The sequence below is a fragment of the Erpetoichthys calabaricus genome, chromosome 9 (assembly GCF_900747795.2).
Source record: "Erpetoichthys calabaricus chromosome 9, fErpCal1.3, whole genome shotgun sequence".
NCBI lineage: Eukaryota > Metazoa > Chordata > Cladistia > Polypteriformes > Polypteridae > Erpetoichthys > Erpetoichthys calabaricus.
The window spans coordinates 33,421,642-33,486,277 of record NC_041402.2 but is presented as its reverse complement, the minus strand read 5'-3'; the positions used below and the strand labels follow the sequence as shown (position 1 = coordinate 33,486,277).

The 64,636-nt window shown below is 37.6% G+C and overlaps 3 protein-coding genes across 4 annotated transcripts; 1 reads left to right on the top strand and 2 right to left on the bottom strand.

The window, feature by feature from the left end:
- Positions 1–13,052: 13,052 nt before the first annotated feature.
- heatr3 (HEAT repeat containing 3) lies at positions 13,053–32,137 on the bottom strand. Of its 2 annotated transcripts, XM_028809263.2 has the most exons (15): positions 31,936–32,137; positions 27,545–27,717; positions 27,355–27,442; positions 25,704–25,816; positions 21,308–21,417; positions 21,065–21,205; positions 18,886–19,145; positions 18,715–18,805; positions 16,871–17,034; positions 16,679–16,761; positions 15,664–15,800; positions 15,444–15,532; positions 15,074–15,217; positions 14,805–14,981; positions 13,055–14,530 (listed from the first exon to the last, which is right to left on the bottom strand). In XM_028809263.2, exons 1-15 carry the CDS (start codon positions 32,062–32,064, stop codon positions 14,417–14,419), a joined length of 2,013 nt encoding a protein of 670 aa, XP_028665096.1. In that variant the 5' UTR covers positions 32,065–32,137; the 3' UTR covers positions 13,055–14,416. The 2 variants fall into 2 exon arrangements, with proteins under 2 accessions (XP_051788025.1, XP_028665096.1); XM_051932065.1 differs by lacking the exons at positions 27,545–27,717; positions 31,936–32,137 and having other exon boundaries at positions 13,053–14,530; positions 25,704–25,811.
- Positions 32,138–38,406: 6,269 nt separating this feature from the next.
- Positions 38,407–45,236, bottom strand: cnep1r1 (CTD nuclear envelope phosphatase 1 regulatory subunit 1). The gene is made up of 6 exons (XM_028809267.2): positions 45,005–45,236; positions 42,105–42,176; positions 40,015–40,088; positions 39,577–39,686; positions 39,341–39,395; positions 38,407–39,175 (listed from the first exon to the last, which is right to left on the bottom strand). The coding sequence occupies exons 1-6, from the start codon at positions 45,027–45,029 to the stop codon at positions 39,134–39,136; spliced, it is 378 nt and encodes a 125-aa protein (XP_028665100.1). The 5' UTR covers positions 45,030–45,236; the 3' UTR covers positions 38,407–39,133.
- A 92-nt stretch (positions 45,237–45,328) lies between these two features.
- Positions 45,329–60,502, top strand: si:ch211-216l23.2 (uncharacterized protein LOC565061 homolog). Its single transcript, XM_028809265.2, has 10 exons — positions 45,329–45,454; positions 46,774–46,833; positions 47,875–47,961; positions 52,170–52,252; positions 53,858–53,990; positions 55,199–55,398; positions 57,997–58,272; positions 58,657–58,845; positions 59,045–59,173; positions 60,121–60,502. Exons 2-10 carry the CDS (start codon positions 46,781–46,783, stop codon positions 60,153–60,155), a joined length of 1,185 nt encoding a protein of 394 aa, XP_028665098.1. The 5' UTR covers positions 45,329–45,454; positions 46,774–46,780; the 3' UTR covers positions 60,156–60,502.
- The last annotated feature ends 4,134 nt before the right edge of the window (positions 60,503–64,636 follow it).

The following is a 64,636-nucleotide window of genomic DNA, read 5'->3' as shown; positions in this document are numbered from 1 at the left end:
ATGTATTTGACTTGATGTTTCAGACATTCCACCGGTATAAGTTTTCACATGAGACTGAAAATCATGGGGTGTACAGGTGGTTCGGGGAAGAATTACCGAAGCCTCGTGGATGTCTTAGTTGAATGATGTCGGTTAAAGCACCTGCAAATCAACATTAGCAAACCAAGGAGATGGTAATGGATTTCACAAAAAGAGAAATGTTTCATTGAATGCCCTCATCATCCAGCGAGTAGAAATCAAGCAGTCCAGTTGTGTACAGTGGGTACCCGGGGCACATCTAAACTGAAACGGGAGTGGGATGTACAGACGCCATGTACTAAAAGCACCACCATCAGCAGTTCCTTTTGGGCAAAACATTTCTGCAGCTGTCTTAGTAGTCTGAAATTGCAGGTTTGCTGCACTTTTGTGCTATTGTGTGTCGAGACAGCAGCATGAAAACTGAGAAGTCATTTGATTCAACTGGTTATAACCGGTAAGGCTAACTAGTTCGGACTCCATGGAGGCAGTAGCAGAGAATGATGTGGAGATACGCTACCATATGAATTAGACATCCCTGATCAATCTGCGAGCACTTTCACCACGCTACCTCTGTGAGGGAATATTCTAACGCGCCGCGGCCTACAGGAGCACCGTAATTAATCAAAATATTTACAAAATAGAATATAGCTTTGTTTTCTTTAGCTCCTTTATCGTTGTCCCTGAGACAGGTTTGGGATAATACCCACACGGGCCCCAGGGTGTCGAAATGTGAAAGCAAGAACCCATAAACCATTCACACACGAACATGTATGTACACGCATATACTTATAAGCGAGGTACAGAACTTGAAGTATTGAAAAAAGAAAAAAAACTTTGAATCAGGCCACTTCAAGGTCAATTTTCCCCATCTGTGGATTACAACGAATGTAACAACTTAACTAATGAGCGCAACATCACATCTACAGGAGATCAACTTTATTGTGATAGCCTTCTACTGAGCCGCATGTAACGAACTAACATTGTTAAAAGGCAAACTCCACTTTGTCGCCAAAGGGTGAAATATCATTGAGCGTTTTCAAATCGCAAATACACCATGCATACTCATTCATATGAGTAGATAGATAGATAGATAGATAGATAGATAGATAGATAGATAGATAGATAGATACTTTATTAATATCCATCCATCCATCCATTTTCCAACCCGCTGAATCCGAACACAGGGTCACGGGGGGTCTGCTGGAGCCAATCCCAGCCAACACAGGGCACAAGGCAGGAACCAATCCCGGGCAGGGTGCCAACCCACCGCAGGATTCATATAAGTATTCAGACCCTTAATTCTATACTTTGGCAGCCTCTTTGCCAGCAATTCCAGGTTCTTCTTTGGTAGTTATCTACAAACATTGTACACCTGATTTGGCCACATTATCTCATTCTTTCTGGTAGATCCTCTGAATTTCTGTTATATTGGATAGGAAGCATCTGTAAACTGACATCTTCAGATCTCTCCACATATGTTTTATGGGGTTAAAATCTGATCTTTGGTTGGGCTACTCTAGGACACTCAGATTTGTCCTAAGTCCACGCAGCATTGACTTGGTCATATGCTTCGGGTCATTGTGGTGCTGAAAGGTGAACTGTCACTCAAGTCTAAGGTTGCATGCACTCTGGAGCAGGTTTTCTTCAAGGACTTTCCTGTATTTGTTTACATGCATCCTCCCCTCCCCACATAGCACGATGCTGCCACCATTTTTTACAGTAGGGATTGTATTAGACAGCTGATGAGCATTGTCTGGTCTTCACTATAGACATAGTGCTTGGAGTTCTGGTTGAACTCCAAATCTTTATTCTTATGCTTTTAGAGTCTTTTAAACGCCTTTTGGCAAACTGCGGACAGGAGTTAGCCACTCTACCGTACATGCCTGATTGATGGAGTTATAAATTACAACAGGTTCTCCTATCTCAGCAGAGGTCTTCTAAAGCTCTGTTAAAGTGACCATTGGGTTGTTGGTTGCCTCTCTGAACAGGGGTCCTTCTTGCCCAGTTACTTCTTCCATTTCATAATTATTGAGCTCACTGTTCTCCTAGGAACAATCAAAGCTTTAGATATGGTTTTACTCCTCCCAGATCTGCCATACCATAATTTGATCACAGAGGTCTACAGAAAGTTTCTTGGATTTCATGGTTTGGTTTTTGCCCTCACATACAGTGTGAATTGTGAATCTTCTATACACAGTGTCGTGGATGGCAAGGATGCCTCCACTCCGGAAGGAGCAGGGGAGGAGATATGGCCAGAACATTACCTCCCCCGGAACGCCGCCCTAGATGACAGCTGTTGCTTGGACTCCCGCAGGAGTTTGAAACAGCCCTGTTGGGATCTGTGGGCACCACTAGGGGGTGCTACAGCAGAATCTGAGCCCTGGAGCACAGCACTTCCGCCACACTCAGAAGTGTTGCCAGAAGTCCATCACCGAGCACCTGGAGTACTTCCAGGTGCCTTATATAAGGGGCCAGCAGACACTACTCGGGGAGCCAGTCGGGAGAAGGGAGAATAAGTTTGCCGGGGAAGAGTAGAGGAGAAAGAAAGAGAAAAGAAAGGAAAAGAATTGTATTGTATTGTGTTGTGCTTATGCTTGTGCTATGCGACTGTTCCAGACTTGTGGGAGATGGGGAAGACTTTTCCCACAAGGGAGGAAAATAAAATAAAAATCACATGTGCTTTGAACTTGTGTCCTCTGCCTGTCTGTGTCAGGTTGAGGTGCAGCAGTATGCCCCCTAGTGTATGACAATAGTTCCATTCCTTTCTACACGGTGTCCAATTAATTCAATTTGACACAGTCGGACTCCTGCGGTGGGCTGGCGCCCTGCTCAGGGTTTGTTCCTGCCTTGCGCCCTTGTGTTGGCTGGGATTGGCTCCAGCAGACACCCATGACCCTGTGTTAGGAAATAGCGGGCTGGATAATGACTGACTGACAGTCAGACTCAAATCAATTTCTATACACATCTCAAGGAAAAGTAAACAGGATGTACAGTATCTGACCACAAGTTTGAGTGAAACAATGGTCTTAATATTTAAATAAATGAGAGATTTCTTTTTTGATTTTTGATAAATATTCAAACCTTTTTGAAAATATGCTTTCACTTTATTATTACAAGTTATTCAGTGTAGACTGACAGACACAAATGGTAAATTTATCCATTTAAATTAAATGCACAACTCACTCAAGTGTGCAGAATGTGAAGGGGTCTGAATACTTTCTGAATTCACTGTATCGCAAATACTTAATAATACCAAAGTCATTCCTGCTTGTTCATCATTGTTTAACTCCCTAAATTGCAGAAAGTGCTGCTCAGTGGCTAAGTCATGACCCTGACTAAGTCAATGAACCTAGCCATGTTACTGTTGTAAATAATAAATAAACGGTTGTGCTTTAGCTCTGTACTTGCAAAACTCCTTGACATGGTTTGCAATGCAGAAAGGTGCTATTTAAAGTAAAGTAAGTTTTTCTGTAAAAGAGAATGTCAAATAGACATGTTTTTAGTAAAATGTTTTCTCTCATATATCACTCAGGGCAGCATGGTGACACAGTACTGTTGCCTCACAGTACAGAGGCCAGAGTTCATGTCCAGGGTGCTTACTGTATGGAATTTGCATGCTTTCCCCATGTTCAGTGGGCATCCTCCCACAGTCCGAAGACCTACAGAGTAGGTGAATTGGCATTGCTAAATTGGCTCCTGATGTGTTTGTGTGTTCACCCAGTAATGGAAAGGTGCCATGTCCAGGTATTGTTCCTGCCTTGCATCCAATGATTGCTGAGCTATGCTCCAACTGCCCTGCCCTGGATAAGCAGGTTAGGAAGATGAATGGATGAATATTCCATGCACCACATGACATGATCTCTCTATATATAAAACAACTGTGCCCTCACCTATGTGTAATGTTGTCCAAAATCCACCAAACGTGAGGAAACAGTAGATGAACAAAGTCAAGTGGTCAGCTTTGATAGTAAGCCATGTGACACATGTCCATGTGTCACATCAATAGGTGTCCACAAGAGGGCTGGAATGTCTGATGAAGAAAGGCAGCAAGAAACACAAAGACAGAGAGGTGTAAGACATAGAATGTTCAATGCAAATAGGGAACAAGACATCCAAAGAAAGAGGGATGTGAGGCAGATTTGGTGAACAGGGAAAAACATTTCATGGGGTGTACTTACTGATTCACGTGACTGTGTATTTATATAAAGGCTTGATAACACTTTCACTTTATGAGAAGGATGTTCATCAATCTGCCCCACAGAATCTTCACAAAAATCTAAACATATATGGCAAAGATGGATACCTAAAGAAAGCTCTTTATATTGTGACAGACCCCACACACCCAAGTAGAAAGCTGTTAGTCCTCCTGGCACCCAGAAACAAAACCATAGCATACTGCAAAACGTTTTACCACCAGATTCTCAAAACTTTCACACAGCTGTCTGTTTGACCCATGGCCAAGACTCCATCATGCCATCTCATATATTACCAATCGGTCTGCACTAGCAATTCAGTTTTACTTATTTTTACTTGTTCTGTCAAATACAGTTATATCTAATATTTAATCTGGAAAATATTTATCATAGCTGATTATTATTTGTATCTGCACTGCAGTGCTGCTAATTACTGTATTGTTCCTGCACAATTTGGATGAGCAACAAATGCTTTTCGTTATACTGCAAGGTAGAAAACAATAAATTTAATTGAAACTGGACCAATGCCTACCTAGAAATAGTCCTCCCTGCTACAATGTGCAATAATGGAGATCCTTAACACTCATTAGGTTGTGCATTGACCATGACTTTATGTCACACTTTTTTCTTACTGTTTTGGCTGCTTGGGCAGCACGATGGCACAGTGATTAATGCCGCTTTCCCACAGCTTCAGAGTCTTAGGCAGGTCACAGCATGGAGTTTGCACATTCTTCTCACATCCATGTTAGCTTTCTCAGGTTCCTTCCACATCCCAAAAGACATGTACAATAGATTTACATGTTTATCAGATTAACTGGCACTCTAAAATGGGTCATTCAGAGTCAATTATCCGTTAGCTATTCTAACCACATTCTCTGCCATCATTTATCCAAGTGCTTCCTAACTTATGGCTACTACCTGCACCACTCATGTATGATTCACGAACTAATTAAATTATATGTACTGTATATCAAAAAGTGAAATTCTGGGTTATAATGATTTCAAACCAACACGTATGGCCAGATCTAAATTATATATCTTAGAAAAAGTGTTGTAATCTCTGGGTTTGGCCAGTGATGTTCCCATAATGATCAAGAACTCTACACGGTAAAAACAGACAACAAAACTAATGAAAAGAAATTTCCAAGTATTTTAAGCCATCAAGCCGGTTTTGAGGGATACTATTAAATAGAGGGCATCCATAGTATTACATTTCTTTGAAATATTGCATAAAGAGACAATCTGTTAGGAAAATACAGCAGAGAGAAACATTTACAGCACCTACACGCTGAATCTGACGAACATTTCAGTAAACAAAAGCCAAGGTTAAACAACAGCGCCCTGTTAATATCTACTACCAATATTTCCACATGCCTGCACTTACAGGATGTGCCAATGTCAACACAGAAAGTTAAAAATTCAAGTCAAGGAGAATAATGTGTGCTACGGTTATACTTTGCACAGCCACTTAGTCTGATTTCAACTCCATCTCGATTTTTCTAGCACAGTTAGGGAGCCAAAACCTATAAAAAAGGAAATGGCTCAATGCAAGCTATGAAAGAATGAATAATAATAATGATGAATAGTGACTGGGCATAGATGTGGGGGGTGGCGCATTGCTCTAAGTACTTGGTGCTCCACACATCACTGGCAGGCTGGACTGGTCTCATAACACACAGAAGAAGTATTAACTAATACCTTTAACAGTGATACCTTTAAATGCTCAAGAATATTAGTTCGGTGAACACATCATGCACGCCTAAATAAATGTCCAGGTTACATACATTGTTACATGTCATAGATGGATAGAATGCATATTAAAAGAATGGCTACTTACCAACTGAAAAACTGAACTGCGTTTGGGTTGCAAGAGATGGTGTAGGGGAAGTTGCACTTCTCTTGTCCACTTTCTTTGTAAACGTTTTTCATTTAAAAGTATTCGCAAAAAAATTAAATGCACAACACTTCTAAAACAGCAAGCATGAGACAAGGCCCTGAGACACGTCTGGCTGTCCTTTCTGGACTGGTGGGTGTTTTCCACATTTTTTTGGGTGCAGATATAGCGGGTTTTGAAGTGGATAGTGAAATTTGGATGGAAATATAACTATCGTTTTCGGACAGAGTGATTACAAACATCAAAGACCTGGTGTACATATAGCAAAAGCCCACAATGCAAAGTAAAATTTTGAAACATAATTAATAGTTTTGTCACAGTAGTTCCAGTCCAAATCCACCAATGCAAAGACAGCAAGAGGTAAAAAACCAAAAAAAAATGCCCGACCCCCATATCCAGCAGCCGGACCCACGTAGACACCCATGATACTTTAAAAAAAAGAAACTGTGCTGAAAAGTCGTAATGGAGATGCGTGGTTTGTCGTCCCACTGCAAACGCTAGTCGTGTAATCTGACATCCTCAGGCGACAAGCTCAGTAGCTGCAGTCTTTATGTCTGACATCCCCTACGACTAGAAGGTCGTGTAATGTAATGCCGGTTTTAGATGTCCTTCAGTACTGAAGCTGATAAAAGCCAAATAGTGGTGAAGAGGAGAAATTATAGGAATATTTATCCATCCATCCATTATCCAACCCGCTGAATCCGAACACAGGGTCACGGGGGTCTGCTGGAGCCAATCCCAGCCAACAAAGGGCACAAGGCAGGAACCAATCCCTGGCAGGGAGCCAACCCACCGCAGGACACACACAAACACACCCACACACCAAGCACACACTAGGGCCAATTTAGAATCGCCAATCCACCTTACCTGCATGTCTTTGGACTGTGGGAGGAAACCGGAGTGCCCGGAGGAAACCCACACAGACACGGGGAGAACATGCAAACTCCACACAGAGTGGACCCGGGAAGCGAACCCAGGTCCCCAGGTCTCCCAACTGCGAGGCAGCAGCGCTACCCACTGCGCCACCGTGCCGCCCTAGGAATATTTAAATCAGGCGTAACTTACTTGAACAGCCTAAAGTCCAAAAATGAAGCTGCTGATTTACTTATCAGTCTACGACCCCAAACGACGGCCACGTAGCCCGGGTAGTAGCTGAAAGAATGACATTGCAAGTGCAGGTGGTCAAAATGATGTTCCTGTTTGGTGTTGATGTGATCACTTTCCATGATTCTGGAGTACTAGGGTGTTGTACCGTGTTAGCCATTATGAATGTAGAGAAAAGCCAAGCAAAATGACACCTTTTATTGGCTAACTAAAAAGATTACAATATGCAAGCTTTCGAGGCAACTCAGGGCCCTTCTTCTGGCAAGAAGGATGTGCTCCAGGTGCCTCCCGATTAGCTTCCGCCGGCATCTTGCCTGAAGAAGGGGCCTGAGTTGCCTCGAAAGCTTGCATATTGTAATCTTTTTAGTTAGCCAATAAAAGGTGTCATTTTGCTTGGCTTTTCTCATGATTCTGGAGGAACTGGGAGTAGAACTGCTTCTTAAAGAAGAAAACTGAGATGCCATATGGTTTGGGGTATCCCATAGGTGCCTCCCCTGAGAGGTGTACAAGGCACCAGCAGACTGACTGAAGACTGCGGAATAGACCCAGGGCACACTAGAGGGTCATAAAGACTTGGAAAAGTGTGTTGGTACCCTTACAGCTCTTTGAAAAAGTGTTTTAGTGAAAAGTGATTGTCCCATTCATACCTGCATGCCTTTGATTTGTCATCGGGTAAAGCAAAGCAAGTGTGAAAAGAGATCAAGTATTGCTGATTCTAAAAAAGGTATTCTAAAATGGCCTGGACACATTTGTTGATACCCCAGAAAAATATCCTAAATAATTGGATTAGAGTCATTTTTCCAACCACTTGTTTTCTTCAATTAATATCACACACATCTTCAATCGTGCAATTAGTCATTCAGCCTATATAAATAGAGAAAAGTATAGTCAGTCTGCTGTTGGGGATCATCATGAGTCCCACATTGAACATGGACTAGAGAAAGCAGGGGAGAGAGTTTCTGAGGAGATCAGAAAGAAATTTCTAGACAAGCATGTTAAAGGCAAAGTCTATAAGAACATGATAACAGCTGCAAATATTATTAAGAGGTTTAAAGTCCATGGAACTGTAGCCAACCTTCCTGAATGCGGCTGCAAGAAGAAAATCAACCCCATAATAGACATAAGGATAGTGAGAATGGTAAACAAAGAACTAAGGACAACTTCCAAAGAGGTACAATCTGAAGTCCGAGGTCAAAGTCTTTCAGTGTCTGATCACACCATCCATTGCCTTTTGAGTGACAGTGGGCTCAGTGGAAGAAGACCAAGGAGGACTCCAACCTTGAAAGAAAAATATAAAAAGGTCAAAGTGGAATTTACTAACATGCGTATTGACAAGCCACAATGCTTCTGGGAGAATACCCTTTGGACAGATGAGACAAAACTGTTAAGTCATATCAGTTTGTCCACAAACAAACAAAAACAAGGCTTTCAAAGAGAAGAACACCATATCTACTGTGAGACATGAAGGAGGCCCAGTTTTTGTCATGTCATTGTTGTTATTATTTGAAATATTCTATTAAATCAAAGCTCTAAAGCAAACCCTGATTTGCTTTTTGTTTTTATGATGGGTGGCAATCACTTTTCAAGTGATTTCAGAGACAATTGGGGGTTCTTTTGTTTTCGTGAATGGGTACCAACATATTCGTCCACATCTGTGTCTGTCAAATGCTCTAGTTTTCCTTGGCAAGGTCTAGAGGACCTAGGGATCGGGAGGACTGTTGATCCAAGACCAGCAGATTGCTGCCATGACCCTCAGCAGGAAAATAAGAAAGAAAATGATGAGGATGATGATGTTGATAACTTCAACACAAGGACACAACAAGGACGCCAGCACATAAACACACACTATCTGTGGTCAAGTTGTTCTAAGAAAATTAAAACATATGGAAAATATAGTAATACTGTATGTCAAATACATCATCCTCGAGAAATAAGAATTTCCATTTGATATTATGTTTGACATGTTTGGTATATAGGAGATGACATGCTATACTAGTTTGAAAATCAGTTCTCATCAGAAAATTTCAAAAAGTGTGCAATTACACTGACAGTTACTGAATTTGGAGTGAGGGAGAGGTATTTAAGAAAAAAGTTAATCAAATCCTTATAAAAAGAAATTTAAAACCATGCATGTTGTCTGTTGCACTTTCATTATGCAGTTGTGGATAGAATTCCACCTCAAAATGCTTGGATCCTGGAAGAGTCATTTCCCAACCCATTACATCCCAACACAGGGTCACGGGGGTCTGCTGGAGCCAATCCCAGCCAACACAGGGTACAAGGCAGGAACAAACCCCGGGCAGGGCGCCAGCCTATACCCACACACCAAGCACACACTAGGGACAATTTAGGATCGCCAATGCACCTAACTAACCTGCATGTCTTTGGACTGTGGGAGGAAACCAGAGCACTGGAGGAAACTCACACAGACACGGGGAGAACATGCAAACTCCACGCAGGGAGGTCCTGGGAAGCCAGTAAGGAGGCCTCCTTACTGCAAGGCAGCAGCACTACCACTGTGCCACCGTGCTGCCCTCCTGGAAGAGTCCTACTTTGAATTCCTTCTTTGTAGGATCTGCACATTCTCCAATGCTGAAAGTGGGTTCTTCTTGTACTTCCAATGTATTTCATTAAGGTGTATAGAAACTCTAAAGTCTGTTACATGTACTTTCAGCAATCATTAACAACATTCACGGTTTTAGTAACTTGTATTCTAAGATTATCCTATTGAAGACACCTTGAAATAAACCTGTCCATTTTGAGATGGCTAAATGCAATTAAGGTATTTTAAATTATTTGAGGTATCTCAAAACGAAGCAACACAGATTATACTGGTCAACAACAATCTCGTCCAAAGGATTGTGATGGGGAGGCTCTAAGCATACTTTATAGTGCTGAATCTAAACACAAAGCCAGATTTTATATATATATATTAATATACAGTATATATATATATATATATATATATATATATATATATACACAGTATATATATATAACTGCTCAAAAAAATTAAAGGAACACTTTTTAATGAGAGTATAGCATCAAGTCAATGAAACTTCTGGGCTATTGATCTGGTCAGTTAAGTAGCAGAGGGGGCTTGTTAATCACTTTCAGCTGCTTTGGTGTAAATGAAATTAAGAACAGGTGCACTAGAGGGGCAACAATGAGATGACCCCCAAAACAAGAATGGTTTAACAGGTGGAGGCCACTGACATTTTTCCCTCCTCAAATTTTTTCACTAGTTTTGCATTTAACTATGGTCAGTGTCACTACTGGTAGCATGAGGCGATACCTGGACCCTACAGAGCTGGCACAAGTAGTCCAATGTCTCCATAATGGCACATCAATATGTGCCATTGCCAGAAGGTTTGCGGTGTCTCCCAGCACAGTCTCTACAGCATGGAGGAGATTCCAGGAGACAGGCAGTTACTCTAGGAGAGCTGGAAAGGACTTCATGAGGGTGGCCTGAGGGCCTGACATAGTCTAGTGGCCCCTGTGCTCACTGCCCAGCACCATGGAGCTTGATTGGCATTTGCCAAAGAATACCAGAATTGGTAGGTCTACCACTGGTGCCCTGTGCTTTTCACAGATGAGATCAGGTTCACCCGGAGCACATGTGAAAGGGTCTGGAGAAGCCGTGGAGAATGTTATGCTGCCTGTAACATCATTCAGCATGAGCAGTTTTGGTGGTGGGTCAGTGATGGTCTGGGGAGGCATATCCATGGAGGGACACACAGACCTCTACAGGCTAGACAACAACACCATGACTGCCATTAGGTATCAGGATGAAATTGTTGGGACTCATTGCCAGACCCTATGCTGGTGCCGTGGGTACTGGGTTCCTCCTGGTGCACGACAATGCCGGCCTCATGTGGCGAGTGTATGCAGGCAGTTCATGGAGGATGAAGGAATTGATACTATTGACAGGCGCCCACACTCACCTGACCTCAATCCAACAGAACACCTCTGGGACATTGTTTCAGTCCATCTGACCCCGCCAGGTTGCACCTCCGTCATCTCATTAGAAGCATGCCCGTCTCAACCCCCCCCCTCCCCCCGACACTGTCAGGCATGCATACAAGCACACGGGAGCCATACAAACCACTGAGTACGATTTTGAGTTGCTGCAATGAAATTTTGGTAAAATGGACAAGCCTGCAGCATCATTTTTTCAGTTTGATTTTCGGGGTCTCTTTGAATTCTGCCCTCTGTAAGTTGATCATTTTCATCAAACAATGTGGCTTCCTTTCGTTCCTAACTCTTTACCCAGTCCATATCAGTAGAGATATCCAGCAAGATTTTTTCCCCCCCACGTTGAGATCTGATGTGTTTTCAAAGTGTTCCTTTAATTTTTTTGAGCAGTTTTATTTTTCATGTCAGACATGGTTTTCCTGTGACATTATCTTCATATTTTCATCAGTTATTGTCATCTCTGGATAAAAGTATTATTTTTCAAATATTTTTTGTTTATTAGGAAGACTCCTGGCCATTAACACAACGTGAATGAGTGGCACTTGTTCACCAACTCTCCAAACATCAGCCTGAAAGCTGCCCTTATCCATAACAGAAATAAAATTCCCTTCTATACCCATATCAAGTCGAGTTTTGAAAGACCCTAACGTCTTACTGTCTACCACACTACTTGGTAGCTTATTCCAAGTTTCTATCGTTCTTTGTGTAAACAAAAACTTCCTAATGTTTGTGCGAAATTTACCCTTAACAAGTTTTCAACTGTGTCCCCGTGTTCTTGATGAACTCATTTTAAAATACAGTCTTGATCCACTGCACTAATTCCCTTCATAATTTTAAACACTTCACTCATGTCACCTCTTAATCTTCTTTTGCTTAAACTGTAAAGCTGTATGCTACTAACACAAAAAGAGAACATTTACCGACTTTTAAAATAAAAAACGGTATCAGTGCTTGGTTTGCAGCTCGGTAACACCACGTGTTGCTGTGCTTTGTGCGAGTCAAACAATAGGGACAAGAAGAACTACCATGTTCAGAAAGAGTGACCAGAACTTACACTTGTTCCAGGAAAGAACAATGTGGAACACAGTCCACATGCTGATCCAGCAAAAGATTCTTTCTTGTTTAAGCAACAGATAAAACACAAACAGGATTCATGTTCTTGAGACATAAACCTCCATGGACCAGTTGACGGCAAGATTAAGAAAGGCATTTTTGTAGGCCCTTGGGTCAGGGAAGTGTTAATTTAAAATGATGTGATCACTGAAGAAGAGTTAAGTTAGTAAAGCTGCTTGGCAGATCGTCAAAAGGTGTCTGTTCAAACTTTGGGGGAAATTGTGAGGTTGGAAACTACCCTGAAATAGTCTGACCTTCTCAAGTGATACTAAAAAAGGGGGGGGGGGCGCATATTGTATTAAAGATTTAATTTCTTGGACATTGTCCCTGCATACCTCTGTGTAGGAAGCAATGAACAGGACAAGCATTTTCCAACATGGGAAAGCGTTACCAAAGCAAGTGATGCCCAGGTACAGTATGGTGTCAAGACTACTGCTGGGCTCTTGCCAGAGAACTGCCTGAGGTGAAGTACGGTAGAAAATCAAAAACGGCAAAGTTTTAGAATATATGTTCATCATTATTAAGCATGTAAACATACAATATTTTCAAATTTAAGCTACATGTCACTCAAAACCTTTACCTTATCGACTAAGTCTTAAAACATATTTGGATTCTGCACACGAGATTCAGGTATTTACATCTTTGGGAGAGTTTTTTTTGTTTGTTCATTAGTATTATATTACAATAAAGTTCAAAATACAGCAATTTAAATGCAGTTTAAAATATTTTAATATATATACACAGGAAGTTGTTTCAAGAAAAAAATTGTACCATTCTAACCATGTATCTTTCTTTTGCAATCTACATGTGGAACAGATGATTGATAGAACAATAAAGAGCAGGTAAATGTCAATACCGGTGTGTAGATGGTCTCCCTTCAGAGAAGCTCAAGTTGAGGGGACTAGTCCAGGAGTAGGACAACCACAGCAACTGGCAGACTTCTGCGTCAATTAACCTCTTAATTAAAAACCAATTCATTTGGTTTATGAAACCATAATATGCCATGAAAAATTGTGTTTCTTATACCTCTTATGCTGTGTCAGAGATTCATTCCAGCCCATATTTTTCTTTTAGAAAATTATCACAATGGACTTAATCAGCTGTTACCCCCCACTATATTTTATTAGAAGCAGCTAATTAATGCTGCACACATATACGTTAACATGACAAAAATTAACTGCCAGCTCCCATTTTAATCAAGGCTCTTGGTTATTAATAATAATAATAATAATAATAATTATTATTGGCTTTTGGTTAAACTAAATTGATTGGCTTTGCATCTTTTTCTTCTTCCACCTCACTCAAACACACACTTTAGTAATTAAGTACACAGTATGCAGCGCCAGAATCAGTTAAAGCTTTTTTTATATATGAAGAATACCATCTTTGAGGCATGCAAACCACCTCTACACCATTTGTAACTCAGATCCATCATTTCACTTAAATGTTACCTTAATGTAGAAGTCACTTCATCTCCATGTGGTAAGGTGGCTGGAGCCAAGAAAAGCTGCACATAGTAAACCCTCATGTGTTGCTAAGGGTTCACAATGGTGTTATGCTGCTCTCACACAAGAGGACAAAACACAACTTAGTCATTCAAAACACGTTACCCAAATCATAGGTCAGTTTTTGATTAATGTTTGTAAGCACCCTTAGAGTTCCAAATGAGTATTCAAATGCATATCCAAATGAGACCTGCTCATCCTTAACAGTAGATATGAATCCATGAAGACTATAAAATTCACATAGTGACCATTGTTTGTGTGTAAATTTTAGTCACAAATTACTGGGAATCAAATCATTTAAAACTTAAAAGATGCAGTAAAATAAATAAACAGAACCTCACAAAAGCCATTGCCGTCTACTTTTTAAATTTTGTTCCACTTGCAGGTACATGATCAATTTCTTCATTAGCCACCAACTTTATAAAAGGTCATGACACCGATGTGACCTATTCAATCAAAAAAATAGTCATTTATTTGAAGAGATTAAAGGGATATTTAACCACTCCATTCTTGAGGAAAATGCCAGAGTAACTCTGTGCCCAGAAGCACCTAGTGAATGCCAATACATGGACAACTGTGGAACTGCAGTAAAAAAAGGCAACTCCTCACTGCACTCATGATTTCTGCAAGCTCTCTTGATATGCAATGAATCTTCTCAAGTTCACTTTAACATTATCCAAGACACAAAGCTGATCACTGGAGTATTTGTCTTTTCCTTCTTTACGAATCTACAAGGAAAATATGTGGTTACTTTATATCTGCCTGAAAACTTCACTAATGAATATCTATTACAAGACTGCTACTTCTTAAGTTCAAGACATTTTAATTGTAATTAGAGGAATTGTTTTAGTTTAAAAATCTCTCAAGATCTTATACATTCTCACTTTAGAAAAAATACTTTGCATTCTTAAATAAGTACCAAAATGCACACTCCTGTAATCAATAAGATGAGTTGTTGAAAATTTGTTTTATAGGAATCAGTAACAACATTGAATGTTATACCTTTGCCCTGAAGAGCGGCTGAAGGTTTCTCAGCGTTGGTAGTAACTGAATAGACCTGGCTGCTAATTCTGCCTCCTTTCCATCACCAAAAACGTCAAATATGGCATCCAGAGCTTCTCCCACGACCATAAGGTAAGGATCCTTCATAGCTACTTGCAGGAGGAAGTTACCAATCATCTGAAACAGTGTAGTAACAGTCACTTGGTGTGCACCTTTAATACCTAAGATTGTAGCACTAAAGTGTCATGTTAGACCATATTATTTCTTACATGCAGAGTTTCAGCTGTACCAGCTTGTTTGCTCAGTGTGCTGCCCATGACCCCCAGGATGCTGACAACATTCAGCCTCACACCAGGATTGGAACACCGGAGAGCGGACTCTGAGAAAACCAGGAACTGCTGGGAACCGAGAGACTGGGGAGAGAGGAGAGCACTCATCACTTGGAGGAAATGATGGGACAACACAGCTATTAGATAATAAAACAAACTCTTCAAACTGCCTCCTCTTAGTAAAATGTCTGCCATTCAGCTATTCAAATTCTCCTTCCTACAGATTCTAAATACTTCATAGGTTTTTTTTCTTTGCTACAGTTAGAATGCCATGCTAGCACAATGGTCTCACTTTAATGCCTGCCCTCACCTGTGGAATGCCCCTTGAAGCCAAGACCTGAAACAGGGATCGTATTGCACTTGTGACGGCTTCCAGGAACTCTTCTTCCCTTGGAGGATCTGCAGAATAACACAAGAAGGAGTAGTGATTAACACCAAAGCACCTCAAAAGTTACAATAAAGAGGTTTTTGGGCGTCTGTGGCATTTTGGTTGGTTCTTCCTAGCCATCTTGTTTAAAGATCCACCTTACCCAAATTAGTGAAAAGCAGCTGACTCAAATGTTCTGCAACTGTCCGGAGTGCAGCTTCATCGCCCAGCACATCTGGGTCCATAACCGAAAGCATGTTCTGGATACAGGTCAGGGCCCTGCACTGGACTCGCTGCATTCTAAGAGAAAACGTTTCCCAGTATTATCAGCTTGAAATTGGAGTAAAAATCTTTACAAAACATAACAGATGAAAAATTAGAAAACCCATTAACGCAGTCAACGTCAGGAGTTTCAGTGAAGTGGTAACTCCTAGTGTTAACAGTATTTTACACAGAAATAAGAGTGCAGTCAGGTCTCACAGTAACATGTATTGAGAGTTGGAAAAATAAGAACATACTAAGTCAAAGCTGTAATTCCAGAAGATGTTGGTTTATGGGGATTTAAAAAAAAAAAACAAAATAAAACCCACTTCAAGAGAGGTTGAAGCGCTGGGTTGTGTAGATTATCAAGGTCAGTTAAGAGTTTTTATTTTCTTTATAACTTGGGTTTTAAACTTAGGACTTGTGATTAAAATATTTAAAGTAGCATTAATGTTTACAATGTTTTAAGTTTAAAATTGACTAATTTGTGTTTGAAATGAGTAAAAGCACCCTGAATTTCATCTGCTCAAGATTAAAGCTTGAGTTCTCCTATATTTCCCAAATTAATGAACAGTAAAAGAAAAAAAAGTTTGACAACCCATTCTTTGTACATCTTCTAAAAATGTTTACTTGGCTATGTATTTTGGGTCAATTTTAAGCCATCACTGATTTTAATGAATTTTCCACTACATTTAGGGTAGTCTGTGTGCTCAAAACCCATAAATAACATTGTAATAGTCATCTTTTCAGCTAAGAACTGTAAAGGCTTTCTTTTAGTGAAGTAAGGGACGAGGCCCAGAAAGCAGCTAATGTGTGGCTATTCCCCACCGAGCATCACATGGACTTCCCATTTGTCCCAAGAAGTCGACTGGTTAGTGACACCAGGAGTGTTTCAAATTAAAATAAAAAAAGCTTACTTCTTAACTAAGGTTTTCCAGGAAGGAATTTTAAAACAAATCTCAGATATAACATTATTGCACAATGTAGTCTTCTTTATCACCTAAAATAAAAAAAAAAAAAAAAAAAAAATTACTATAAAGAGTCATCACTGGATCTTCACATTTCAGTTTGGACAACACATTTAATGCATTGCCATCTTTGGTGCTCACCTTTTCTGGGACACAGTGTTTGATTAAAGCTGCATGGACTTCAGATGATAAACATAATGGTGACATCATTTGGTTGTCTGTACCAGAATCACATATGCAAGTCTCTGCACAAAGGTCACTTTCATCACTGCTGGACACCTCCTCCCACTCATCATCTGAAGGTTCTTTTATATATAAAAAAAAAAAAAAAAAAAAGGTTGAACATTCAAGCTATTGCTCCATATTTTGCATTTGCCTTTGGAGAATTTCCAGTCTACAATAATGCCAATAAACACTGTATGAGACTAGATTCAGATTTCACCAAGAGAAAGCTTGCTTTGGTGATGGACTCACATATGCAAAATGTTTATGATCAACATGAGACAAAGTTTCCCTCCCTCCTAAATCTTGGTTCTGGTTGCCATAAATTGATATACAATGCATATTACAGCTCTCTGTCCTTGTTGCAAGTTTCTAGTCCTTATTTTTTAAAATTCAGTATAAGAACCAGGGTTGAACGTTTGAGAAATAAGTAACTATTGTAATATAAAAGACAAACAGCAAAAAGTAATTAAGGAAATACGGACGATAAAGCTTCAAAACGGCAGCTGGTAAAATTGGGATTTAATTTATCTTTGTTTCTAAGTCACAACAGTGAAATTACTCAAAAGAGGGAAGTTGAACAAAAAGATCAGAAAGCACAGAAATTATAAAAAAATAATTCATATTTAGCAAGCTGTTTGAAATGTACATGCAAGGAGTCGTCACTAGATGTAGTTCTTTGCAAATAAAAAGGACAAAATAATTTGCTAAAATAATGCAAGCACCCATTAATTGGCCAGTGAGATGGTCCAGATAGCATATATGCAAATATTATTTAAGATTATCTGGATTAAAATTACCTTGGGAGTATGTTATAGACCAGGTATTCGTATCAAACAAATGTATAGTAAAATATTTAAAAGTATAAAACAGATGTTCTTTACCATATAAGAATTTAAAAATTTGTTTGCAGCATTGAATACACTAAATTAAGGAATTTTAGAGTACCCTACAGTCACCTCTAGAACATCCTCACAGTCAACAAAACTACTGAAGATAGACTTGAATATTATTCAAATTTGGGACAGTATGCAATGCAAATAAATTGAAAAAATATTTTAGTATTATTTCATATTACAGGATTAATGTAACCCTTATGAGTAGTACTTCAGAGTCCTAGTAGACCTACCATCTATGACAGTGTACAGGAAAACACAGGATATTGAGGTATATATCACATTAGTATGTACTATGTTAAGGGAGATCACACTTAAACTGAATAAGTCACTTGTAAAGCTAAATACTGGAATATTCTATTCAGTTTTGTTCTCACTATTAAAAAAATGACTTCAGCTCTAAAGAAAGTGCAGTTAATAGATACTGTGCTAAGTTCACGACTGCATGGTTTACACTACTAGAAAAAAAACTGTACAAGCAATACTTTTAGTTTATGTAAATCAAGATAGATAACAGTATTAAGACATAAACATTTAAAATTATGAAGAGACTACTATGGAGAATTTTGGCGGTTACTTTAACATCACTTATTCAACAGGGACAAAGGAAGAGGAGACAGAGAATTTGATTAAGGGTAAATTTTGCATGAACCTCTTGGCATAGTTAATACATTATGTAATTTAACAATCAGCATAGCCAAAAGCAAAAAATTAAAAACCTTCAAAATCAACTAGGTAATATTCTTCAAATGTTACGTGAATAAGAAATGATAAGCTTTGCTGGGCTATTTGGCCTGCTCTCGTCAAAACTAAACATATTAAACTGACCCTCTAATGGGTACAGCACCAACTGTTTCCTTCACATACCTTCTGAACAACACATATTAACGAGAATCTCCAAAGCAGTCTGTTGGGCACAAAGTACAGCTTCAGCTTGCTTCAGTTCTTCATCACGAGGCTGCAATTAAAAATGAGGAAACCAGTTTTACTACAGCATCACCTTGCAGGACTATGAACTGTGCAAGTGGTACCACTTACCGGAAGTAGGTCCGACATGTCCTCTAGCCCTTGATTGGGTACACAACATATCTTCATGGACTCTTCGTCCATAGCATCCTCCTCTCTTGGCCTCATACTGGCATTTACTTCTGCAAGCTTTTGAGATTCTGCCTGCTTCAACTCCATGATTACCTGTCCAGCATCAACTTCAAGAGTCTCTGAAAGTATCCTGGCCACTGTGCTCACTGCTTCTGCCTGAGCAGTACAGGATAGGATTCCTTTTAGATTCCAAACACATCCTACAGGAAAAAACATTTGAAAATCATAAGAGCTGATATGGCATTTCCTCTTACCCATCACTTAAGTGAATGAATGAATATGCATGAATGACACAAAGGTTTCTCCTATGAAAACCAGTGCTACGCTGTAGTAGGGATATGTCAGTAGGTGGTATGTGAAGGAACAAAATAAAAAAAAAAAAAAAAAAGTATGCAAAGCCAGAGAAACACAGATCCCCATTACAGCTGAAGTTACACATCAAGAAGCACTTGTGTTTAGAGGAGAGCAAGGATTCCCTGCTAATGCCCTGGGAAGGATGCTGCCTCTTACACTCTTACAAATACTTTCATAGGTTTCAGGGATTCTAGTGTTCAGACATTTCTTCTTCTGATTATTCACTTACAAACGTTACCTCTTGTCGCATAACACATTGTACTAGAAAAGTGACCATTCTCCATAAAAATACAACATTACAAAATCTTCCCAGCCACTGCTACAAACAATGCAGGGTGAGTAATGCCCTACTGGATGTTGGTCAAGAGCCCAGTCTTAATTCAAAAAGTGACTCCTACGAAGCTTTAATTTCATGATTATGATATGAACTAGTTATTACGAAAGTAACTAACAAAAAATTCAGAAGTGACAGTCAGTAGTCTTTGCGCCCTAGGAACCAAGTTACCCAAACTATTCTAGAACATTTCAGTAATTTACTGCTCTGATGCCGATCTTTCTGATCATCCATATTACTAGCCGAAGGTTGTAAACCGGATATGGATGCAGGGCGCATCGAGGCGCACACGCACTGCCCAGAAAACACAGAAACGAGAAGGCTGTAAACCGGATGTCACGTGCACTGCCGCACTGCAATGAGCCCGCCACCTGTAAACTAGACTTGCTCTAATCCACTGTGCCAGTAATGTAGATCACATAACGGTCATTCAGTTTGGCGCCCGCCCCAGAGTCCACAGTCAAATGCAGCGGCGTCCCAAAACGCTGTGGCGCCCACCCCAGAGTCAAACGCAGCGACTTCCTATAGTCAGATCACATAACGGTCACAGACTCTAACCCAGCGGCTTCCCACACTCAGTGACTGGCACACGAACACCACAACCTGTAAACTGAACTTGCTGGGCAAAACTCTGCTAGCAGTCGGTGTCAGCAAAGGCATTTTGGATTTCCGATTCGCGGGCTTACTAGTAAAATAATTATGAATTCTTTTCTATCATAATCTAATTGCAGAATTAGAGTATTTGAGGGTTTCTCTAGAGTGTCTCTTTTTCTTGCACAATTTGGCTCTAATCAGTACACTGTCATCTCATAACAGGCTTAAGTTTTGAGTTTGGTATTTTTCCATCCAGCTGTTTTAGCTCTAGGTTGTCCTCAAGAAACTGACACACACCCATCATCAAGATATAGATGTTTTTAGTATCAGGGGACCCTCAAATGTCTAGATTCATCAAAAACTGGAGGTCGAAATTTTTGATGAATCTAAAGCTTTCTCTCCTCCCCCATAGACAATAGGTTATAGTGGGGGAAGGGCGCAAAGCAAAAAGCAAGCATTTTGCACATTTTGTGTAAATGACTGGATAATAAACATATGGATTATGTCTCATGAGTAACAGGAGATTTTTCTCTCTTCATGGACATTTTTTCCCTACATTGGTCACTACTGGCTTCTATTATATCAAAGATTTCTTTCCATTCTCATAATCATGAAAACATGATTAAAAATTTTCTCAGCTACCACTACATATTACATGGTGTACGCAACATATGAAAAAATATTTTTGGGTGGAATATTCCCTTAATGCCTTTCATAAATTAATAGTACTTTACAGTGACGATGTATGCATTATATTGAATTATGTTATTAAAGTCATTACAGGCGGTTTTTAGAACAAGTTGATTCATTATATATGATTCTGATATGTTTTATTACCAGCAACCAGGGTTCGGAGAAGCAAATGCTGCATTGAAATTGCAGACTGCATGATCAGAACGTCAAGGATTTGAAGAGTCGATGCAGAAAAGGATGCCAACAGCTCTGGGTTGTCTTCTGTCACAGTTTGCAAGCAATAAGCTGATAAAGGGAAAAGAAAAAAAGGCATATTGGTTTAAAAAAAAAAAAAAGTTTTGATGATTCATAATACTGGGCAGTTTAAAGAAGTTTCCTTAAACTCACCAGAACAAATGGCTAGGTCCATATTTTCCTCATGCTTCTGAAGGCACTGCACAAGAACATTGATAAGCCCTTCTTTGTTGAATATAGATACAGCCAGACTGCTGCTTTCACTGTATATAGAGACTATGTTAGTAACTTGCAGACATGTAGAAAATATATTCATTTTTTGGAAAGAACAACTATGCAGTAAAAGGCAGTGTAAATTATTAAATCAAAAATAAGAATGTGCTTTTAATGATTAGTTTCAGATTCCTATATTTAACATATATGGGTGGTGTGATATTGGCAAAAAAAAAATTTGATGATAATGATAATAGACAATATTTTGCATCTTAGAAAAATGTGTTTGCAAATATTTTATTGATCTAGCTTGGTCTTGTTAATAGGATATTAATTGAAGCTTACTAAGGAGATTAATAGAAACAACGGTTAACAAAACAGGTCTTATTTACTTAAAACAAAACAAAAATAATAAAACCACCAGCCAAAGTATGAGTAAATCATTTCAAAGTGGCCTACAGGATTTACACAAATACATTGCACTAAGACCAACAAAACTATTATAATGAGAGAATTTAAAAAAAGACAGTTGCCCTTAACGTAAGCACAATATGAATCCAAAAGGAATAAATTATGAATCATAATTTAACTAAAAAAAGGTGTGAACATTATGTTTATCTCCCCCCACCCCCCCAGAGTATAAACTGCTCTGCTGTAAGGTGAATTTGTGCAGCATACAAGCAAGAACAAAAAATTAACATACCATACTATAGGGTATAAATACAAAGTTCTGTCAAATACTGTACAGGGAAAAAAACCAAACACACTATAGCATTTGTAAACAAGTTCTGCCCAAAATTGCACAAAATTGTAAAATTCTCCTGAGGAAACTTCAAGTTGTGTGACAGAAACACCAGTCAGTCTATAGCATCTGGCTTCAGAGTAGCATGGTTACATGTTACAACATTTCTCCAGGTGCTGAAAGTCCTCTCTTAAGGGCTACCTTAAGCAGCTAAGTACAGGTACCTTTTTGCAAGTTTCCCCAATTTGAGGAAATGTAACTCTTGTGTTTTCCACTATATTCAAGTGGATTTACGTCATTGTCCACCTCAGGTATCATCAAGAAGCTCTTGATCTCTTTTTCAATGGCAGTGTGCAGAGACTCGCCTTCTCCGAATTCCTGCATTTTTTTTTTTTTTAATAGCTACTAAAGACTTTTCTTTTTTGCTCCTTCCCTTGTGTCAAGACCTGCTACAACTTCTGTAGCCATTGAGGTGGGATAGAGTGGAGCAAGGAAGGAGAAGAAAGAAAAAAAAAAAAAAAAAAAAAAAAAAAAAAGTGCTTTGGAATTGTAGTACTACAACCAAAATGGCCAGCAAAATAAAATGAGCTTGATAGGCATATGCTTCTTATGGAATTAATCTGCTTGAATTGATTTTTTTTTTGCCTTACACCTACTACAGCTTTGTATTAGAGCAATTTTACTTAAACTGTATTTTACAGAGGACTGACAGTTTTTTGCCACTCTAGCTTTGCATGCAGTGACTCGTTCATCTCAATCTCAGTTTATTACGTGCAAGTGGTTTTAATTACGTTCAGTTATACAGTGGTGTGAAAAACTATTTGCCCCCTTCCTGATTTCTTATTCTTTTGCATGTTTGTCACACAAAATGTTTCTGATCATCAAACACATTTAACCATTAGTCAAATATAACACAAGTAAACACAAAATGCAGTTTTTAAATGATGGTTTTTATTATTTAGGGAGAAAAAAAATCCAAACCTACATGGCCCGGTGTGAAAAAGTAATTGCCCCCTTGTTAAAAAATAACCTAACTGTGGTGTATCACACCCTGAGTTCAATTTCCGTAGCCACCCCCAGGCCTGATTACTGCCACACCTGTTTCAATCAAGAAATCACTTAAATAGGAGCTGCCTGACACAGAGAAGTAGACCAAAAGCACCTCAAAAGCTAGACATCATGCCAAGATCCAAAAAAATTCAGGAACAAATGAGAACAGAAGTAATTGAGATCTATCAGTTTGGTAAAGGTTATAAAGCCATTTCTAAAGCTTTGGGACTCCAGCGAACCACAGTGAGAGCCATTATCCACAAATGGCAAAAACATGGAACAGTGGTGAACCTTCCCAGGAGTGGCCGGCCGACCAAAATTTCCCCAAGAGCGCAGAGACGACTCATCCGAGAGGTCACAAAAGACCCCAGGACAACGTCTAAAGAACTGCAGGCCTCACTTGCCTCAATTAAGGTCAGTGTTCATGACTCCACCATAAGAAAGAGACTGGGCAAAAACGGCCTGCATGGCAGATTTCCAAGATGCAAACCACTGTTAAGCAAAAAGAACATTAGGGCTCGTCTCAATTTTGCTAAGAAACATCTCAATGATTGCCAAGACTTTTGGGAAAATACCTTGTGGACTGATGAGACAAAAGTTGAACTTTTTGGAAGGCAAATGTCCCGTTACATCTGGCGTAAAAGGAACACAGCATTTCAGAAAAAGAACATCATACCAACAGTAAAATATGGTGGTGGTAGTGTGATGGTCTGGGGTTGTTTTGCTGCTTCAGGACCTGGAAGGCTTGCTGTGATAGATGGAACCATGAATTCTACTGTCTACCAAAAAATCCTGAAGGAGAATGTCTGGCCATCTGTTCGTCAACTCAAGCTGAAGCGATCTTGGGTGCTGCAACAGGACAATGACCCAAAACACACCAGCAAATCCACCTCTGAATGGCTGAAGAAAAACAAAATGAAGACTTTGGAGTGGCCTAGTCAAAGTCCTGACCTGAATCCAATTGAGATGCTATGGCATGACCTTATAAAGGCGGTTCATGCTAGAAAACCCTCAAATAAAGTTGAATTACAACAATTTTGCAAAGATGAGTGGGCCAAAATTCCTCCAGAGCGCTGTAAAAGACTCATTGCAAGTTATCACAAACGCTTGATTGCAGTTATTGCTGCTAAGGGTGGCCCAACCAGTTATTAGGTTCAGGGGGCAATTACTTTTTCACACAGGGCCATGTAGGTTTGGATTTTTTTTTCTCCCTAAATAATAAAAACCACCATTTACAAACTGCATTTTGTGTTTACTTGTGTTATATTTGACTAATGGTTAAATGTGTTTGATGATCAGAAACATTTTGTGTGACAAACATGCAAAAGAATAAGAAATCAGGAAGGGGGCAAATAGTTTTTCACACCACTGCATTTGTCTTGCAATTACAGGAAAGGCAATTGATCAGACACAAAAATGAAGGTGATCAAGCAGTATGAGGGAAGAAAGAAATCAAATGCGATCTCATGTGACTAAGTTTATCCCATTGTAACCAGTGTTTACTACACACAATGTACTAGTGCGCTCTGGATTTAAATCCGGTTAACCTCCAAAGCTTCTGCATTGTGACTCATAACCTTTATCTGCTAATTTTTATTATTAACAGGCTGAAATGATGAAACAAAAAAAGAAAACATTTGAGTGCTCAAACTCTGCTGGTACAATTCCTGCTCTCACAGTTAACACAATTAACACTGGAAAAGGCACACACAGAAGACATAACATAACACAGATAAAGAGGAGTGGTTTTAATTTTTTTTTTTTTGCATAGTAAGTGACAAACTCCATAATTTCAGCGTGCATGTCGTTAAAACAATTAATGTGGATAGAAGTGTGCAATATGTACTATTATTGCACCAGACAAGTATTATCTACAGAACACAATAGTAGAATACTCAACCTGATCCCCTGAATATCATACTGGCTGCATGATTTAAATATAATGAATTTTTCAGTCAAATGGAAATTGTTAGCTCTAAGTGAATTCGTTGTTTAAATTGATTTTGCTTCCAATTTCTACACTCAATAAGGCAATTTTGAATTTGTGTGTATCATGAAATGTAGCAAATATGATAGTACTGATAAATATGACTGCAATCACTGGATCATTAATATTAAATTAAGGAAACAGTGCTTCCTAACTGGGAAAGATACTTTACTTTTAACTTGTAAAAACAGCTGCTGGAACATAATGTGAGAGAAGAAGCGGAACAATTTAAAAGAAAAAGCTGAACTGACAACTCATGAGCCCACTGGTGTGTTCATCTAAGAATCCTTGGTAAGACGTTTCAATGGCATAATAACCCCGAGAGGAAGTAGTAGAATGCCTCAGCCATAAAGAAGACTGTTCCGAATAAGCCGGGTTGTAAACAGGTGTCTGTGTAAAAAAACAGGATGACAGGTACATCTGTTTAAGTGTTTGCTAACTGATAGTAACTGAACTGTTTCCCATGGCTATACCTGATGTTCAGTTTTTTTGAAATACCTTTTTTCTTTGCATTTATGCGATACATACCACTGTCCTTTGTCACATTTAAGACTCACCAAAGATTCCACAGCAAATGTATAGCCTCAGTAGTAACTTCCTCAAGACGGTTCCTTCTACCATTCTCATATTTCTCCATAGTGTTCAGGCTTCTATTAAGTCTGCTGCTGCACTGTCAATACATTTGAAATAAACATAAGTTAGGTGGTTATAATTTTTTGTTGCATTCATACATCACCTCTAGTTAGTCAGGTAATGTTATTTAACCTCAACATTTAGATGCTTCTTTCAAAATGAATGTTGAATGAATGTGACTAAAATGGTCAGATGCCCTTATATATTTGACTCCAAGAAATTTGGAACAAAACAGAAAATTCTAATAAAAACAAACAAAAAACTAGCAATTTACAAATTCTACTCACCCTGTACTATAGTGTACACACTACTACTATACTGTACTATACTACACCACAACATTTGAGAATCTAACTTCCACTGTGTAACCACCATTTTGCAGGTCTTCAGCTGAGCCTTTGTTGCCATATTTTGCACTTCATAATGCACCACACATTCTCAATCAGACATGGGTCTGGACTGCAGGCAGACCAATCCACACAAGCTCTGCTAAGGCAGCCATGCACTTGAAATCTGGGCACAATGTGGTTTTATGTTGATCTGATGGAAAATGCAGGGACACCCCTGGAAAACACTGCATCTGAAGAGCAGCATATGTTGCTCTAAAAATTGTACTTCTTTCTGCATTTATATAGCCCTTACAAATGTGCAAGTTATCCATTCTACAGCCACTGACATATGCTGGACCAGATGCTAATAACAGCTTGGACGGTCCTTCTGCTACTTTGCCCGGAGAACATGACTTTTTTAAATCTGAAATGTTGACCCGTCAGTCCAGAAAACAGGATTCCACTAAGCTACTTCCCATCTCAGATGAGGCTGAGCCCAGAGAATTTGGAGAAGCTTCTTGACAGTGTCGATGTATAGCTTCTGCTTTGCATAGTAAATCCTTAACTTGCATCTGTGAATGGTAATGACTGAAAGGCTTACCAAAGTATTCCCAAGCCCATGTCACGAGAGCCATTAAAGACACGCGACAGGTTTTAAGACAGTGACATCTGAGAGATCACACGCATTCAGAAGTAGTTTCAGTCTTGTCTTTTAAAGGCAGAGATTTGAGTAGATTCCTTGAATCTTATTATATTGTGTACTGTAGAGGCTGGAATGCTCAAAATCCTACTAATCTGTCTTTGCGGAACATTGTTCTCAAAGTGCTCGATTATTTGCTGACATACCTGTTGGCAAACTGGCAAGCTTTCCTTGCTCTTGAAGGATCCTTATGTACTACTGCCTATCATGACTGTCTCACCCGTTTCATATCATCTTGTATTTGTAAACTTTCACTGTCCCAACTTTTTTAGAATGTGTATTTTCAGAATTAACATATATTTTTAGAAATCAATAAAGTTAATTCGGTAAAGTATGAAATACTTTGTCTCTATACTGTTTTTACATAAATACCAAAAAAACCAAAAACCATCACCCCATTTTTGCTGTCTCAAACCCTCATTTTCCATACTGTCTCAACTCTTTTGGAATTGGGGTTCTGGATCTCTTGCTGTTCTCCTAGTTCACTCAAAAGATCTTGCTGTCAGTTCTTCACATGGCTACACTAAAGAATGTTCGTGAACTTACCTCCTGCAACAAAGCAGCCAAAGGTGTCAAAATATCTTGTTTCACCATTGCATCACAGACCTCCAGGCCACCACATGCACTTAGGTTCCTATTAGGATATAAGGTTACTTTAGGCTATGACCTTCAATATGTCCTTATAACTTCAACCTTAAAAAAAAAAAAAAAAAAAAAAGGCAGGCAAAATACCAACCTTAGGGCACCTGCAGCTGTCTCCTGCACAGCTATGCTTTTGTCAAGCAGCATTGGCCCCAAACACCTGACCACATCCTGCTGTAGGAAAGAGGGGATGACCCGTGTCTCTTGTACCAGACGTGAAATACTAGCACATGCATATTCTCGCACATCTGGACAGGGATCCTGCAGCTGTAAAATACAAACAAACAGCATTGGTCTCCTCCATATGTCACACATACACATAACAATGACTAATTTTTATAAATAGTAATAAAAGAATGCATCTACATGTACAGTATAAGTAGAGTACATAAAATACACATTTTTAAATGACATTCTACAAAATAATTTAATTCCAAACTGAGCCAAGCAGAAAATCCTATTTTCAGCTTTAAATGGCAGGTGCCCCTTCTAATCTTATATCACAGCTCCAGCTTATTCAAAACTCAGCTGCAAGAGTCCTTACTCGAACCAGCAGCAGCGAGCACATCACACCCATCCTGCTCCGTCTTCACTGGCTCCCTGTGTCCTACAGAATCGAATATAAAATCCTACTAATAACCTACAAAGCTTTAAATAACCTCGCACCAAACTACATCAGTGACCTCCTCCATCACTATGTGCCTGCCCGCCCACTAAGGTCCTCTGATTCTGGTAATCTTGTTGTGCCCCTCACTAATCTACACTCCATGGGTGACAGGGCCTTCAGCTGTATAGCGCCCAGACTCTGGAATGACCTACCAAAATTAATCAGGTCAGCTGACTCCATGAATTCCTTTAAAAAACAACTCAAAACTCATCTGTTCAGGAAGGCTTTTAGCTCTACTTGACGTTATTACCCTTCTCTCAGTTTACTTCTCTGTCAAGATGCTAATGTAACCTGTGTGTGTGCTAGACCATCAATTATGTTGTCTGTTTTTTTTTTTTCAGAATTTACTGTCTTAATCTTCTTTATTTATTTATCTGGTTTGTACAATGCTATATACTGTATATTCTGCCGTTCTTTATTATATTCTGTAAGTGCCTTGAGCATGGGAAAGGCGCTATATAAATAAAATGTACTATTATTATTATTAAAAGTATAATTTGTAATGACCACAAAGACTCCAGTTAAGAAAAACAGCTTTGCAAATGAAGTGTATCAGCAGACACAAGGCTTGACAATACAGAAGTACAATCTGTATAAAATCAGCATAAAGAAACAAATGTTAAGAACCAAAATCACAGTTAATACTGTAAACAGCAAAGTAGAACATCAATGAACACACCTATCTAAAATTCTTGTGGTTGTGTTGCACACCCTTAAATAAAGGAGTGTTAAATAAAAATGTAGGTAAGTATATAAATACGATAAGTACAACTTTCTATATCTTGTCAATCGTTAAGTTGAAATGTGCACTTAGACGAATACAGCATGAATGTGTCGTCAGTATACTGTCAAGAGTTTTTTGCTAAGCCTTTCGTGTGACCAATTTTTAAGTGTTGCATATATAGTGAAAGGCAGGTGCTATCAAGTTGTCATCACAGCATCAAGCTTTTTAGAAACCAAACATTTTGCTAGCACCTTCTTTTACAGAAAATTACTGCTAAATATTACAAACTTAAAAATGCACACTATGCATGCTATGTGCTAAATGCACCTCATATTATGCATTGAAGGGGAACAACTTTTTAAAAATGAAGTAAATTGTCATACAAGCTTATCCATTTGGACAACTGTATATGGTTTCATGTGTAACAGTAAGTGGTTAGCAAATGTTTACTATGGTATTTTCCAGTGCAGTAAACTATTTTTTTTTATTATTAAGGTTACAGTTTAAAAATATCCCATAAGTTTTAAAATGAACTTACTTTCATGGGTTTTTGCAAATTTCAGGAAGAGTTTTTGTAATCAGGTAACTTAACAGCTTTTTGTGATATAGTTTATGCCACATAATGAAGCCGTTTGGTCTTAAGTAATTGACACAAAACAGCTCTTCTACATGAGGGAAGTGATGTACAGTACTGTCTTTTTTTTAATATAAATATAAATAGTGTTGTTGTACTACACCTGTAACTTACCACTGTGTCTTCCATTAGGCAGTTAGGTCCAAATGCAGCAAAAATAACAGTCACGGCAGACAAGAGGTGAGATCAGGGCCACCATAGCTAATAAACTGGACAATCACTCCATTATCTACTGTGATTGATCCAATTACTGTGTCAGAGAAAGCCACATGACCATTATATCAGTCAACAAAATAATAAGCACTTCCAGATTATGACCTACAACTCCAAAAATGTTTGCACATAACTTTACTTTAATTGGCCACTGAAATCTGGATTTTGAACATAGACAATTAACTGTACTTTGCAACGACCTGCCTTGAAAATGTAATGTAGTAGGATTGTTGCTAAATAAATATATTTTAAAGAAAAAAAATATTTAAGATTTATTAACTACAAACATGTAGAATATCTTCTGGGGAAAAAAAATTATCTAGTGAAACAGCTATGAAAGAGTTATAGACACTCATGTTTGGTACAGAACAGCAAATGAAACAATTTTAATAAACAATAAAATGAAAAAAAATTTGAAGAAATGAAAGACTGCAATGACACCGATATCTTCACCCTTTAAAATCAACTTAAAAAAACTATTACTCTCGACTCATCTGGAATAAATTGGAAATTAGATTACCAGTGATAGACTGTCAGTGCCCAAATGATTCAAATTAACCAATTAATGATGCGCTTTAGTACTTTAAAAAGCCTCCCTGTTCCTTTTTCACAATGGAAATGAGCTCTTATGAAAATCAGAAATGTTATTACCATCAAACACAATGCTCCTACAGGATATAAGACCATCTCCAAAGACCTTGGCATCTCCACTTCAAAAGTGCACAATATTATTAAGAAGTTTGCAAAGCATGGAACTATCAAAAACCTCCCTGGTTGTGGAAGGAGAAAAACTAATGAGAGGCGTTTTCAAAGGTTGGTGTGAACTGTGGAAAAAAACCCACGTAAAACATCCTAAGACTAAAGGCAGAGCTAGAACAATCAGGAGTTATGGTTTCGACACGTACCATATGCCACACACTAAACCAAGGACCCCACTACTGAAGAAAAGACATCAAAAGGAATGACTGATTTTTGCCAGAGTACCTAGACAAACCACAATCCTTCTGGGAAAATATTATGTGGACAGACTAAACCAAACTACAGCTTTTTGGCAAAGGACACCAACAATATTTTTAAAGATGGTGAAATGAAGCTTATTTGGAAAAACCACTATCTACAGTTAAGCATAGTGGAGGATCTATAATGTTATTTGGCTGCATTGCTGTCTCTGGCACTGGAGGTCTTGAACGTATCACAGGAATCATGAAACCAAGGGATTACCAAGGTATTTTTGAGCAAAATGTGTTACACAGTGAAAGAAAACTAAGTTTCAGTCAAAGATTATGGGTTCTCCAGCAATTTAATGACCCAAAGCACACAGGAACAGTTGAAATAGGAAAAATTGATAATTTTAAATTGGCCAGCAAGGAGTCTGATCACTATGCCATTGAAAATCTGTGGAAAGAACTGAAATCTTACATTGGAGAAAGTAATCCCGCCAAACATTTGGGACCTTAAACTGCAAAGGAAGGGCTGAAGAAAGTTACAACTGACAGGTGCTAGAAGAAGCTTACAGAGGAGGCAATAATCACTGCCAAAGGCTGTGCAACCATATATTGAGGAGGGGTGTCTTTAATACGGTCCATGTACGCTGAATAAGGTTTTCTGGTCAAAGTACTCGATATCCAACTAAATATCCTGATGATACAGTTTTGGGACATTTACTTCTGAAGACATTCTACAAGTTGTGCAAAAAAATGAAAGTGTGCCAATAATGGTGCCCAGGACTGTTTAAACCATCCAAATCCTGACATTAGCTTTCGTAAAACTGGTCACATACTTGAATTGGCCGATGTCCCAGTACCTCAAGGGGCAAGCAGAGGATGATACCCAATTATAGCAACATACCTCACCCTTCCGGGGTACCCGTCGAAGTTTCCATAAGAGCTTGCGGTCTCCGGAGGGTAAGGGATTGGCAATCCACTTTTCCAGTCCGTCAGCAACAGAGGAGATGCTACACCGAACAGCCATTTGATTTAAAGTATTCTGACAATGCTGGGAGAGCGAAGTTCAATTTATTACTTATATGGATTGCTTGCCCTGAATTATACCAATCGGTTTTTATTTTGTGAAGCACATTTCGACAAGTACTCCAATGGAGCTTAACTTGGTACACAAATTTTCATTCTATTGTAGTTGCTGGGTTGCGTGAATCACAAACTAAATAAGATTGTTTAACTTAACTACTACTGGCCTTGCTGCCGTCAGTGCGCACCACGCGATGGAACAACGGGAGCACATACTTACCTTTTCCAACAATTCCACAGCAGGGCAACAGTTTTCTACTTCCTGTTCCACCTGCACGTCGGTACTGTCCGGAAGCCCGGTAGGACTAAAATGCTGCCTTTTAAACTTTTTCGCTTTACTTTTACCCATTATAACCAGTTCTCAGCCACTTGCTATAATCGCCATGTGGGTCGGGCACGAGTGAAAATTGCGCATGCGCCCGGAAGGCGGGGTGAAACAGGATTGGAGGAGGCGGAAGGTGTTGTCACGTGATCGGCGCCATCTTTACTTAATTGCCCCTTCGCCGCGTTGGAGGCTGACCAGATGTCTTTTTTTTAAACTAGCTTGTCATTTTATTGGTGATGATGGGAGGCTGAAGACACGCAAAGCGTCTTCCTGATTGTGCCGAAAATACGATCCGAAGCTCCAAAATGATAACATCTAGTAGTTTACCGAAATCGTAGCAGCACTGAGGTCGAGGCAGTCTGCGGATCAGTAGCACCACAAGGCATACTTTTATTGCTACGTTTTACAAGACAGTGTCACGTTTCCAGCCAGTGTCGCTTACAGAAGGAATAATCTTACGGAACAGTGTCATGCATGGGGCATAGCTTCCCATTCATTACAAACTCCACACACACTAGAAGGGACACCGGGTTAATCTTAGTATGGACCCCCTAATGACAACAGACGCTCAATACAATGAACAGCGGTCATTATTGCGCTAGTGCAGTTGCCATTATTGGTTATAGCACTTTTTTTTCCCACAAATTCTAAGAGCATTACATCAATACGCAGTGGTTGCAAGTAAGGAATGAAAAATTACGTTACATTTACATGTAACAAATTGCTATACATTTGTGATTCTAGAACATTAAACCTCTGAAATAAAGAAATAATATAAGGGCATAGGTATAGATTTAAGGTAATACTTTATATTATTAACACACTTTAATAATTTTAACTGATCATTTTAAGATAAAATTGTATCCATGTTTTACTTCCCTAATAAAAATATAAAAAGTGGTTTTCTATCTCCGAATTTGCATTTATATGACATTTTGCTGAAAGTAAAATTAAATTTAAAGTTAAGAAGGCATTCTCCTTACTATTGTCATACTCATAAGAACCAAAAAATAGTATTATTAAAGGAAATAGAAAAACCTAGTAATATATTATTATCAATGATGGTGTTAGAGGGGATACACCATTGAGTGTACTGCACTGTTAATGTTTGTCCAGACCAACAGCCCACACTCAGTATTGCTGGATTGCTTGTGCTGATGTACCAAAGTTTTTTTGTTTAGTTTAGGCATAAGCTAAAGAAGGTACAATTTGGAGCCTCACAAAATTCTGATTTTTTTTTTTGCTTTTATGTGACTTTTTGTATGTATACTTGCTTTATGTAATCAATAATTGCATTCATTTGAAGATAATTAGTATTTTCACTTTAAATACCTTGCTATATAATAATTAAAAGGCATATATACCTGTATATGTTTTCATTTTTTGCAGCAACCAAAGGTACTGTTTTGGTATGCTTCTTTGTGAGACCTTTTGTATAACTTCATGGTTTCTTTTAATTAGTAAGGTGTAATCGAATCCATTTTGACATGCTTCTCTTTTTAATTTTACAATCAGGGTGTTCACTCAAAAAAATGATGTGTTGCAGGAACTCAATTCAGTAAGATGTATAATTTCCACATTAATTTATGAAGTACTCTAAACTCATTTTAAATTAGTTAGTCTAACCAGAGTGGAAGGAATTAAGTGAACTAATTCGATTTATTTAAACTGATAACTGTGAACATAAAACACTTTTGTTAAAAAAAATACTGCATGTTTTCAACATTAAAAAAAACACAATTTTTTTGTTTGTAGAAGTTTTATTTCTACTATTGAATTTGTAGAAGTTTAATTTACACTTTTGAATTAATCTGGCATAGATTTGCCAGACTATGGAAGACAAACATGCTCAAAGCCACCTTCTTAACAGCACAAATCGTTGACACTTAAATTATCTTTCTCTAATGTTAGAGAAATGAATAAAGAGTTTTAAAACTCTGCAATATCTTTACAAAAAGATTGGTCACTGAATGCAAATTAACTCATCTTATGCTATTAAGGCATTTTTGTCAAGAAAAATAACCCACAATTGCTCATTCTAGAAATCTTCCCAAAAATATTTCTATATGAAATTCTCATCCCCCCCACTATAAAATGTGAATAGATAATCACTTTCATTTATCAACACTGAATTTCACATGGTTGTCAGTGAAATTAATTTATTTGTTATAAATCTAAATTAACCGAGTTCTGATCTTAAATCACCGTTTAAATCTTAAAACATTCATTTTAAGTAAAGTCGACCTAAGATAATTGTGTAATGGCAGTATACCCTAAAAATGATTTCTGTAGAAGGTGCTCTTAATTAAAGCAATGTAATCCATTCATATTGTTTGAAAGCAAATTGTCAGTTGTACTACAGATGGACATGTAAAGCTTTAAAGCTTATTCATTTGAGTAAAGTCAATTTGAGTTGGCTGAGTAATAGTAACATACACTCCAAGAACCATTTTTTGGAATGGGTTGCATGCCCAGGCCAGGGTCTTTTCGCCAAGTACCCCCAATGCTGTCTAAAATGATGGAGTACCTGCAAGTCAAAACGATCAAGGGGATAATCAGATATACACTCTCCACATCAAACCCCACTCGCTGAAATGATCGACTATCCACTAGTCAAAATAATCAAAGGGAAACTAGCAATGAAGCGATCAAGTCTTGTGCCAAAATCAAAAGTCAGACCCGGTGTCTATATGCTGCATTGTTATAAGTATGACCACTTTATCACACACAGATTTTAAGTGACACACGATTAAAGTTTACAATAAACATTGTAAAGACAGAAAACTCAGAGAAACACATAAAGGTTGGGGACCCAGTCCCATGTACTGAAGGTCATGAGGAGTTTGTCTGGTAGTGATACAAAGACTTCATTTGAGGTGTTAGAGGACTTTTATAAGGGACGGACAGGAAATGACAGAGACGATTGAAATATAATGGTTGAATCAGAGGAATTAAGGTGGCATGAAGGCGGAAGTGATGTCATCTAGTAGGTACCGGAAGTGAGATCAAGGAGTGACGTATCTTCGATACCCAGAAGAGGACTGTGCTATGGATGGATTTTTAATGGAGTTCAGAAAGGTACGTCTTCTAATCATCATTTTTCCTGGAGAACAAGAGAGAGAGGCATTAGCGCTAAGCGTCAAATCCCCCTGGTTATTGCATTCACGCTGCGTCAGGCCCATTGGCAGTCCCTTACTCGCACGTGTGTGACAACTTATAGAAAAGAACAAATTGGACAGCTCACTTAATAACCTGGAAAACAAAGAATTGGTGATTGACTTTAATTGTGGAAAATGATGACTCTCACCTTCATATCAATGGTCACATTGTACAGTAGAGGGAGTAGAGAAGTTCCAGATTCTGGTAGCACTATTTCCAGCACTCCTGCATCAGAGGTCAAAGCATTTGTTCTGGTCACAAAAGCTCACCAGATGCCATGTTTTCTGAGGTAGTGAAGGAAGTTTACAGTATTACAGAAAGCAACAGATTTTGTACAAGTAAATTATTAGAAGTTTTGGCCTTATACATCATAGTTTGGTATGGTACAGGCAACAGCAAAAATGTTATGCACGTTTTGTAAAGTCACTGGTTGTCACTTACTTGCTGTGGATTCAGTTGAGATTAGCAGACTGAAACCATAAAATATCTTAGTAACTAGCTGTGCTGGTTGTTCAAGATGGGTTGAGATTGAAGTAATGAGCATAGACCTAAGTGTTAGCATTTGCAGTGCACTATTCAATGCATATGCTTCTTGTTAGTATATAATTCGTAAAAGCAGTACTACTGTTTGTGATGCACCACCTATTGGAATGACAAATGACTATGCATTTTATTACTAATAATGTTTGTGATTCACTGTCATTTGAAATGACTGAGACATAGCAATTGGATGGATACACAGATAGACCATAAAGACACTTATCCTTTTATTAAGATGGATTTGGTGATTATGTCCAAGTGTATTTTTTAGAATAAGTGGGCTGCTGCAGATGATGACTACTGTTCTTGTTATGCATTTGTATTGCTGCTTTAGTTTTACCAAGTGGAATTCACTGTATGTTATGGCAATAAAGTATTTTAATGAGATAAAAATTACTCTCTTCAAGGAATGAATACCCCTCAGGTTTTATGTGTTGTGGATTATCCACAACTATACATATCTCTCTCTAAGTGAATACTTTCTTAAATCTATACAATATTTGATCCCAACCCCTTGTCCTCAAGTTAAGACTCTGCTGTCATGTATTTCATGCTATCAGAAGTCTTCAGCATCCTGACAGGTCCTCCTCCACCTCATGGGTTTTATTGGGGTGATCCAGGATGGTTCATTTTCTCTGAATGATCATCATTGTGGTCACTTTTGTACCACTGCTCAAATAGAAGAAATCACAATTGCTCTAATATAAAGGCTTAGGCATACTGTATACTCACTGTACTGGGTCACACTGGGAAGAATAAACTTTGCTCAGTAGGACATAAATATGACAATCTGTCTTAGAAACAGCTATTCTTTGTCAATCAATAGAGCAGTTTTACATCTTAAGACTTTTTTCTTTTCTTCAACTCTACTTTTCCAACAGTATTATTTGTGAAAAAAGGGGATGACTGGGAATATGAAGTTTAGGGAAGAGAACTAAATGTAGTATTAATGTTATAATCTAGGCACAGTAAATAAAATCAGAATATTTGTTCGATTGTTTGTCAAATCAGGCAACAATGGTTGAACCAATTTTCATATATGTTTGCATGTGCAATGCTTTGGTCCAACTTAAAATATAGGCTATATTGCGTAGTAGGGAGAAGGTGTACTGGAGGAGGGCAACCCAAAAGACAGTGGAGATGTGGGGTGTATAATTCCCATCAGGCAGTAGCAGTGGTTGGGGCTGATGGGAGAACACTATTATCAGCATACATTAGGTTCTGTACTGGCTAAGGCATTATTTCATTTAAGACTGCATGACTGCAGTTACAATATTTTCATTCTCAATTAAACTGGATAACAATTTTATTGTCTTGCTGGATTATAGCTTTTGTCTAACAGTACATGATGTTGTCTCATTATGGGTTGTGTTTGTCCATGTTGAATTTCCAAAAGACAGTATTTCCCCATTTATTTGTATCTAGAGCCCTTTTTGAGAAATATACAGGTCTAAAAGTGGTGCATGGTATTGCAAAAATCTTAAGGAGCAATGTGTCTTTCAAACCCTCAAAATTAACTTTTAAAATTCCAAACCATCCTTTTTAGTGAGTTTTGTAGTTGTGAGATCACATGTGAAATTAAATTTAGCATCAATTTTGCCAAGCTGTATGCAAAAAAAATTCTGTGTTTTGCTCACCACTACTTATTATTACAGTGTCCCCTGCTCCATGTTGGTTAAATGTACAAACAGAAATATCATTGTACTGTGTATATATGACTGTAACTCTGAAATGAACTTATGAAGTTACATTTTTTTAACAAAGCAAAACCTTGTATTTGTGTCCAAGCTAATAAACATCTGCAAAAAGTGAGCAACTGAGAATGGCATTAGCAACTTTTACTGCTTCTTAATGGTAGACAGTCATTCAATTCAATTAAATGATGAGGCATCATTATACAAACAGACAGACCATTATACAAATGTACCTGGGCAATAAGAAGTTTGGCTAGCACTGTATTATTGCCAAAGAAAACATCATAAAAAGATTAAAACAAGGCAAAATTTACCAAATACTAACAAGTGTTAATAGTTTGCTGTGAAATGTGACAACTGAATCAGCTGTTTGCTGCCCCCAGCTGGGTACATGAGTTGTAAGTGTAGTGTTAAAATTTGCAAGTTTTTTAGATTGAACGACATTTCTTTGAGCTTTGTGGGTAAATGTTGGTAAAAGTGAAAGATCCTGTGTATTAAGGGCAAGGTAGAAAAGCACCAACTTTATTGTGAGCTCAAGGACATGACAAGGAGATGGTCACAAAAAGGAGTAGGCAAAAGAGTGGGCAAGGAAGTACAAAGGTCTTAGCCTAAGGATCCAAACAAAACCATGGCATCTTAGTTGAAAAGAAGAAGCCAATAACAAAAGTTGGGCATAAAAAGGAGGTCAATACTGAAATGACACCCAAAACTAAACTTTTTGAAAGCTTACTACTGCTAAGATTTTAGAAAGATTTATCCACCATGGGTACTGCACACAGATTCAATTCAGCAAGCAAGGAAAGAAACTTATAATGTAAAAGATACTCTTCAGATTAATGCATCCACTATAGTCTGCCTACCACACAACAACTGCAACAGTACTCTTGATTGATAGTAGAGCATAGTAACTATTGTGATCAATGAAACCTTTCTCTACATTTTTCAATTCTGTCAGAAAAGCACAAAGAAAATGTTAGAAAAATAGAAGACAACTTTATTGAAGGAGTATGTGAAATATAATTACATTTCCAGCTGCACAACACTTTAGCTTTCTTATTTGACTGTTATATTAAAACAAAGTTTTGTTCTGCTAGTTAGGGAAATAACCAACAAGCAACTCCTCAGCTGCATGAACCTTTGCTGGATTCAAGCCCACAGCTTACCTGCTATTTAAAAACATTATATCAAAATGTTTGCTATAACTTTATAAATAAAATGTATACACCTAAAATCAAGCAGTGTGTTTGCTTGAATTACATCCATTATATCATTTATAGTAACATACATAACATGCCTCATTTCGGAGCACCACAATATTAGCTTCGGATCTCTCTGAGGAATTAAGGGTAAAAAAACGAAGGGTCATGAAGCCTATTTAATTTCAGAAATAACAGATTATGAAAGGTAGGCAACCAAATGTAAAGCTTTGTGAGATACTGATACAGGACAAAAATGGGATATAAGGATAAGCAAATATGTAGAACAGCTTCTCTGACTTTCACAGGACTTAAACAATGGATATCAGAGGAAAAATAATACTCTACTGCTCTTCGTATCCAAATTTGAAACAGCAAATCCCTGCTGCATCACATCAGGCTTTTCTCACATATAAACTTATTCTGAAGCCATAATAGGTACTGTACTGATCATGTAAATACAATGAAGTTTCCTCCCTGGCTCCCAAACAGCAAATCCCATAGCTACTGTACATGGGGACGAGGCTTCAAGATCAGTTTTCCAGTCTGAAAAACAAAGAAAAAAATGGGAATTTCATTTCGAGTGTTAAATCAGGGTGTGTGATGTTGAAAAATATGCATTCCACAGGCAGTTAATGAAATGTATTTTATCAGAAGACTACACACATTCACTTCTACAGCTTGTTTCTTGTCATACATAAAACTACTCACATCATCGCAGGACATGTTATACTCAGCTAGGACAGTCCGACAGCGGGCAGCTATACTGTGAACAGCATGGTTAAAAAAAAATAAGTCTGAATATCTGTAGAATGTATGTTTATTTTGTAACAGTTTCTGAAAATAACTATCCCAAGCACAAATGTTGCTACATCAAGAAGTATTGTTATATACAGCTTAAACCCCTCCAGATCCACCTGGCTGGGCTACACAAAAAAAAAGGATACATTGACGGAGCCACAACTCTTTTGTGTATTCCAGCAAAAAAGAGGCCTATCAGGGTCACACAGCTTATGGTGAAAAATGGGTGGTTCCATAAGGACGTAAAGAAAGACACCTAGAAGAAAACACAGTTTTCAAAAGGAATGCAAATAAAGCATTTTGTCTTCTGTTTTTAACAAAAAAAGAAAAGAATGATGGATGGTGGGGGGGGACGTAATACACTGTTGTAAATCCTGGGGACTGGCTGGCTCTTTCATTACTGCCAATACTAATCAGTGGCCATTCTAAATGCAAATTTAGAATTATAACAAGAGTCACTTGCTTATTTTAATTTTATTCCCTCATTTCGATCATATACTGTAAAACATGTTCAAAATTCAAGGTAAACATCAATAGAAATATATATTATTATGCACAATTAGTGGAGACCAGAAGCCACTCACCTTCTGTGTTTCAGGGTCAATAAGCCAGTTCCATGCACCAGTTGCTGTGCACACAGACACCACGATGAGAATAACTGTACACAAGAAAATCCAATCAGTATGTGTCTGGTAATACACTGATAAAGTTTATCTAGGCAAACAATACAAAGAAGTACTTAACATTTAAGTGACGTTGCAACAATGGATGTGTTGCTCCAATAAACCGTATGCACAAAACTATGATTAACATTAGGCACACAAACTGTCTGCATAATTAACTAACTACATATATGTATCAATGGAAGCTCTCCTGGGCGGCACGGTGGCGCAGTGGGTAGCGCTGCTGCCTCGCAGTTGGGAGATCTGGGGACCTGGGTTCAATTCCCGGGTCCTCCCTGTGTGGAGTTTGCATGTTCTCCCCGTGTCTGCGTGGGTTTCCTCCGGGGGCTCCGGTTTCCTCCCACAGTCCAAAGACATGCTGGTTAGGTGGATTGGCGATTCTAAATTGGCCCTAGTGTGTGCTTGGTGTGTGGGTGTGTTTGTGTGTGTCCTGCGGTGGGTTGGCACCCTGCCCAGGATTGTTTCCTGCCTTGTGCCCTGTGTTGGCTGGGATTGGCTCCAGCAGACCCACGTGACCCTGTTTGGATTCAGCGGGTTGGAAAATGGATGGATGGATGGATGGAAGCTCTCCTTTTATTGCTTTTATTGTACACTTAAAAGTTTTTCATTCAGTACATTTTTAAAAACCATTTAATCTTTCAATTATATAGTTTATGTATCAGGACATACTGTAACTAGCAATCATCTAGTCAACACAAAGTCCTCAATTTAAACAAAGCTAATGAAGGCTGACAAAGCACAATCCAAATTAACTTTGTTACTATGTACTCAGTAAGAAACAAGTCGACAGTCAAAATCCATGTGTGAAGATGAAAGTACACCCTTGCTGTTTCCATCTCAGTCAAGAAAAGTAATTCGGGGCAGGTGCTGCCAATCTGGTACACATGATTTTCTGATGAACAGGAAGTTCTGTCTCCTCAATATAAAAAAAGAACCTTTGACAGTTTGGTCTGGAACAATGAGGTTTATGCCAAGAACAAAAGATATTTGCAAATATTGTCACAGAAGTAACTGTTGCTGCTCATCTGTCTGGGGACAGTTATAAGGTCATTTCAAAACAATTACAAAATAATCATTCTGCCATTATAAGATTTCTGTAGAAATGGATAGCATTAAAACAACTATCAAGAATAGGTGACCTAGCAAATTCACCCAAAGATCAGCCATATACTGTAATTATATGAGAAATCACAAATAGCCCAAAGGCTACATACATAGATCTAAAGACCTCTTTTCAACATGGTAAATGTTGCAGTTCATAACTTTTGACATTAGAAATAAGACTCCTAAAACAATGTCCTTTGGACAACCAAAACCGTGGACCTCTTTGATCATTATATGCAATGTTATCTTAGGCAAAAACCAAACACTGCGCTTCACCACAAGAACCTCATACACAGTGGCAGATGGGTTTCTGCAGCCATGGGACCTAGACTCTTCACAATCACTGAGCTCACCATTACCTCCTTTTCAAATAAGGATATGCTAGAGAAAAAAAGTGATGCCATCTGTCCCACAACTAAAACTTGATGTAAATGAATAATGAAAGAGGACAATGAACCTAAGCACACCAGGAAAATCTACAAATGAATAGCAAAAGAACAAAAGAATTCATGTTTGGAAAAGGCCAAGCCAACATCCACACTTCCACCCCACTGAGTTGCTGTAGTGGGATGGTAAGTTTATTGTGTGTAAACAAACAAAATGCCTTGAATATCAATGATCTTTAACCGGTGTTGTAAAGAGGAATAGAATAAAATTCCCTGAGTGCAATGCAAAAGTTTGATAAATGTATACAAAAAGATATCAAAATAAACATGTATAACTTGTACTCAAAACTGATTGCCTAATTACTACAACCACAAAAGACATGAGTAACTTTTTTTTTACCTTATTTATATAAGCAGAGACTTGCAAAATTACACTTGGCACAAATTTGTCTTTCCAAGTGCAAAACCACCTAGTCTTAGTTGGAACCACTTTTTACTTACTTCGCCAACGACCAGTTGCTGGCTGTAAACAAGAAACATATTCAGTAAGTCTTCTTTCAAATGCCTTAAGATCTATAAAAAAGGAAAAAAAAAAGTTAATCTTAGGAGTTTAAATCATAATTAAATAGATGTGCATCTAAACAACAAGACCATTTATGTACTGTAAATGCACATCATTGAAAAGCCACCACTGAAAAAAAACCCTAAGAAAATGAAGAGTTATTGCTGACATAACGTAAATGTTTTATAGGCTTCTATTTTCATTTGTAGGTAAAAGAACTAGTAATTTATTTATATGTTATATATTACTGCTAATATAATACATAATTATGGTCTTAATGTTTTCTACATGTGAAAACAACCAGGTTTATATTGAATTTCAACATACTATTCATTCATTTCTTACATTAGTAAGCTTTGAATCACTGGCATGAATGCAAACAAAACGTTCTGTTATAAAACCTTTGGTGCAGATCAGCACATCACCACCTAATAAATTAATATATTTTCAGATTTAAAAAATGCAGAACTTAATTCATTTTTATCATAACCCTGAAAAGCCACACTTATAGTATAGGCAGACATATTTTTAAGTTGTAGAAGGATGCAATTATGGAAAGACGAATACTCCTGCTAATGGAATGTAAGCCTGTTGATTTGCAGCCCAAAAACATTGTAGGCATCCACTATCTTGGGTTTATCATCTACATAGGGGATGCTAAGCTAATCATATGCTTGTTACTACAGTGTGTGCTGCTCCCAGAAGTAGTTTAAAAACCAAGTGAATACTCAGTAAATATGCCTGTCATGCCAAATTGAGATGTGTACTGCTGTATTTTTTCTTTTATTTTCATATATAAAAAAAACTATTATATATGAGCAGTGTGGAACTAGACTGAATAAACATTTCAGTGAGTATGCAAATTACCAGAACTGGGCACAAACTTTAGAACTTAAATTCTACCAAGCTTGTTAAGCTGTTCTAATGTAGATAACACATTTTCTATGTGTGTCCTTTCATTATTCCCATAATTTTAATTCTAATGAATGCATAAAAATGTTGGTAATTGAAGTCTAACTCTTGTCCTATCTTTAAAGATTTCATAATCATAAAGACAGAAAAAAACATGAATGCTCTGAAAACCAATAAAAATAACTTAGAAGTTTGATACTAATAAAAACATTAGTAATTGAAGTCACTTGTCACACACATCTGTAATGATATCCAAAATAGTAAAGACAGAAAAAAAACATGAATTTCCTAAAAACAAGTAAAATTGCTCTATTTAAAGTAAACCAGCATAGGTTCTGGAGTTATAAAGTTGTTTAACTGATTATTCCTCTAGATAACAAAAACTATACTTTGGAGATGTATTAATTCTTGCCCTTTGATGGCCCGGCATAGGCTTTTGTGACTAGATTAATATTCATGTGATTCTGAAATTGGCAAAAAGAACAAATGAAATTGATGCCTGAATTACCATTAAATTTGTCAAAGAAAAAATAAGCAATTTTAAAATGTATTTCTCTTGCTTTACCAGATGTGAACTGTTTGCATTTAAGGAAAGAAAGATATGAAAATGTAGCCTATGACATCTGGTGACCTGGTTTAGAAAATAAAATGAAAACAATTTTTAGATCTAGTACTTATAACAATTGATGAAATTTGGCTATATTGCTTTCCTATGTACTTATATGCTTATACTCATATATAGGTCATATACACTTTTATTATTCCAGAGGGAAATTTGTTTGTAGCAGAAAAGTACAAAGCATACTGAACTGTTACACAAATACAAGTAAATAAGCAAAGACACAAAAACTGACAACTATGCTTATCATAGGCACACAAAATCAAAATTAGTACAAAGAATTGTTAACTTTAACAGTACACAAAATAATAATAATTCAGAATTTAGCAGTACTGCAAACAATTAACAGTATTTAAAATGCTTATAGCTCTAGGACTAATAGCTCTTAAATCTGTTGCTCCTTACGCTGAGGAACTTAAATCTGGAGCCTGATGGCAGCCTAAATTCAGGATAAAGAGGGTGGCTACTGTCTGACAGAAATGAGTTGGCCTTCTTTCTAACATGCTTGTAATACAGCGCAGTGACAGAGGCCTACTGCAAACCAGTAATTTTACTGCTAATCGATAGCAGCTACTACTTATAGATAATTCTTGTTATATGCACATTTATGCCTTTTTTGTCTGCTGCTGTAACTCTGAAATTTCCTTCAGAATTAAAAAATGTCTGTGCTTATTTATACATGTGATACAATGATTTTAATGTCAGATTTCTACACCACAAAGTTGTTTTTTTATAGTCTTGTACAAGCAATCATTAATATAAAATTGTCGGCCAAAACAATTATAAGCTTACTCAAATACACAATTATAATGAACCACAAAAAAGAAATAAATAAAATCTGCCACTGGGTGGAGTCCATGTGTCCTACACTAAATCAAGTATGCTGATTTCAACCCTAAAGTCAGAGTTTTGTCTATCATGTCACGATCTTAAGTTAAGCATACATATGCAAAAAATAAACTGCATATAATGAATGGGATGCTAGGATGAATAGCAAACTATTAAGCAACAGCCAAACGAGTGTGTGTAACTTAAAATCTAGACGTGCTAGGCAAATCCTGTATTAAGATTTGGAATCAGAATACTCAATTCATTATATAATACGTATTTTACCCAAGCAGCAAAATCTTCATTTTCCGGTGTCATTCAAAACAAATATCCCTGGGCAAGGTTCAATGAATTGCTCAGTCTTGTCATAGTTCTTTCTGTACGACTATTTGAGTCAATCCACATCACGTCACAAAAATCAGATCTCAAACTGTCCAACCCCAAGTAGCCAGTTCCTCTTTTTACGACTTCCACACTCACCCTCGGCCTGCTCCAGGGAGTTCATCGCAGAACTTGTTCGTTGGGACACTGCTGACACTTTTCTGTCCCGGTCGCAAACACTTTTCAAGGAACCTCCGATCTTCACTCCTCTGATGTGGTGCCGCTGACTACTGCCTCGGTGAGGGAGAAAGTCATGTACAGGTGATTATTCCCCCTAGTCCTTCCTCAAGGCTTCATTGCTTGAGTAAACCTGAATTCACCGATCCTGTGTGCGTACAGTCTTCGCGTCACTGGTTGATGACGTAACAAAACCCCTCCCCCGCGATTGGTTTTGCGCTCCAGGCGCCAACGCGATATTCCAGCGCCTCACTGAGGTATTTGCTAGAATCCTCGCGAGTTTTACGACGGACATTTTATAGTCTGCGGCTCAGAGTGGGAGCGTCGTCCTCGAGGTTTTTCGTGTTGTTGCCATATCGAGTGGCTTTCTATGTAAGTAATAGCTGATTTTCGTTTTTGAATGATATAATCTGTGGATTTTTGGGTGTTCATTGTATTTCTTTTACATATGCATTCAAAGTTGAAAATCGGTTGTTTGGAGCGGAGGTGCGTCAAAGAACAGGCCTGCATCGTTTTGATGCAGAATAGAGCCTTTGAAAGCGGGTAACCTCGACGCGGGAAAGCGAGTGAATAGGCCGTGATATCTTGTGTGCAAACAAGAGTGAGATGGACATAGGGTATCCAGGATCGTTTAATTAAGCGTGGAGAGCCCCTATGCCCACGTTCTTTGGCAAAGCCGCTTAAAGATTCTGCAGGCTGTGGTATGGAGACGAGAGAACGAAATGGGCCTACCCACTGTAGATCTTCATGTGTGAGAAAACGGGCCCGCATGAGGTTATATGGGTTGCATATTTCAACATTTACTTTTAGTAATCCGTACTGACCTAGTTTTTAACTACACTTTAGGTAGAGTAAATCTGAAGTGAAATTTGCAAATTTGTGAAATAGTTTTCACAAAAGGTTACCACTTCGATTCAGTTGTGGCCAAGTCGTAGTATACACAAAATCGTTCAAATAAAACTGGCAAAACGTACTGTATTCGAGTTAGTATAAGGAATCCCAAGTACACTTTTTAGGTTAAATAAGAGAGAAACTTGAATTCAAGATTGGCGCTTTAACAGAGTCGGTGCTGCATCCAAATATTTTGCATCGCGATGGCTATTAGACGATTATAGTGCGACAACAGTTCGGTTGCATGAGACGGTTGCTAAAAATTGGGACATCAGGCACCTAATATGTTAATTGCAGTTTAAGACGGAAAAGTATATGAGTTGACTGACACAACAATATATTGTATTTCTAAAGCCTCTTTATCTGATTCAGAAGTGCTTCACAGAAATTTAGAATGAACAGGGCATATATAGAGCAATGCTGGATACATATATTCGTATAAGACCCTAAATAAAGTAAAATACAGGAAACGCAAAGCAACGAGTTCCAATAAGAGACAATAAACCAGGGTAAAAATACAAAATACTCCAAGAAAACCCTGAACACAACATAATTTGTGATACAAGCAAATTATCTTTAGCAACTGGGCAACCAGGGTAAACTGAAAGAAAGATCAGCAGGTCAGGACAAGTTAAATGCCTTCCTGAACCAATGTTTCAAGTTAATTTCTAAAAGAATTAAGTCTGCTGTTCCCATTTAATTAGGCAGGTCGTGTGTCTGGATGCACAACAAAAATTTCAGAATCCGTGGACCCTAGTGAGCAAAGACTTAAAGCCAACTTTTCCTTTTTTCTTTTAAAGATTGAACATGTCGTCGTGGGTGAAGGTCACAAGGAATCGAGGACCACTTGCTGGTGGAGGGTAAGAACATTTCTTTTCCTGTTTGTCTCTGTGCTTAGCAATAGCTGAATGTTACTTGTGTCTTGGTTGCTGTGGTGTTTCCAGTGAAACCAGTGTTACCATAAAACAGATTTGATTTATTGGGCAATCTTTTAATATTGCTGCATTACCCCATTTGATTCTTATAGTAGTACACTATGGAAATATAGGTTGTATTTTCTTTTTGATAGATAGATACTTTATTAATCCCAAGGGGAAATTCACATACTCCAGCATCGCTTTACTGATACAAAAAAACAATATTAAATTAAAGATTGATAATAATGCAGGTAAAAAAATGGTGGGTCTTCAAGCATGGTCCAGTCTCTTATGGTTCTTTACTGCCCTTATTTTGTTCTTGCGTAATAATGCTGATGCATTTTTGAGTAATTAGCAACAATTTCTCATGGACAAATACTGAATATTGTCGCTAATCTGAAATGGTATAAAATTCTCTATCAGAGAAGTTACACGTTAGTCCAAATTTTACTTTTTAAATTACTGTCCAGGAGAGTTATGTAGTATTTCCCAATCAGTGGTGAGACAGGGATTTTGGGAAATTACCATATTGGTTAATGCTAGATGTGTTTTGAGGGTGAACCTCAAGAGGACATACAGTCTGTTTTGATATGTTTTTACTGCATTGGGCATTTTGATTGAATGTAGGGATAAAACTACTATAAGACTTTTAATTATTAGGTAAGATGTTGCATCTTTATTAATCAAAGCCACATGAGGTCAACAGGTATAATTAGTTTTCCAGCAGTTCATTAAAGCCCATTCAACCATTTATTCACTTCCCTATTTTAAAAGAATAGGGGGTTGATAATCATCTCAATACAGTCTTTCAGTAATCAAGCTGGAGCAGGGAAAATTCCGATCCTCTTTAAGTAGGAGAGACCTTACTCTGTTAGATGTGAATGGTCAAGTCTAAATTTGTTCTCGGTGGACTAGTATTGGATTTCATATGTACACTTCATTTTTGTTTTATTTGCAAGTGATTTTTGTGTGCGTGTTTTGCAGCATCATCAGGCCCTTTAAACCCTTTCGAATGGCTCCATATCCAGGCAGAGACGAAAGAAAAGACGCATTTAATGAAGATACACGCAAGTAAGAGTAGAGCTTTATTGTGGGTGCTTATGAATGGACTACACAAAAAATGACATAGACATTGCCAAACAAGGAGGAATGTTAAAGACCAGCTGTTACTACTTTATCATAACCACATATGTGCATGTTAACAAAAATTGTTTTAAATAAAAGCTTTAAAAGAAAATGTAAAAATGAGATGCCCATGAATTTCAGGGTGTAAAACGCACCTTATATTTCTGCTAAAAAAAGTTCAATTTTTCGTATTTGTGGATCGATAGGAAGTTGCCACTGGGAAATGAGAACCTCTGTCTTAAAGTATGTCACTAAATTTTTTTTTTTTGTTTGCTTTTACGGCCGCATTTACTTTGATTGTATGGACAAAATTATTTTGAATTGGGAAAGTTTAGGTCTTTATGTTCCAACACATAACAGTGCATGTTTTATTAATTACCCTGCTATTTTATGCCCCTCTGTGGAATTCTTTTGTTTTTGCTGACCTGGGTGTTTACTGTGTCTGCATTGGCATTTTGAAAAATTCATCCAGTCAGATTACTGGCAAATTAATGCACCATATACTGTACTTAGCTTCCATTAGTGCAAGCAGGTTTTGTTTATATGTTTGTTCTCTGCAAGGTGGTTATAGTTTTGCCTTTTTATATTTGTTTTTTCTGACCTTATTTAGAAATTCAGTTTAATTTCAGTTTTCCTTCATGTATTTTTAGTTTTAATTTAGACTAGGGGGCTTTGCTCCCTGCTTGCTTCGCTCGCCAACCCCAGAGTCCGCACTGTGCGTACACCACTTTTCAATTCTGCCACTCTCGTATGGGGATGCAGATGTACAATTTAAACAGATTATTTTCATGGGGGGAGTTCCATATGCATAATAGAACTATTTTACATTACAGCGAGTAATTAACCATATTAAAAAATAGTAAAACATAATATTAAAGTAAGTTGTTTCATGTTGTGTTCAAGTTTTTCGTTGCATTATATGATTTCGTTCTGTTTGGCTTTGAAATTAGCACGCAAATATTTTTTAAACAACATTTTTGCTGTAAAACTTTTGAATGAAATTTTCATCAATATCGCATTGAATTTTGATTCTGTGTTTGGACTTACATCGTGACAACGCAACATATAACTGCCCGTGAGATAATTTCGTTTGTCTCTGTGATTTGTTAATTGTCTTTGCAAAATCTATTCTAATGGGAAGCAGTTAACGTTTTAATACAAATGGCATATCAAGATCTCCTTTGTTGTCTAATGTTATCCAGGGAAGGTGTATTACATTACCTTTCTTAGATACATCCTTCTTTCAACAGTAATTCGGGCGGTGGAAGACCGGACGGTGTTAACAATTGTAGTTATTCTTCGGGATATTGTAAGTTGATGTTTTCATCTTCTGCACGATCACCACCAACTGTTTCAGCATAGTCTATTGATACGCGTTTAACCAATTTGCCATGTGACCGATCGACAATTTTCACGTTAATTTGTTTGAATTCGTTTCTCGGTGCTAGGATTGCCAGTGTACTCATTTCTTCTGTTGATATCCCTTCTGGATGAAATTCTTCAATAAGATTTGGACATATGTCTTCTTTAATTGGGAACTTAAACTGAAGAAAAAGTAAAATTTATAAGTGCTGAGAGAGCAGGAAATGTGTCTGTGAAAAGCATTCACACGAATGAGATGCGAGAGGACCGTGTGTGTGTTTAAATATTGTTGAGAGGAGATTGAGACTTGAAACAATCATGTCAAGTCTCATCTCACGGGACTTAATCTCTTCAAAATGTCTTGACTTAGGATTTCTTTTATATAATCGAGATTTTATTTCACTACGCCATTTCTATTTTATTTTTATATCTATTAGTTTCAATTTTAGTTTTACAAATTATGGCATGGAGCTCCTTCAAAGTTGTTTTGTGGCAGACATCTCAATCGGACAGAACTGTGTACACTTAACAGATCTGGATATGAGTTTAATGAAGCATACTCTACTACATGGTTTACTATCTGCTTTTGTTTTTGTCTGATAAAATCAAGCATAATCAAAACCAGATAGTGAATATGAACAATTTTACACAATTTTGATAGTGAATATGAACAATTTTACATAATTTTATCATTTTCAAAATATTTTATGTCATTTGTGCTTAACAAATCTGCACTGACTCTTGGCACTTTTCCTTTTTATTGCCCAGAATGGACAATTGATGAAATTTAGGTGAATGTTAAGGTTTGAGGGTTTTTTACTTAATGACTACAGCACATGAAATATCCTGCTCCAAGACAATGTGCTTATAATGAATGCTTTCGATATTGCATTCAAAAATCTCCCATACTGGGCTCTATTAGATTCCATCTCAGGCACATACAATTTATAGACAGGGTTTTTGTCACCTTCAGTCCTGAAAAGATATCAGAAAACAGATTCCACTGTGTTCTGGCAGGTGTGATCATGAAAATCAGGGGGGCTTAGGAAGAACAGAACTCTTAGACTTGAATCAGTGTGCATATATCGCCTTGCTGTATTGAAGGACACAAAGAAAAGCAAGCATTTAGTGTGAAGGTTAGGGGTGGTCTGACTTGAATAGCCAATGTATAAGAATAAACCCTTAATAAGCAGAGTAAGAGCACGTAATAGGTGTATGGAAGGGCGCAAAATGACAGAGTATCGGACGTTAAGCTGATATTAAGAACAAAGAATATTTCAACTATCAAATATGAGAGAGAAACATTGGATAAAAAGGAGGACACAAATATTTTAAAATATAGAATAAATACAAAAACATATTAGTATGTTTAGTTTTTCATCACTTGGCAGACTCTTCGCTTACCTACCTCTAGTTCAGTAAAAACGTTACCAGCTGAGGAATTTTACAAAGTTAGTATTGCTTAATTGTTAAATGACGTTTTTAAAGCAGAAGTGATTGGTTAGTAACAATGTGCTGATCTTGTGTGATCACCTAGAAAGTCTCTCAGTCAGTGTCGTTTTATTTTTCAAAAATTGGGAGTGGTCTCCCCTAGACGTTCTCGTATACTCAAACACGGGGATGGATATTTGAGAAGTAAACCGCAAGGCAATGATGGTTGTTTAATGTAAATAATATAAAAATATCAACAACAAATCAAATTAATATATTGAGCAATTGTAAAAGTAATGTTAAATAAATCGGACTCTGCTGCTGCATGAATAAAATTGAGTATGTGTTCAAGTAAATTACCATTTCCGGTTGATGGATTTGGCCCAAAAGTTAATACAGATCTACAATTTAGGTTTAACAACCACATTCCAAATTTCACCCATCTACTTTTACGTTTTTGAGTTATTGTGTGTGTATGTATGTGTGTATATATAAAATACACACACACAGACGCAATTTGAAAAAACTGTATTTTTAGACTCGAATGTCTAAAATAGCAATTCATGAAAATCTTGGTCGACTATTTTCATGGTTACACCAAGTATAGAGAAAATATAGTATGAGAAAGTAAAAACGATTTCTCCTGTGCGAAGTGACAGATGAGTCACTGTCAACAAAAAGCATGCACCTGAGAAATAAACTGAAACATTACTCACTCGTGACTTTTCCATCCATTTGGTAGAGGTTTTGTTGACCAGCACATTCCAATTTCAGGCGTTTGAGTTAACATCTTGATTTACAACAAGCGCAAAGAAATGCGGCATGTAAGTCGCTTTGTTTCACATACTTTACATGCCCGTATTTAGCTTGCTTTGTCACTGTTCAACATGAAAATTAAAAATATTTTTAGTAAATTTTTTAGTTTTTCCAGGTACTTCAGTTTCGTTTAGTTTGTTTTTCATTTTGGTTTTATTTTATTTCAGTTTGTGAAAATGTTTAATAGTTTCAGTTTTGATTATAGTTTTCATTAACTATAATAACCTTGGTTCTGTGGCCCCTTCATCAATTGTTTATTGCATCCTGGCAATTTAAATACAACCTGCAGTTGGTGGTGGATCTGCTTTATCATTGAGTGAAATTAAATGTGTTGCATTTTGGCAAATAGTTTTATTTGTGCAAGTTTGATATCCAATTATTTTTGGTAGTCACTTTTGGCAAACACACAATGGTTACTGCAAGTTTAAAAATGCATTTGTTTTACTGCATTCCAAGCACCATTTTACAAAAATACCATCTTTTCACAACATTAAAATGGCATAAGATTTTAATACTGATATGAAGTGTTTTTTACTTCCTTCTAGTTTTGAAGAGATGTTAAGCAAGCAGTATGACTATTCATCAGGTGCTGAGGACCATTATGAAAGATATCAGTACTCCCAAAATGGTAAGTGTCTGTATTTTATAGGGACAATGTTGTACTCTGCTGTTTGACATACCTTATATTGTAATATGTTTTGTTTAGTGTATAACTGTTTCCACTGTAGACTCATTTAATACATTTTAGTATATTCTTGAAGGGGGTACCCGTGCACTCAATATTCAGTAATTGCCCATATAGTACAATTGAATGAAATTTTTAAATGAAAAAAAAAGTTTAACAAGCTACATGCAAAATATACTGAAATATTCATAGTGGTTTGTTTTAATTAAAGCCTGATCCCAGCAGTCCATGTTCAGCTGTGTTCTATAATGAATCATTGCACAGATAAGTTTCATTTAGATCAGTAATGTCTAAAAATCGGTGACACATTCATTCTAGGGCTGACTAGCTGCTAGGAACGATGCAAAGATGACCTACAAAATAAGACTTGTGCTGCACATTTTGAATTAACTAAACATGTGATAAGCCCCAATGTGAGCTCTCTAAAGAGATTGGGCTATGGTTTAAATTTTTATGTTTAAATGTGATGTCTTCTTTAATTTTCAAACAAAGGTGCCATTTGTTTAATCCTTTGAATTTTAAACAGTCTTGCCTCTTCATTATTTACTTTCTGGATTATAGTAAGTACTAGGTTTTATATTGTAAGAGGGGCTAAATCATTGAGTTTGTGCAAAAAAGGAGAGCTTTAAAATGTATCTAAATGTGACTAGAAACCAGTGAAGTTAATTAATAACTGGAGATGCATGATCATACTTTTTACTTTATCTAACCTGCTGAGTTTTGAACTAAAAGGAAAGCTGTAGGGATACAGTTTAACCGCCTTAATATAAAGCAATCAACTCAACCTTGCTTAAAACATGTAAATAAACTACCTCTTTCAAGATGTAGTAGTTCCAGGATATGCCTTAAGTTTACAGTTCTTGCAAGTTTTTATTTCAGTTATTGATTATTAAACATTTTCCTGCAGCTATTGGAACATACTTGTTTGGACTTAATTTTAATTGAATTAATCACTTATAAATCTGCAAGTTGTGTTTCAAAAAAAGTTTATAAGGAAAAGTGAATGTCTGAGAATTTATATGTTGTGGTCTACAAAATATTTGGATGGTGTTCTCAAAGAAGAAAATTTAAAATTTTTTTTGAAATGGAGAATTAGAACATAGCAGTCTATGAAACTAAATAACAGGTTTAATTAACAACACCTATTGGCTTCTAATTAAAAAATTGGTTTAGGTGAATGTTTAAGTTGATTTGCATCTCATTGTTTAGCTGCAGGCTAAAGGAAAAAGAATAGAGAGTTTAGAAGCTTAAAATACATAAGCTAAAATTAATGTAAAATTATGTTCTATTTGCAGAAGCAATTTGTTACCATTTTATGTGACTAGAATAGAAACCTATAGCCATAACAGGCCTCAAGGATCTGGGATTAACATACTGCTTTAGGCTTTTTGTTCCCTGTTATCCATCATTTATTGGAATTGCCTTATTTTGCACTTTCAGTGTGTTTCAAGGTATATGTATTTTAAAGCACCTTTAAATGGTGTGACATGAGAAATGTATTCCATAAAATATTTATTGAACAGCTAATGCAAATGTCTGTTGTTGCAGCACCTGCCAAGGGTTTTACGCCAGCAGATCGGCGCAATTCCTTATATCAGCAGTTCTACAAACAGATCCAGGAGGAGTATGACCGGCAGAGGCCAGCCGACTGCGTTGTGCTCTCTGTGACAAAGCAGCAGACGTAAGTTGGGTTCCTTCCTCAGGCTTAAGTATTTATAGCCAAGGAGCCACTGGCAGGCTTGTTTTAAGCAGTGGAGATAGAGGGTATCAGTTTTAATAAGTGTCACAGTGAAAGGCTAAGGTGTATATTCGTGACATCCCTTCTGCTTTTCCAGGATGTCCTTATTAGGATTTTTTTTTTTTTTTTTGGGATGTGTTGCTCTAGATCCAACTTCAAAATACAACCTGCAAACATTTTTAAAATGCTAAAATAGTTTAGTTCCACTTGCCATGCTTTAGACAATTGCCAAATCGTCACCCTCATGCTATGGCAATTGAGAAGTAGCTAAAATTCCCAGCGTATTCCCATTTGATTACAAATAATGCTAAAATTTTCACTAATGTTGCAGTATTTAGAGGTAATGACAGATTTGGAAATTTGAGTCTGTCACTGTTGTCTTAATACGCAAATGCATAATTTTTATTTATTTATTTTTTTAGTTTAGAGGCAAATAGTTAACGCGACACTGCACCATATTTAAAGTTTCTCCTTGCAGCAACACAGCAAAACTTTACTATAAGGGGGAGACTCCTATAAAACTTGTTTTTATTTGACAATCATGAAATGCATTTCGATAGCCCACAATATAAAGCTATGCCTAAATCGTGCCGTTCCTGCAACACTCGCCATAGGCAGGGACATTTTCTAACCCTGTACATACTTACTGAACCAGTCTCCGTGTAAAAATGATTCAGAAGCTAGCTTGCTTACTGCGTTTTTACTCAAAATTAATTTCCCATCAGTCTTTCGAAGTAGAATAGCAAATACTTGCCGCTGAGAATGCATTGTGCCTTTTTATTATAGTTATTACTACCACTACTAAAGTCGTGGCACAAAACTAAATGACTAAAAAAATTTAATCCTGGGAAATGACTGTAGAATTCCTGCCTAGATACTTAAAAATATAAATTTGGTAAGGGAAAGTCAGAGGGAGTCACAATCTGTTTTTTATCCAAGTTTAGTCAGATACAAGTAAACCTGGTTATTTGTTTTTTTTTTTGTTTTTGTTTGGTCATCTGAAGCCTTTCTGCTGCTAATTTCAAACACATCCACAGCTCTTGGATATGTTGAGTGACATAGTCAGGATGTCTCATCCACATAGTCACATAATCCAGCTCTATCATTGTTTATATTCTTTGCCAAGTAACCAGCTCTTTCTTTTCTTTAAGGGATTATGCAAAATCGCTAGGCCATTGTTTGCAGGACCGTGGCCTTGTGGTGGAAATGATTTACCTGCACTCGGAGTCAGGTCTCACCCGTGCCCTTCAGGATGTCCGACATGACGGTTCTCCCTTTTGTATTCTCGTCGAGCACTCAAATGTAGCACTTTCGTCTTGCACCGTAATCATATTTTACGAGTCTCTCAAAAGTAAGTTAATACTTTCCTACCAGCAGAAATGGCCATATACCATCTTAAAATTAAATTGAGCCACACAGCCTAATTTTCATGTTTAACTCTTGTCTGTCACATGCACACATGTCACATGTACTCAGAAGTTTCTCAAATGCAGTAAGGATTAATTTTCAAACCTTGCAGAAAGAAGGACTTTATGAGGAAGACTGTATACATGTAAATATGAAATGAAACTAATTTAAAGTATAAGTTAATTGGCTTACTAAATAAAGTAATGCAGGGCTTTCACATTCTTAGAGGGATACTAATTATTAGCAATAATTGTTAATGTGTATTTTATATACATTTCTATATTGGGTTTTGTGGAAGTGATATCTTCCCATTCCCAAAGGTACAACTATATTTCTTCTCCACATCTCTTTTAAAGTCGACCTATACTGTACAAGGCCATGGTATACTGCCATTTTGGCATGCAATTTCTATTTGCCTTTCTTGTAGGTATCTGTTAAAGGCATCAGTGTTTTTGAAATCTAAATTGTACACATTTTACAAGAAAAAGCCTGAAATGTACATTGCATACAATCTTTCAGTAACAGATTCAATATATTTAGTCTAATAAATTTCTTGCTTGGTTCCACCATTGTATAAATTTGGAATTTATGTGACATGCTTCAGACATACAAGCTTGAGAAGGATTATAAAGGAACATTAAAATCCCAGCGTGACCTTTTTGTGGCTTTGCGTTTTACTACTTGGCTTTTAATCCATTTTGTCAATTTGATATTCCTTTCGAGTGTTTTGGCTTGTTTACATTTTTAGTAAACATGCCACTTGTTGCACTGTTTACATTTGTTAGAGATGCTAAAGCATCCTCTACACTTTATAATTTTTAAAGTTGTCATCTTGACAGTGTTCTGTGGCCTTGAACCTTATTATTGAAATTTACATGTAGCTGGTACAACTGAATGCAAACTCACGTCTCAGCACATCATCTGAGCACATCAGCAAAAGCAGTATAACATTTCTAATTCCCTTACCATATATTTGAACTTATACTACAAATCTTAATAAGATTAAAGCCTTACATAAAAAAAAAATTGGGTGGGGGACACTTGTATTGTGCCACGTAGCTAAAATAAACATTCTTAATGTTTATTGCGTGTCGGGTTTTTTTCTCTTTGCAAGTATATTGTATAAATCAGTAAACACAACCAAAGGCATTTACCTAATTTTAGACTAATACCATTACACATTTCACAAAGTAAGTTTGTCATCCTGTCTTTTTTGGGGGTGGGGGTTTGTCTTTACCCCATTATGTTTCCTTCTGTGTTTGTTTTTTTTTTTTTTTTAATTAATTTATTTTTTTACCACTCCCCTTTGTCTTTTCCCTTTTGTTATTTCTGTCACAGCCCTTCTTACTGTCTTGTATTTTGTTTCGCATGTCGGTAAATTTCTATCCTTGATTTTGATGGTGATGGACTGGTGACTCACTCCAGATTGAGGTAATCGGTACTGGAACTTAAGTTTTTGTGGAATAATTCAGTTTTTGAAGAAGTGGGCTCAATTTTTATGTTCAGTGTATTGAAAAACTTAAATACAGTAAGACCTTGCAGCTTCAGACCCCAGCCTCAAAAACCTTTTATTCCTCACAGCACACCGATTCAGTACCATTTACTGTGTGTGTATGTGTAGTGCTTCACTGTATCATAGTGTGCTCAAAATCAAAAGGTAATGTGGTAGATTCCATGGTGATCATTGAATTTATGAGCATTTGAAACTCCCACCATGTTGTTCACAACATATATTTGAATATCAGATGAATCCTTGTGATCATTCAGTGCAAGTTGGACATTTTTAGTAAATTTTTAAAACTGTTCATATTGGTAGAATAATCTGGTCAATGTTCCTTCAATTTATTTGTCTTATGTGGCTTTATTGCCTTACAGTTCAGTCTAAAATATGGATTTTGAAGCCTTTGAAGGTAAAGAATAGCATTGCTAATGGTTAGCCAGGTATTAATGCAATCCATGTTTTCATAAGTTCTGACATGTTAGGTTTCTCTAGTATAGCTATATAAAGAGGTTAAAAGCTTCTGGGGTAAAACTGGTTGATGAATGTCTTTATCAGACTTGGTTATCTTATGTGGAGGTAGCACAAAGGCAGTTCAGTACATGGACATGTCTCAAACTTGATAAGCGTGCAAGACCAGTAAATGTCAGCTCCTAACTTGGTCAGACTGTACATTTTAATTTTAGGCTTAATGTTTTAACTTTAAATATTAAAGGACTGAGCCAAATGGGAAGCTGTTGTTGGAGTGAATTGGATTGATTTAAGGAATAAGTAATCTGCAAGTAATCTTAATCATATTCATGTTATATTAAACTTACCTGATAGTTGTGTGGCAAAATTTGCCCATAGATGCAACTGTCAGTAATGTAAGTTTTCACCATCGTTTTATGCCAAGAACCTGTTGGAGCCCATTTTTCTTTTCTTTTTTTTTTTTTTTTGCTTTTTGTCAGTCCCTTGCTATTGTCCCAGCCCTGTAAGCTATACTGCGTGCTGCTTTGGCAGCTGTCTTTCAAGGCTGCAATAACACAACTCTCCCTTTTTTAGTACATCGGAACATGCCATCAGAGCGTGCACTGGATTTTGTGACCTCTGAGCACAGACGTTTGCATGCTGAGCATTTGGAGAAAGAACGAGAGGAGATTGCAATGAAGGCTGCTGACCTCGCTGATGACTATCTGGAGCGTGAGAAAAGTGACAAATATACAATACCCCTGAGCATTCGCCACCTCTTTTTCCTGATGAGCGAAGGGAAACATTTGTATTTGGAAGAGCTGAACACAATAGCGGAGTATGTGAGGACAAGGAAAGAGGAAATGGAAGGTAATGTTCTGAACATAGCAGTACCTCTGTACATTAGATTCCTGGTAAATGTGCAGATTGAAAAACTCAGAACTGAAGCTTATTGAAGTCAGACTTATCAAGGAGAATTTTTCAGTTTTTATTCCCCTAAGCCACAAGAATTGATGTTTTGTCAAAATACCCTCGGTTAGATTTGGCACCCCTTACTTGATAACTTTTGGTCCTAATGACATTGTGTGCCTTTTAACACTGTTTGAAATCATCCTATTTTATTAATGCTGTTCTCTTCTGTATATACATATGTCACCACCTTGTGGAAGTAGTTTTCTGGTACCAAAATGTGTAGAAATTGCTATCTAGCTTTAAGTGCATTTCTGATGTGCAATTACTATTACTTTTTTTCAGCAACTCAACTAAATACTGGTAATGGTTCCTATCCAAATGTCCGAAACCAAGGGGTTGGTGGTCTTAACAAGCCTCCACCTCTTCTTCCAACTCCAGGCCATCCTGTGCTGCAAGATCACCCAGGTCGTTCCCCACCTGGCCCTCCTGGTATGGGGGACAGACAGAGTGGAGCTCTGCTTCCAACTCCAGGTAACTGGTTTCAAGTCCTGTCAAGGATGTTTCTATATGTTAGCCTATAAACCAAAACTAGTCATTTTTTAATCATCGGGTGCTCTAGAGCAGATAACTCAAACTGTGTAAGCAGTCTAGCGTGCAAGGCTTATAGGTATGGTATATTGCAGTGTTTGTTGTATTTGGACTTTCATTTTATTTTTTCCCCCCCTTGTAGGGTCATTTCCTAAATCAAAGCCACCTCCCCTCTTGTCGATGCATTCACGTGCTGGTCTTGGGCAGGGTCCCTTAAACCCTTCAAAGAAGGCTTTGTTGGGAGAAAAGCCTGCCCTTCTACCAACTCCAGGTATGTATCAGTTCGATGGTAGCATTAGTCATCTTCAGTTTTATAAATCATTACATTTTTAGCCCACAAGATGATGTAGTTATTCCTTATTTTGTACATTCACAGGGCCCCACCTCCTTTGTTCTTTTACAACAGGCTTTTCACTTGTTTCTCCTGTAGAATTAGTTCTGAAGAAATTCTTAATACTCCCAAAAGGACACAATTTTACTATTTAAAACCACAAAAATCAGTGTGTCAATCTACATATGAGTTCCCCTTTATAAGAATCTTCTTTCAAACTATGATTTTTGTCTTGGAATAAAAATGTATTCCTCCAGGTTTAATTGTATTTCAAAGAAGCTACTGCACAATTGTATTCATTTCTCATTTTACAAAACACATTTTTCAATGACTTTGAGAATTTCAGTCAAATGTCTTAATCTGTTTCTGTCTGTGACCTTAGAATTCAGCAGTTTGATTGGTACCCTACATGGCATTAACCAGTTATCAGTTTGTGTACTTATTTGAAGTGTTAATGCTGAGAGGAGTAGGCTGAAGTAGAGGTCTAGTTTGATGTCTTTTCCCTATGATTATACATATTTTTGCTGCAACAAATGTTTTCCAAAAAATTCTGGTTTTGGGTCTTTTACTGAATGCTTGATCCTGTTATAGTGCTGCTTAGTTTAGCCATTAATCATTTAATTTCTATATGCTTGTGGTTTGATGGATGTAGTCAATTGAAATGGGCTTGGGCCAGCTCCTTCCGAGAAGACGTTAAACACTGCTAACCAATGTATAATTCTACTCTGTTCTACTGTCTTTTTTGCATCTTTTGACATCAGTGTTGTACTTACAACATTGTAAATAAGATTGTTTCAGTGTGGCTGTATGTGTTCTGTGATGAGTCGCACTAAATTGATGCATATTTCAGAAAGGATGCAATAAACTAATGTCTGTTTACTGTGCAGGTCCACCATCACGACCTGGTCAGCAGCGGCGCTAGGCTTTACTGTTGCAAGACTGATAGATGCACCTTTGAGAGCTCCAGCACATTCCTCGCCCTGTGAGAACATTTTAGGTGCTTTTACTTCGTCGTTCAAAGAGCGCCACTGTCTTGTAGTGTTCAGTTAGATTTGTGTTTTTTTTTTTTGTTTTTTTTTTCCCTTATTATTTTGGTGGGGGGAGTTGGGCATTGGGTTGTGGCAAGATGCCTGTAGTAACTTTAGAGTGCCAACTTGCCTGAGTGGGAGGGGTGGTATTCCTTTGTTCTATACTTTATGTAATTAGCTACTTGTGAAATGTTTTGTACTGCGGTGGCATTTCAAATAAACTTGAATATGAAACCTTGAACCTCGAGTCCTGTAATAGTGACATCCTTTTTGTGAGTAAAACTCTGCTTTAAACAATGCAACACCTGTTCCGTATTGCTTTGCCCCAGACGTGTGATTTCTTATGATTTTGATGCAGTTACCAAAGTATTTAGACTTGAAATCTACTTGGCTCAGGCCTTAATGATTTACACATTCAAAACAGGCAAATTTAAAAGCCACTTTCAATAAATCTTAAATTGAGATATATGTTTGTTCTGTGTGTTCAGTTATTCTTCGCTATATACACTAGCGACCAACATTGGAGAACAAATTATTTTTGTAATTTACAAAGTCACTACTTATCCAAGGCAAGTATTCTCAACATGAATGGAAGTCGTATTGTAATATTTTATCAATGAAAACTCCCACATCTCAAAGATTTAAACAAGATAAGATCAGCATTTACAATTTATAGAATTCTAGTTAACAGCTGATTCTAATCTGGAGAATGTCTTGAAATATCAATGCAACACCAATCGAATAGTAAACATTGGTAGGCATTTTGCAAGATGGTGAGCCGCTGTAGGTTAACTGAAACATTGTGAAATCAAGTTGTTTGGATGACCCTCTCCGCTATTGGAAGAGAAGTTGGTCATTCCCAAAGCAGAATTTGTTTCTTTGTACCGCTTCAATACTCTTTTTATATAAAAGTCGTTCAAGTCCTGAGAAGGCTGGTTGCCCACATAAAATGAGTGCATGAAAAAACTGGATGATACGGAGCCTTTCAAGGGGGTTTGTGTGACTGAGGAGAACTGATTTAATTTAGATGGTTCAGATGGGAACATGTTTGGGGTCAAATTACGGAAAAATTGACCCCAAAGTGTGGAGAAGTCAGTAAAGTTTAGAGGAGGAAGCATTGCGGTGTGGGGGATGTTATCTGCAGCAGGAACTACATGGCGAGGTGAATGCTGTTGTGTATCAGAATCTCCTTCAGTAACCTGTAGTTCCATCCTTGCGAGCATCCCCTAATCAGGCGGCTATTTTTATGTATATCAGTGTCCCTTGCCACACTTCAAATCAGGTGAAGCAGTTATTAGAAGTGGTGAATATCCAAGTTATGAAATGACCAGCCCCCAGAGTCCTGATCTGAGCCCGATTGGGAATCTCTGAAAGAGAATTAGTGACAAAGCTATGGCAACAAAACCTGCTACAGTCATTGAATTGTGGAAGAATCTGGAAGACCATTGGAACACAGTTGAGCCAGAGCAGTGCAAGAAATTGGTTCTGCCCTGTGGGCACAGATGTGTCAAAGTCATTGGAAGCAAGGTCCTCTACCCTTTTAAATATTGAAAGCTGTAATTGTCTTAGTGTTGACAAAATCCTTTTGCAGGATTCCACTGCAGTAAGGTTATAATAGCTCTCTAATTTTGATCACTACAGTTTTCAAAACTTTTGCTTTTGTTGAATTACTTTTTTTGCTTTGGTAACCATCTCTGCAGCTACTGTCCCTTTACATTTTAAGTTGAGAAGTTTCCAATATTTAAATTTTTTTTCAGAATTTGCTCTCTAGTTTTTTAATTGCTATTTTATATGGTACCATTCATATCCTGCCTAACACTTCTGTCCTTGCTTTCCTTCTGCCCTATCCTTAAAAATGGGCACTGATAATGTGATAGGAGTGCATAGATGATACCAGGGTTTTGAATGGGTTTGGCAAAATTCTGGAAAAGCGTCCCCTCCATGTTTGAATTTGAGACATTGAGTGTGAATGGATAGTATTCACGACCTTCAGGTGTATGCCAGGTTAAAGTACTTACTTTATGTGCGTGATATGGCAGCAGCTGTAAGACCTATTGGCAAAGGAGACTGTAAAATGTGTGATGTTAGTGCTAATATGAGTGTACCAGAGCGTGTGGGTTTTTTTGTTTTGTTTTTTAAATGAGGTGATGTAATCTACTTTTCCCTATTTCTTGCTCCAAAGTCAGTCTTGTGAAAGTTAATCTTCAGTACTTTACCTTCTTACACCCATAAAATCTTTCTTGTGAACACACTAGTGTGCTAAATGTACAGTGGGTATAGAAAAGAATTGTCCCCTTTGAAATATTCCCACTTTTCTGCTTTACAGCCTTAAATAAAAAATATTTCTTCCCAGCTTTACTTACTCAATGCAACCTATAACATCCAAGTGAAAGAGATCACAGCTACAGTTCAGAAAAATTATACAAAAATCAAAAACAAGACATACTGAAATCAATAAAGGATCACACCCCAATGTCAATATTTTGTTAAACCACCTTTTGCTTTAATGACAGCCTTGAGTCTGTTGGGATAATTCTCTTATCAGCTTTGCACATCTAGATTGAGCAAGATTTGCCCACTCTTCTTTGGAGAACTGTAAAGTTCGGTCACATTGGATGGTGAGCGTTGGTGGATTGCTATCTTCAAATCTTTCTACATATTTTCCAATGGGATTTATGTCTGGGCTCTGACTGGGCCACACAAGGACATTCACTTTTTTCTCCTTCAGCCACTGTGTGGTCAATTTTGCTGTGTGCAACGGGTCGTTGTCATGTTGAAAGGTGAATATTCTGCCCATCTTAAACTTTCTGACAGAGGGTAACAGGTTTTCCTCAAGAATTTTGCCCCATCCATTTTTCATTCTACCCTAACAAGAGCCCCAGGCCCTGCGGCAGAGAAACACCCCCACAACAGGATCCTGCCATCTCCATGCTTTACCGTAGGTATGGTGTGTTGTGGATGGTAAGCTGCATTGGATGTCCGCCAGGTGTACCATTTGGTTTTGAGGCCAAATAGTTCAATTTTGGTCTCATAAGACCTTTTTCCACTTGGCATCAGAATCTTCAAGGTGCATTCTTGCAAAGCTCAAATGAGCCTTAATGTGACCTTCCTTGAGAAGTGGCTTTTTCCGTTCAGCCCTCCTGAACAAGCCACAGTTGTGGAGCGCTTGTGAAATTGTTGTCATATGCACACAATGACCCATCTTTGCCATAAAATCCTGTAACTTCTTCAAAATGGCCATTAGCCTCTTGGTAGCCTCTCTTACCAGTTTCCTCCTTGCTCTTCGGATGGGCGGATCCAGGGAGGGTTCTAGTAGTACCAAACACTTGCCACTTCTTTATTACGGACTTTACTGTGCTCCTTGGGATTGATAAAGCCTTTTGAGATTTTTTTGTATCCATCTTCTGCCTTATGTCTGTCCACAACTCTACCCCTGAGATCTTTTGAAAGTGGCTTGCCACCCCATAGTCAGTTGTTTGCTGTTAGTTGCACTACCAAGCAAGGGAATGCTCCAGAAACCGCTGTTTGTTTGTTTTTGTTTTTTTGCTTCACTAATCACACTGATTACAACTGATCACAGGTGGAAGGAAGCCAGTAACCAGGGTCTGCAATGGAAATGGTGGCTACTTACACCTGGTTGAGTTTACAAATATTGTTTTTTTTTGGTGATCCTTTATTAATCTAGGTATTTCTTGTTTTTTATTTTTTTAAAATTCTGATCTGTAGCTGTGATATCTTTCACTTGGATGTTATAGATTGCATTGAGTAAGTAAAGCTGTAAAAAAATATTGGATTGTGTGTTTTCATTTAAGGCTGTAAAGCAAAAAATAAAATGGGAATATTTCGAAGGGGGTGATTCCTTTCTATATACCCACTGTATAAAGACAGCGGCCAGGTCAAGAATTGAATCTCGATGCCCGAAGCCACAAGAAGGTAGCTCTAACCACTTTGCTTCTATAAATTAGAAACTTGCTTTGCCATTTAAATCTACATGAAAAGAAAAGTGTTGGCTATGTGGTCATTTTATCAGCTTAATTTAGTTCAGTATCTGCCTGTCTCATCTCATCACCACTAGGTTCAAGGTAGGGTGGCGCAGTGGTAGTGCTGCTGCTTTGCAGTAAGGAGACTGTGGAAGATTGTGGGTTCGCTTCCCGGTTCCTGCCTGTGTGGATAGCGCTTTGAGTACTGAGAAAAGCGCTATATAAATGTAATGAATTATTATTATTATTATTATTAGGGTTTACCTCTTGTCAGGACATCGGCAGGTTGATGGACCTACACATTGCATAGTCACTTGTATGGGCCTATTAAAATTAATATGTAAATCTAACAACTGTGGAAACTGGAGTACCTAGAAAAATCGTAGGTGCAGTGA

Bases quoted from the DNA above. Each gene is read 5' to 3' on its own strand.
- si:ch211-216l23.2 (XM_028809265.2), top strand. From the start codon at position 46,781: ATGTCGTCGTGGGTGAAGGTCACAAGGAATCGAGGACCACTTGCTGGT. The intron at 52,253-53,857 runs GTAAGTGTCTGT...CTGTTGTTGCAG, and splicing joins ATATCAGTACTCCCAAAATG to CACCTGCCAAGGGTTTTACG. The intron at 59,174-60,120 runs GTATGTATCAGT...TTTACTGTGCAG, and splicing joins TGCCCTTCTACCAACTCCAG to GTCCACCATCACGACCTGGT.
- cnep1r1 (XM_028809267.2), bottom strand. From the start codon at position 45,029: ATGAACTCCCTGGAGCAGGCCGAGG. The intron at 39,396-39,576 runs GTATCCTTTTTT...TGCTGTTCACAG, and splicing joins AGAGTTGTGGCTCCGTCAAT to TATAGCTGCCCGCTGTCGGA. The intron at 39,176-39,340 runs GTGAGTAGTTTT...TTTGTTTTTCAG, and splicing joins ATAACATGTCCTGCGATGAT to ACTGGAAAACTGATCTTGAA.
- heatr3 (XM_028809263.2), bottom strand. From the start codon at position 32,064: ATGGGTAAAAGTAAAGCGAAAAAGTTTAAAAGGCAGCATTTTAGTCCT. The intron at 27,443-27,544 runs GTTGGTATTTTG...ATATCCTAATAG, and splicing joins ACAGCTGCAGGTGCCCTAAG to GAACCTAAGTGCATGTGGTG. The intron at 17,035-18,714 runs GTATGTGAAGGA...TATATATAAAAG, and splicing joins TAATATGTGTTGTTCAGAAG to AACCTTCAGATGATGAGTGG.